The sequence below is a fragment of the Symphalangus syndactylus genome, chromosome 2, assembly GCF_028878055.3.
Source record: "Symphalangus syndactylus isolate Jambi chromosome 2, NHGRI_mSymSyn1-v2.1_pri, whole genome shotgun sequence".
In the NCBI taxonomy this organism is placed as follows: Eukaryota; Metazoa; Chordata; class Mammalia; order Primates; family Hylobatidae; genus Symphalangus; species Symphalangus syndactylus.
This window is the reverse complement of record NC_072424.2, coordinates 59,237,625-59,309,713: the sequence shown is the minus strand read 5'-3', so window position 1 is coordinate 59,309,713 and position 72,089 is coordinate 59,237,625. Positions and strand designations below refer to the sequence as shown.

The 72,089-nt window shown below is 39.5% G+C and overlaps 2 protein-coding genes and 1 pseudogene across 6 annotated transcripts; 2 read left to right on the top strand and 1 right to left on the bottom strand.

Annotated features, from left to right (window-relative positions):
• Nucleotides 1-35,900: 35,900 nt before the first annotated feature.
• On the bottom strand, nt 35,901-59,567 carry LOC129462085 (large ribosomal subunit protein eL8-like; annotated as a pseudogene).
• A 404-nt stretch (nt 59,568-59,971) lies between these two features.
• On the top strand, nt 59,972-64,015 carry LOC129470079 (uncharacterized). The gene is made up of 2 exons (XM_055257456.2): nt 59,972-60,209; nt 63,894-64,015. Exons 1-2 carry the CDS (start codon nt 60,171-60,173, stop codon nt 63,987-63,989), a joined length of 135 nt encoding a protein of 44 aa, XP_055113431.1. The 5' UTR covers nt 59,972-60,170; the 3' UTR covers nt 63,990-64,015.
• Nucleotides 63,894-69,287, top strand: PTP4A1 (protein tyrosine phosphatase 4A1). Of its 5 annotated transcripts, none has more exons than XM_055257421.2 (5): nt 63,894-64,443; nt 66,261-66,353; nt 66,722-66,852; nt 67,086-67,160; nt 67,885-69,287. In XM_055257421.2, the coding sequence occupies exons 1-5, from the start codon at nt 64,339-64,341 to the stop codon at nt 68,000-68,002; spliced, it is 522 nt and encodes a 173-aa protein (XP_055113396.1). In that variant the 5' UTR covers nt 63,894-64,338; the 3' UTR covers nt 68,003-69,287. The 5 variants fall into 5 exon arrangements, with proteins under 5 accessions (XP_055113396.1, XP_055113402.1, XP_055113391.2 ...); XM_055257427.2 differs by having other exon boundaries at nt 64,321-64,443; nt 66,761-66,852; XM_055257416.2 differs by having other exon boundaries at nt 64,321-64,443; nt 67,889-69,287.
• Nucleotides 69,288-72,089: the final 2,802 nt, after the last annotated feature.

Below are 72,089 nucleotides of genomic sequence, written 5' to 3'. Positions count from 1 at the left end.
CCCACCTCGGCCTCCCGAAGTGCTGGAATTACGGGCATGAGCCACCGCACCCGGCCCTCTTTGACCTTTTATTATATATTTTTTCATTTGGAAGTGACTTTTCTGTAAGTTGTCACAACAATGAAATATTTATTGACTTCTAAGCAAACCCTCAAATCATTAAACCTTGTCATTAACCACTCTATGTCCCCAGTGGTGTTGTGGTTTGTTAAGTAAAGAACTTCTGTTGAACAACTGCTTTTTGTTTATTTGTTTGTTTGTTTGTTTGGGTCTTGCTCAGTCACCTAGAGTACAGTGGTGCGATCACAGCTCACTGCAGCCTCAACCTCCTTGGCTCCAGTGATCCTCCCACTTCAGCCTTCCTAGTAGCTGGGACCCCAGGCACCAGCCACCACACCAAGCTAATTTTTTTTTATTTTATGTAGTGACAGGGTCTCACCATGTTGCCCAGGCTGGTCTCAAACTCCTGGATGAAGGGGTACCTCCTACCTTGACCTCCCAAAGTGCTAGGATTACAGGCATGAGCCACTGTGTCGAGCCTTGTTTGTTTGTTTTTTGAGACAAGGTATTACTCTGTCACCAAGGCTGGAGTACAGTGGCATGATCATAGCTTACTGCAACCTTGAATTTCTGGCCTCAAACCATCCTCCTGCCTCAGCCTCCTGAGTAGCTGGGGCTACAGGCAAGCATCACCATGCCTGGCTTGGGCAACTGATATATATCATTTATCTTAATACCTTTCTAAAAAGTTTTTGTTTGTTTGTTTGTTTGTTTGTTTTGAGACAGAGTTTGGCTCTGTCACCCAGGCTAGCGTGCAATGGCGAGATCTCAGCTCACTGCAACCTCTGCCTCCCAGGCTCAAGCAATTCTCCTGCCTCAGCTTCCCGTGTAGCTGGGATTATAGGCACCCGCCACCATGTCCAACTAATTTTGTATTTTTAGTAGAGATGGGATTTCACCATGTTGGCCAGATTGGTCTCAAACTCCTGACCTCAGGTGACCTGCCTGCCTCAGCTTCCCAAAGTGCTGAGATTACAGGCGTGAGCCACCCCACCTGGCCTCTAAAAAGTATTGATAAATTTACATAAGTTATTTAAAATGTTGAAAATTGTAAGCAACATAGCAATCTTGAGTTGACATGTATAAAGCATGGTATTTACTTTTTTATTGATTTATTAATTCATATTCTCATTTTCTCCCTTGGTGCTAGAAAGCAAAGAGCTAGTCAGGCATGAGAATGATTAAAAACCCTTGTGAGCTAGGAGGACAGAAGAATCTAAACAAAAACGAACCTAAGGAAAAGAATAACAAATTAGGCTTTGTGAAATGGAAGGAAGAAAGGAAAGGGAAAGGAAGGGAGGCCTAGTTCATAATGTGTTATATGATTTAGATTTTTACACAAGTAAGATATTAAACAATCACAAGTTAACCATCTAAATGTAATACTTTCCAAATAACTTGAACTAACATAGTCTGATTTATTCTAAGATGTGCTGTAATTTATCTTGAAAAATTTTTAGTAGAAAAATAATCATAATTTACTGTGATTTTTCCTACAGTAAATCATTCCTTTTTATTTATTCTTACTGGCTCTACTGAAAACTTTGTCCCTTTATTACCTTGTTGAAAATCTAAACCATCAATAAAACAGCAAAGCATATTTTAATGAAGTTAAAACCTGTTGCAACCCTAAGCAAGTAGAAGATTGAAAATAAGACTTTAATCTGTACACCAGGCAATTTTCTAAACTTGTCACTAAATTTTTTGAATCCACCTATCCAAAAGGTCAGCAAAAGTAAAGGCTTCATTGCACAAGTTGATACCAGTACTGTGCCCTTTGCCAAGAATGCTTGGTAAAATAAAGGATTCCATTGTTTCAATAGATTGACCTAGCAACTTAGTCCAGAAATGTTTTCTTTAGACTAATTTAGCAGAAGAGATGAATAAAGTCAAACAACTGTTTTACGGTAGACGCACTTCAAAGTAGTGCTTGAGAGCTCTGAAGTTTGAATGACCTAGCTTTGAATCTTGACTCCACCAGCTGTGAGCTCTTAGTAAGTCCATTTAACTTCTTACGACTCAATTTTTCCATTTGTAAGCTGGGCATGAGAGCACTCAAACATGGCATACTGCTGGCTGTCTCTTAATACTCATTCTTCTCAGCTTCCAAAGCAACAGAATCTTAGTTCTTAGCAGGACACACAGGTGAGTGGAAAAAAATCTCTTTTACAACTAGGCGTGGCCATCTGAGTTTTGGGATATATGTGGCAATGGCATGTGCTACTTCTGGGAAGTATTCTCAAAGAAAGGGGTAGGACTTCCCCTTCCTTCTTCCTACAGCTAGAACATGGACATGAAGGCAGAAGCTCCAACAGTCTCCTCTGTGGGTGAGGTAACCTTGGAATTGGAAGCTATATGTGCCAGAGGTATTAGAAAGAGACCGAGTCTCTGCCACCGTATCATATCAACCCCGAACTGACTCTTCTGGATTTCTTGAACAGGAAAGGGAAATAAACCATTGACTGAAGCCATTGTTTTGGGATATTTATTTCTCTGTCTGCCAAACCTAATTCTAATTAATAATACTACTACAAAGAAAGGATTTAAGAATTAAATGAGATTATGTGCTAGCTACATAGTAAGTGTGCAATACATCATGCTTATTATTACTATTATAATATTATTAAACAAGAATAATATTATGGTCTAAATAGTCACAAAAATAAAATATATCTGGAAAGTCTTACCTTTCAGACCAGTGGCATTAAAGAACTATAAAGGTGCCTATCAAAGAATAGAGTTTCTCCTGAGAAGCAATTTTTGATGTATTAGAATAAATTACCTGCAATAAAGAAAAGAGCTCAAACAGACCTGGAATAGCTCCTAATCCCCATGGTAACCACATATTTTCTTACACCAAGTGTTGCCTAATGTTCTTAGTCTGAAGGACTCTGAATTTTAAAAAGAAATTAAAAATGGAAAATAAAGGTATGCACACATGATGTCCTGTAAAGTGAAACCATTTAAATGGTGAAAGATCTCCTGATGATAACCTCAATTAATAACAATAGCACTATGAACGAAAGAAACAATTTTTGTAAAGGGAAATACACTCTAAAAACTCAAAACAAGGACCACCACTATCTATCAACACACACACACATGCACACACACAATCACATACACACACATATATATGACTTTTATATCAGAAATTGCCAATAATGATCTATAATTCCACAATATGTATCACAGACACTGATGGAGAATTAAAAATTAAGGAGCAGCCTTCTTCTATCTTCAAACACAGACTATGTCCAAAATCATGTCATAAAAGGTCTCTACTAGTGCAACTCAATAGTTTTTAAAATAATCCATTGACACTTATAAAATCTCAGTAGGGCCAAGGGCGGTGGCTCACTCCTGTAATCCCAACACTCTGGGAGGCCGGGCAAGTGGATCACCTGAGGTCAGGAGTTCGAGACCAGCCTGGCCAGCATGGTGAAACCCCATCTCTACTAAAAATACAAAATTAGCCGGGTGTGGTGGCAGGCACCTGTAATCCCAGCTACTCAGGAAGCTGAGGCAAGAGAATTGCTTGAACCTGGGAGGCAGAGGTTGCTGTGAGTCCAGATAGCACCATATCGCACTCCGGCCTGGGCAACAGATCGTGACTCCGTCTCAAAAAAAAAAAAAAAAAAATTTCAGTAAGTTTCTAGACTATCCCTTTACTATGGAAAATATTTGTGCCACCTCTTCCGTAACTTTATTGCTGCCAGAGCACATCTTAGATTGCTATTTTACTTTCCCTGATAAGCATAACATCAATTCTCTTGCTTGTATTTACTTTTCTTGTTACTTGTACCTAAACTAACAGCTTAGGTATCTTGAGGTCCTGGCAGAAAAGGCAAGAATAAATTTTACAATTGGTTAACTAAAAAATTAGCATTTTGGACATCCCCGGGGCAAAGAAAGGAGTAGCAGTGGAATCCAACAGAGGTAAAGGATAACAACCATAGTCCACCTAACCGGAATCCCTTCTCTGAGGTTGAGACTGAAAAAGAGGCTGGGGGCAATGTAGGTATCAGTCAGTATTTTACAGAAAAAGAAATGTAATGCTCAGAGATGTTAAATAGGTTGTCCAAGGTCACACAGCTTATGAGCAGCCCAGCCAGGATTTAACTCTAGGTCTCTTTACAGCTAAGGTTCTTTCTAGCAGGCCATTCAGCCTTCACAGTGTACTAACAACAGAGAGGACAAAAGCAGGATTTTGCCTTTAATACTTGCAATAATAATGCAATAATCATAAATGTACCTGGGAAGTTCCTGAAAAGATAGAAGATGACTCAGTATTGAAAAATGCACATTAGGAGATTTATATTCAAAGAAAAGATACTCTTGAAGACTGTTTTGGAAGTCAGTATCTTTCAGATTTTAGAAAAAAAAGCAGGATACATATGCCCTATATTATACTTTCAGCAGGATCTGGGCAGCACCCTCTTAACCGTATTAATATCTCTGTAGCAAAGCATGTGCGTATTCACACTCAGTGAGATAGATAAAGACTCCAGGCCGGGCGCGGTGGCTCAGGCCTGTAATCCCAAAACTCTGGGAGGCCAAGGCAGGCAGATCACCTGAAGTTCAAGACCAGCCTGACCAACATGGTGAAACCCCATCTCTACTAAAATACAAAAAGTAGCTAGGCATGATGGCAGCTGCCTGTAATCCCAGCTACTCAGAAGGCTGTGGTGAGAGAATCACTGAAACCTGGGAGATGGAGGTTGCAGTGAGCCGAGATCACAGCATTGCACTCCAGCCTGGGTGACAAAAGCAAAATTCTGTCTCAAAAAAAAAAAAAAAAAAAAAACTACAAAGGTGCATATCAGTTCAGTAAAGTTTCAGTGCTAAATGAGTTCAGGTCAAGTCAGGTCAGGTTTTGAATTTTGAAAACACTTCCTCTTTTCATAGCTTTTTGGATTTCATAATTGCAGGTATGGGATGTGAAACTGTACTATGTCCTGTCTTACCAGGTGAGGGAAATACTAATGATAAACTGACAGATTGATTTACCAGAACTGACTTTCCACTAAGAGTAAAGACACCACATATGCCAAGTTTGTCCCATATACTTGGCACAAGCTTATTTCCTGTTTTGTGACTCAGTTACAGCCCTTTATGTGACTCAATTGAATTAAAAAGTAGGACATGAAAATGAAATACAGGTCAGTCTACTAAAATCCAGCAAAGGTATTAAGCAATTCATGTGTGACAGTTCTAATTCATTGTTAAGCTATAGTTAACTTCCTACTATCACACTTGACTTGCAAATAAACCAATGAGAAAATTAGAAAGCAATATAGATTTTTAGCTCCTGAAATTCAATCATCAATTTATCAATAAAAACCATTCTGTTCAGATTAAAGACATTTGCTACCATACTTTATTTTGACAAATGGACTTGAAATAGACATTCAACACATTAAAATTCAGTAGATAATCATTTCTACCCTGTAACTGTATAAACCTGTAGACTGATTTAATGTATGATCTACCTATAATTTTTCAAGGAGCCTCAATGTCTGAATCCAACATATTTTAAAACTACACATAAATTTGCAAGAACATAATTATCAAACAAAAACTAACCACTGGATCTCTTGCATATTACACACTGCTATTGCATTGATACTTTTCTCTCCTCTGTATGCATTCTTTTTTTATCTTCAGTCTTCACTGATTCTACAATTGGGAATATTTTCCCATTAGACATTTATGTGATTCTTATCTTTAAGTGTTGTGATATATTGTCCTTGGCCTTCAGGAGATTTATCAATTAACATTGCTAATGAATAGGGAAATAGTAAAACACTAAAAATGAAAATAGGCTGGGCGTGGTGGCTCATGCCTGTAATCCCAGCACTTTGGGAGGCTAAGGCGGGCGGATCACTTGAGGCCTGGAGTTCAAGACCAGCCTGGCCAATGTGGCAAAACCCCATCTGTATCAAAAATACAAAAATTAGCCAGGCGTGATGGCACGTGCCTGTAATCCCAGCTACTTGGGAGGCTGAGGTAGGAGAATCACTTGAACCAGGGAGGCAGACAGAGGTTGCAGTGAGCCAAGATCATGCCACTTCACTCCAGCCTGGGTGACAGAGTGAGACTCCATCTCAAATAAATAAATTAATTAAATTAAATGAAAATAGATATCTGAAAAAAAGACCTTGGCACAATTGTTCATCTTATAAATCTGTGGTTTGTGTTTATTATTTCCTTGTCAATATGATTAGTGTCAGTTACTATTCTTTTTAATTTTTTGCCTTGTAAACAGGTGGTAAAGAGATCATTTAATTAGACCATGTGCTATAGGGAGTGCACTACATGAACAATCAGTTTATACATGCCATGGAATACTATGCAGCCATAAAAAAGAATGAGTTCATGTCCTTTGCAGGGACATGGATGAAGCTAGAAACCATCATCCTCAGCAAACTAACACAGGAACAGGAAACCAAACACCGCATGGTCTCACTCATAAGTGGGAGTTGAACATTGAGAACACATGGACACAGGGAGGTGAACATCATATACTGGGGCCTGTCACGGGGTTGGGGAAAAGGGGAGGGAGAGCATGCAGGGCTTAAAACCTAGATTAGGGGTTGATAGGTGCAACAAACCACCATGGCACACGTATACCTATGTGACAAACCTTAGCATTCAGCACATGTAGCCCAAAACTTAAAGTAAAATAAAAGAAAAAAAATAAAATAAAAATAAAACTGAGCAAGAAAAGAAAAAAACAGCAAATAATTTTTTTATGTTGCACAGAAAATAATATCTGGTTTGTCATATTCTATCATAAAGTGAGTCAACATCATTGTTTAAAAGTCAGACAGATTTCAGTTCAGCGTTTTTCTCCCCAGTCTAATTATTTCAGAAGCTCAGGTAGGATCAGACAGAGGCAGTATCCTTCCATATAGGAATACACCAAAGGAGCTAATTACATAAAAACAGAAAATACATAAACAACACATGTAAAGAGGGTAAATGACAGATGGCTAAATGCCATAACTAAGTTTTATTATATTACAATTAACCACCAAAATTATGCATTTCCTAAAGGAGCATAGTTGGGAAACAAATAGCATATATTTTAGACACTGTCCCCCTGAACTGTATAAATTGCAGAATAAACAGCTATATTATCCTTTCTCTGCCTCCCCTACAGTAACTCACTAACAGATAGACTTAAGCTCCTGCACTTTCTGACCCTCCCAGGACTTGAGTTGCCTTGTCTGGTATCCTTATGCAGAATTAACTGAAATAATCATCGATCTGAAAAGCTAGTCTTAAACAGGTAATTCTAACTTACCTACTTGGATATTTTATGGAACACCTAGGGACAGACTGTTAGAACAATGGGAATCTTATAAAAATGTATTAATCTAATTCTCTCATTTTACAAATGGAATAATTCATAGAGAGTTCTGATCTGTTCAAGGGCACACACTCATTTAGTGGCAGAGCCCAGACTAGAACCCAAGTAATCTGTCTCCCTCTCTAGTGCTTTTACCCACAGGTTTCGCCAGATACTGTTTCATGTCTTGGATTACATTGGTAGAACCTTTTGTTAATACGTAGGTGAATCCTTGTCTTCCAGATTGGGCTCTTGAATTTCCTTATCCCAACTCTATATTTATGTTTTCTGATTTTATGGAATGTCATATTCCTTTTTCTCCAAAGCATTTTAAGGGCTACAATATATGGCAAATTTTAACTGTTGTTTCTCTTACTTATTTGAATTTAGATGAATTATTTGTATAAAGATAAGATGTCCAGAAACCGTATTCATGATGTAAATGAGATCACTTTGTATCTGCTAAAAACATTCTACTTCAAAAGAAGATAAACAATAAATAAGTAGTCCCTGCAGGAGATAATTTCATGAGGGTACCCTAGTTACAATTCAGGTGAAACACACCAAATGCCAGTCTTTATCACTCTCACCAAGACTGTATCCATGACAAGCTTTAGTAAGCAAAGAGAGCAATAGGAAGCACTTTCTTTTTGAGGTAGAAAAGGGCTCTATAAGTTGAATATTCCCCAAATTACGTTATCTGTATTAGTTAAAAGAACACAACAGTGTAGCAGCCAGAAAACAAATATTTGCTCATAAGTTTTTATCATTTTTTTCCAACTGGACCTGGGGACTCCTATTGCTCATATGTTTACTCACAGCTGATATTCTTTCAACAATAGGGGAAATACCATATTACTGTTTTCTACCACGGAAGATTCAGTGCAATGGGTTCATTTTAATTACCATGTAAAGTGACTCAGACTTTGAGGTCATGAAATGATCCCCTTTATAAGACTGAATCACTTTTTTTTTTTTTTTTTTTTTTTTTTTTGAGACAGAGTCTCACTCTGTCAACCAGGCTGGAGTGCAGTGGCACGATCTCAGCTCACTGCAACCTCTGCCTCCCAGGTTCAAGCGATTCTCCTGCCACAGCCTCCGGAGTAGCTGGGACTACAGGCATGTACCACCACACTGATCTAATTTTTGTATTTTTAGCAGACATGGGGTTTCACCATTTTTGGCCAGGCTGGTCTCAAACTCCTGACCTCAAGTGACCTGCCCGCCTCGGCCTCCTAAAGTGTTGAAATTACAGGCATGAGCCATCGTACCCGGCCGAATCACTCTTTTATTTTTTTTTTTGCATCGCTCTTACGAGTCGTCAAAAACAACTATAAAGTAAGTGTCTAGGATGTTTATTTCACTATTACGTACTTTCTCAGGCACCATACACAATATGATGTCTATAAATGAAGGCGGGCAGATCACTTGAGGTCAAGAGTTCAAGACTAGCCTGGCCAACATGGCAAAACCCTGTCTCTACTAAAAAACACAAAAATTAGCCAGGCATGATGTGGCATGCCTATAGACCCAGCTACTCGGGAGGCTGAGGCACAAGAATCGCTTGAACCCGGGAGGCTTGAAGCCGGAAGGTTGCAGTGAGCCATGATCGTGCCACTGCACTCCAGCCTGGGCAACAGAGTGAGACTCCATCTCGAAAATAAATACATAAATAATAAATAAATAATTCTGCAAGGTGGTAAGTTATTGCAGAAAAATAAAACCAGTTCCATGTCAATCTGCTATAAGCCCACTCAGAACTAAGACATCTTATTTTCCTAGAGCAAGCTTATCCATGCATGCGGCCCAGGACACTTTGAATATGGCCCAACACAAATTCATAAACTGTCTTAAAATTATAAGACTTTTTTTGCAATTTTTTTTAAGCTCATCAGCTATCGTTAGTGTTAGTGTATTTCATGTGTGGCCCAGACAATTCTTCTTTCAGTGGGGCCCGGAGAAGCCGAAAGATTGGACACCCCTGGCCTATAGCATTCTGTGTCTGAATTTTTAACAGATTGCCTACTCCTAGCATAATAATGTTTTACTGTCATTCTCAAGTTTCTAAGGTATGACTATATAAACAGTAGAAATAAATTAAGTATTAAAAAGGTAGAATTGTATCAATAGGCATTTTTTTTTTCCTTTGGAGACAGTCTTGCTCTGTCACCCAGGCTGGAATGCAATGGTGCCATCTTGGCTCACTGCAACCTTTGCCTCCCAGGTTCAAGTGATTCTCCCCATGTCTCAGCCTTCTAAGTAGCTGGGACTACACGCCCGCACCACCACACCCGGTTAATTTTTGTGTTTTGAGTAGAGATGGAGTTTTGCCATCTTGTCCAGGCTGGTCTCAAACTCTTGGCCTCAAATAATCTGACTGCCTTGGCCTCCCAAATTGCTGGGATTACAGACGTGAGCCCCCATGCCCAGCACTCAATAGGCTTTTAATCTAGCTTATAAAGTGTAAAGAGTCATAGAGGATATATTAGTGACACATATTTGTATGAAAAAATTATTTCATATTGAAGACCAGTACCTTCTCAAAACTGCCACAGCAGATGAATTTCTTCTAAGAGGACATCAATTTGGGCCTTTATTATACCTTGAGTTTAATAAGTGAGAACTTCACGGTAGTATATGTAAAAGCGTTTTGAAAAATATGTATAATTTTAATTCCTATATGAATTTATTGTTCAATATGTTTCAAGAAAAATCACAGTTTTTAAAAATGTAAAAATAAAATTATCCAAACAGAAGCCTTGGATGAGATTCTACTGAATGACTCTGAGCTTCCTGGCAGCCAAAGCAAAAGAGAAATGCAAAGTGTTGTTTCTTTTCTTTTCTTCTGACGACAAAAAACATACAAGTTCATGTGAAAAACCTATCTTTTCACATGAAATTGTGTATATTATCTCATTCAAAGTTTCTATTTTAATCATTTTCTTTTTATATGTTTTAGAATTATAAACATTATATGTGAATGTGAGATGTTGCATACCGCAATGGACAAATCTTTAAATTGCAGTTTTTGAAGATACCTCAGAGGCATTCTTCATATAAGCATTTTTTATGAAAAAACTCAAGAAAGTAAAATTAATTATTGAGTTTAACTCCTAAATTAGTGAAGTTAAGCACGTCACCAACACTTGTTCTAACTTGATTCAGGGATTTAGCTTAGACAGACTAGAGCAGCATTTCGGAAAGGGTGTTTAGAAGATGTCCTGCATCAAATCATTCAAGGCTGTTTCAAAGGTGAAGATTTCTAAGCCCCACTCTAAAACTACTGAATCAGAACTCCGGTATAGATTTCAAAATTCTCAATTGTAAATAAGTTACCCTGGTGAATTGTGTGTCTGTAGTGCTAGTTATTAGTACTCTTTCAGGATCAAACCCGCTCTTCCATGTTTGGCCTTGTGATGCTGAAGCCGGTTGTGGGTAACCACCAGTGTCATTTTTGCCACCCGGCCTCCGGTTAGGTTCTGCCAATGGGGGAGCTAGAGAGAGAACAGATGGGAGGAAGGAGGTGGAACACACTCCTTCCCGTTTGCTTGCTATTCTTGTCAGTATCATCTAGCTGTGGTTCTTCACCCCAGCAGTTCTAGCTTTTTCTAGTAGCAGTTGGTTCCAGTTTCCACTATTTCCCCATCTCCCAGAACCCAGTTCATGGCACTCTCTCAGAGCATCTTCTGAAATCTGGGTTCCAGCTCCACTGGACTCTCCTCTGCGTTCTGAAGCACCAGTGCCATCCAGGCAGCTTCCTCACCTCAGAGGTCTGGATTCCAGCTTCCACCTTCTCCAAGCTTGTAGTTTCCAGCAACCCCAACCTTTCACCTTTCCCCCCAGGCCTAGTGGTAGCAGATGCTTTCTGCAATTACTTTCCCTGTGTATTTGTTCCTTTTTTCCCCTGTCAGTCCTCCAATATCTATATAACTAAATTTCCCTGTGTAAATTCTCTCTTAAAATAATTGGTGTGGTTTCTTTTTTCCTGACTAAACCCTGACTGATACAAATGTTAGTATTTGAGTTCTAGTGAGCTGGGACATTAGGGAGACAACATATCTCTAAGACAGTCTCTTCCAATTGTCAATTGTTTAAACCCCTCTTTTGGTACCAGTATACAAAAGAGTGGTGCCAGGAGTTTCAACCACTATATTTTATTGCCTTAAGAAATTTCCAGGCCAGGTGCAGTGGCTCATGCCTGTAATCCCAACATTTTAGGAGGCCAAGGCGGGCAGATCACCTGAGGTCAGGAGTTCAAGACCAGCCTGGCCAACATGGTGAAATCCCATCTCCACTAAAAATACAAAAATTAGCTGGGCATGGTGGTGGATGCCTGTAGTCCCAGCTACTCAGGAGGCTGAGTCAGGGGAATCACTCGACCAGGGGAGGCAGAGGTTGCAGTGAACCAAGATCTCACCACTGCACTCCAGCCTGGGAGACAGAGCAAGAATCCACCTCAAAATAAATAAATAAATAAAAGAAATTTCCAGAAGCTTTGGGTTCTAGAATAGCTGATAACAAAGTTGAAATTCTATTATCAAAACTGAAGAATTCTTACATAATCTTTCGCAGAATCAGAGCCAATCCCGTTCAACAGAGAGGAAGACCACGTATGATAAATCCGCAAGCAGAACAAAAATAGTTTTTTAAAAAGATTTTTAGGCCAGGCGCGGTGGCTCATGCCCGTAATCCCAGTACTTTGGGAGGCCGAGGCAGGCGGATCACAAGGTCAGGAGATCGAGACCATCCTGGCCACCATGGTGAAACCCTGTCTCTACTAAAAATGCAAAAATTAGCTGGATGTGGTGGCGTGCACCTGTAGTCCCAGCTACTCCGGAGGCTGAAGCAGGAGAATTTCTTGAATCTGGGAGGCAGAAGCTGCAATGAGTCGAGATCACACCACTGCACTCCAGCCTGGCGACAGAGCAAGACTCCGTCTCAAAAAAAAAAAAAAATATATATATATATATATATATATTTATTTATTCTTCTTAAGGGCTTCCATAGGATGCATTACTTGCACTATCTACAGGACAAAAGACCAAATGTTGGGTTTATATGTAAGGGAATCCATGATGTTATGCACTTCTTCAAAATGATTTCAAGTTTATCTTTCTTTATTAGAGCACTGCTTCCACATGAGCTCATTGTTGTTCCCTGCTGCACCTTATATATGTATTTCTACCTTCATGTCTTGACTCAGGCAGTTTCTTTTATCTGAGAGTCCTTATTGAATATACAAATACCTGAACAGTCCTCATAATGGATACTCAACACATGTTGGAACTGGCTGGGATTGCCTTTCTTCTACAGTGAGTCTTCCTCAGAATTAGTCTGCTTTGAAGCAGTTACTTTATGTGCACATTTTAAACAGAGCACATGTTCTCTTCTGAATTGCTTGTGTCTGTGTTCAATCTTTCCTCCTAGATTTATAAACTCTTTAAAGACACGCCATATATCTTACAGATTCTCGTATCACCACAGTAACCCACAGACCTTGCATAGAATATTGACCAATAAGTGCTGAGTGAATAATGACCTAACAAATAGTCATCTACTATTTGATGGGTCTTTCCTTTCTCCTCTACTTATATTGTAGATATCTCAAAAACTTTTCAAAATGTAGAGGGTATAAATAATATCTAATGTGCTTTATACTGTGTCCACAGTATTATAAAATAATATTTTCACTTTTCTAGATCTGCATGATACTTCCCATACATTAACTATTTAAGTTTCGGTGACAACTCTTCCATTTTAACCAAGAAAACTGAGGCTCTGAGAACTTAAGTAACCATGTCCAAGGTCACGTAATGAGACAGTGATGTTTCTGGAATTCGAAAAGGGCTCTTTCACATACATTGCATGGTCTCTTGGGAAGTTAGAGCTTAGACAGTGACGATAACAGTGATGAGCTCACCTGACAGATTGCTCTTTTTCCTCTGCAGAGACTTGCTTCAACACCAGGAAGAACATGAAAGGGTGACTCATAATTCCCAGCAGCAGCGCCAGTTCATGTGCTGGGATTCTGACCACAAGTCTAACAATCAGGTCAGGGAGTCAGATTTCTGCTGGATTTAGAAAAGCATCTATGTGTTTATGAAAGAAACGCAATGGATTTTTAATAGTTCTGCAGCTCTTGGAGGCTCTACATCTACCCTTTCTCCCTAGCCAAGAGCATGGCTATGGGAGAAGGAAGGCAGGCAGCAGGCAGGTAAGTGTGACTTCCTCACTTCCCCTACCTTCTCACCTTAAAGCCACACAGTGGTTGCTGGGTAACCCACTCCTACATATATTGGTTCATAAAGCCTAGTGAGCCACTGAAATTTTTACTGATCCACAAAATTTCAAACACACTAGTAACACAGAGGGCCATGGTGTAGATGACTTGAGCAAACAAGTATATTTTCTGCTCCCATTGGGCTGTTTGAAGAATAGCATTGGCTGGGCACAGTGGTGTGGACCTGTAGTCCCAGCTACTCTGGAGGCTGAGGTGGGAGAATCGCTTGAGCCCAGCAATATAGAGATCAGCCTGGGAGACACAGTGAATCTCTTTTTTTTTTTTTTTTTTAAGGCCGGGTACAGTGGTTCGTGCCTATAATCCTAATATTTTGGGAGGCCAAGGTGGACAGATTGCCTGAGCCCAGGTGTTCAAGGCCAGCCTGGGCAACATGGTGAAACCTCGTCTCTACAAAAAATATAACAAAAAAAAAAATTAGCCAGCCATGAAAAGCTAGCCAGGCATGGTGGCATGCATGGTGGCGTGTGCCTGTCGTCCCAGCTACTCAGGAGGCTGAAGTGGGAGGATTACCTGAGCATGGGGGAGGTCAAGGCTGCAGTGAGCCGAGATTGCACCACTGCACTCCAGCCTGGGCGACAGAGTGAGACTCTGTCTCAAAAAAAAGCAAGGTTTAATATCACCTTTGGTGGTACCCTCCACAGAGTATTTATACTATAGAATATGTTTTATAAAAATATTTATTTGGGAGGATGAGGCCGAGCCGAGGCCAGTGGATTACCTGAGATCAGGAGTGCGAGACCAGCCTGACTAACATGGTGAAACCCCACCTCTACTAAAAATACAAAAATTAGCTGGGCGTGGTGGCACATGCTTATAATCCCAGCTACTTGGGAGGCTGAGGCAAGAGAATCACTCCAACCTGGGAGGCAGAGGTTGCAGTGAGCCGAGATTGCACCACTGCACTCCAGCCTGGGCAACAAGAGTGAAACTCCATCTCAAAATATATATATATATATTTGCTAATAACTTTACAGAACTTTCATATAATTTAGACAGGTGTCTAGGTTCTCTGGAGTCTCAAAAAAATATCTACTCTTTCTCTACATAACATTTGATACATAAGATGGTCTTATTGCAAGAAAAATACTAGAACAAAGATCAAACTGCTTAATTTCCTACATCAATTCAAGCAGATATCTCTTAAACTTTTAGGCAAAATAATTGACCAGATTACTTTGCTTCTCTCACTCCTCCTCCTCCTCCTTCACCCCTCCCTTGCCTCTCTTGCCTCTTTTTCTAACAACCTAGCCTTCCCTTTCTACCTCTCTCCCTTTTAATTCTCACCCCTTTCTTTCTTTTTGTAGAGGAGGGGCTTAACCTTTTAAGAAATTGCTTTGTTTGCTGTACTCTCTCAAAAGCTTGGTTTGAGCAGCCAACCCTGTTTGCGTAAAATAAAAGTTAGAAAACTAAAAGTTTTGTGAACCAAGGGTGGAGGAAAAGGTTATGCATTTTATCACACAGTTCATCATCCTATCAGCCAAGAATGAGGTTCCGTTTTTCTGAGTAATCCCTCATCTACCTACATCCTATATTGGCAAAATATGTGCGTAAGAGGGATTGGCAGGAGCTATCAGAGAACTAAAAATTATCAATTAGGTGTAAAAATATGTCTGCAGTTACCAGTAAGTTAGTATTTTCACTATTAAAGAAATAGGATATTTTGCCATTACAAATGGTTATGTAATTTGCCTTTTCACCATTATTTAGGTACCTTTATAGAGTTATGAGTAATATTTCATTTTTTGACAAAAAGAAAATTAGAATCATGAAGATTAACTGTTTCTCGAGATAGGGCAAGGATAATAACAGTATAGATTTCTGAAAATGAGCAGATAGAAAATCAATCCAAACAAACTGACAGAAGGAATTCAAATTGGAACCATCCAAAATGATATAACAATGAAATGTGATCATTAAAACAGCCATGAGGTTAATTTACTTAACACTTTTTTTCATCCACTGGAGTCAGCAGATTATTCCAAGGTGAAGAAAAGGCATAGATGTAACCTTGCAAGAGGAGAGCTGTGAGACACAGCTACAGACAAAGCCAGCCTGAGAAAAAGGCACAAAGGCTGAATATTAAATTTATATGGTGGTACTGGAAGGCAGCCAGGAGAGGTTTGCCCTGCCTTTTATTCCCAACTCTGTAGTTGGGATGGTACCATAAGATGTTCTAGGTAAACATGAATGCTCAGAAGCCCAGATGTAAATGGCTGCCTCACACAGTCACACAGTCACACAGTCACACAGGTTATTTACTGCACAACTGCGGTGGATGGCCTTCACATAGGCTACAATGTGAAAAAAGCCCCCTGAATTTGTGAACATGCAGGCCTTTCTGTGCTAAACCACTAGGGTCATAGGGAATAATAGAAAAAAAGGAGAAGATAAAATTGTATTAAACTGTGGTAAAGATTTTTTCAAATAAAATATATACATAGAAAAATGATCAGAAGGAAGTACATCAAAATAAAATTTCTAGAGGTATACATGAATTCATTTTTTCTTATTCCTGGTCTTCTGTATTTTCACATTGAATAAATCAGCAGTTTTAAAATAAATTAACATTTAATAAAGTAGTACCTTAAAACATCCAAACTGATACTTTCTTATAGCTTCAATGCTATAAACTATCAGAGATGTAATGATTAGAATGGTTTCTATACCAATGGAAAATCCTTTAGAAAAATGAGCACTATTTTTCTACATTTGTTTGCATTTTAACCTAGTTTTACAATTTCAACTATTCAACTAAATATAAGAATGAGCTTTGCTTGTGAAAATTCTGATATTATAAATACTAGAGAACTTCTATATTGTGTGTCCAAAGATAGATCAGGTTTCAAGCACAGTTGCCTCAGTCTCCAAAGTCCTCTCAGTTCTGCCTGCCTCTTGAGTTGGTGTCCATCAAGATAACTGCAAGCTGGAGAACATCATTCTCAGTAAACTATCGCAAGAACAAAAAACCAAACACCGCATGTTCTCACTCATAGGTGGGAATTGAACAATGAGAACTCATGGACACAGGAAGGGGAACATCACACTCCGGGGACTGTTGTGGGGTTGGGGGAGGGGGGAAGGACAGCATTAGGAGATACACCTAATGCTAAATGACAAGTTAATGAGTGCAGGAAATCAACATGGCACATGGATACATATGTAACAAACCTGCACATTGTGCACATGTACCCTAAAACCTAAAGTATAATTAAAAAAAAAAAAAACTTAAATAGTATATATGTTCCATTTGAGCTATATAATTTGAAAGAATAATTCCATTTTAAAATTAAGACTATTCTAATACCACCTGATAAAAAGTCCGTCTTTCCTTTTTGACTTGTTTTTGAAATGAACTTTATAAATAGCTACAGCAGCTTCATAAAAATACTTAATGCCTCTCATTTTGGCACTGCACTCAATGTATAAATGTACCTAGGAGAACTTACATACCTAAGATGTTGAGAGTTGAAGCAGTCATATGTGTCTTCATTTCTTCAAGTCCAATCCAGTATATTTTATTAGTATTTTGTAGATTTTTCTATATATATTAGAGGTTTCCTGTCAGGCTTATGACTAAGCATATAATTTATTTGCTGTAAAATATTGGATTTTATCTTCTATTATATATTATTACATATGTATACGTATTTTTGTATTTGTATGCAGGATTTTTTTTTGCATGCGTTAAATCTATAATCTGTTCTTTTGCCAAATTTCTTGATAATTTTAATAATTTCATAGTTATTTCTTTGGAGTTTTCCTGATAGATATTTATGTACAATGAAAATAGAAAGCATTTTACTTATGTTATCCTTTTCATTGTTTAAATATTTTATTTTCTCTTTTGTAATTGCGTTATTTTAAATATCCAGTAAAGCTGTAAAGTGCATGAGAAATAGTAGGCATGTTTTGTTTTTGACTTTAGTGCAAAGGTTTTAAATGTTTGTGCATTACACAAAATGTTTGTTTGGGGGCTGAAGTAAGTATTGATATAGGTACACAATATATATTACAAAATACACAGAAGATTTTATTAAATATAGAGATTATATACCTATCCTAATTACATTTAAAGATTTAACCTGAATCTGCATCTTATTTTATGAAATTATTTTTCTCCATCTTTGAAGAGATTGATTTTTCTTTATACTTCAATTAAAATTATGGATGTTTTAGAGTTTCTTACTATTGAATAAACTGTATTCTTAGAAAAAAAAAAAAAGATAACTGCAGGCAATGAGGGCTACCTGCTTCCTGGTTCACAGCCAATGGGCAGAGACTGTCCACCTCTAAACTAATCACAGACTAAGAAGAGGATTGGTTTAATTAGTGGGAAATAGATGGAATCAAGGGCAAATACCGATTTGTGAGGCCTGGAACATATTCAGTCTGGGGGTTCTCTTTAACTAAAACAATAAAAAATTTATTCCAAAATGAACATTTATTTGGAAAGAAAAAAACATAACAAATTATAATTTTTAATGCAAAATGCCTACATAGACATCACAAAATCCAGAAGAGATAATGTAATATTTGTATTAAGTTCCTGACCCATATCTATTATGCTTTTTTTTTTTTTGTAATGTGGTGGAGCCATCTTAGCTCACTGCAGCCTCAACCTCCTGGACTCAAGCAATCTTCCTCTCTCATCCTCCTGAGTAGCTGGGACTATAGGCATGAGCCACCATGCCTGATCAATTTTCCTACTCTTTTGTAGGGATGGGGTTTTACCATGTTACCCAGGCTGGTCTTTTTTTTTTTTTTTTTTTTGAGACGGAGTCTTGCTCTGTCGCCCAGGCTGGAGTGCAGTGGCACAATCTCGGTCTTAACTACTGGACTCAAGTGACCCGCCTATCTTGGCCTCCCAAAGTGCTGTGATTACAGGCATGAACCACCATGTCCAGCCTCCCATAACACTTTTATCTGCATGTTTATGGCCACATACTCTTTTTTTTTTTTTTTTGAGACAGAGTCTCACTCTATCACCCAGGCTCACTGCAACCTTGCCTCCTGGGTTCAAGCAATTCTCTGCCTCAGCCTCTCGAGTAGCTGGGATTACAGGCACCCACCACCATGGCTGGCTAATTTTTGTATTTTTAGTAGAGATGGGGTTTCACCGTCTTGGTCAGGCTGGTCTTGAACTCTTGACCATGTGATCCACCCACCTTGGCCTCTCAAAGTGCTGGGATTACAGGCGTCAGCCACCATGCCCAGTCAACCACATACTCTTTGATTGCCTCTTCTTATGACAACTTTACAGTAGTTAATAAAGCAAAAAAAAGAAACACAATTCAATCTTTCCTCTCACATACATAATTGAAATTGTTATTGAAATTTTGAAAACTTTCTTCTAGTGCCACAATTTATTATGAGTGAAGTCATACAAATTTTCAGGAATGTTGTCAAATTTTGGTAAACCTCTATTAAGTTGTTTTTTGATCTTTTCCTATAAGATTTTCCACAGTTTAGCATCTGGATTCATACCTCTCAAATCTTGAATCTCCTCTATGCCCACATACTACCAGTACCAGGCACCACAGGACCTGTTCACGGCTGCATACAGCCTATGTATGGGTCAGCACAGCACAGTGGATGGTAGGACCATTTCTGGAAGCCTTTTCTATACCAAGGCAGCTAGCTGTACATGGAGGTAGGTGCAAACCAGGTAAATAAATGCCACTAAATCCACACACAAAAAATCTCCCCATTCACTATCCCCTTACTTAAATCTCAAAAATGTCCTATGCCACTGTACACCTTTCAACTGAAGAGCGAGTGTGATGGAGGGGAGGAAGTTGGAGAGTGAAACAAAAATCAATCATATTAGAATTGTGAGAGTTAAAATATTTTATTGTTACAAATTTTCCAAAAACATATGAGCACGTTCAATCAGTATCTAGGCCCCGAAAGATTGAATTCTATTTGGGAATAAGCTACCAAAAAATATTGTCGGGAAAAAAAATAGTGCACAGTATATTTTTTGTTACACTGATCAAATTATATTTGCTTTTTAGCTAATCCATTAATAATTAATGTATTGCACTAAGGTATTACATACCCTATGTGAGCCTTCATCCTATGGCATGGGAAGGAGGGGTTAGTCACAGAAATATTATCACCAGACACCGCCTTTGAAGAGCTACTGACCTGACAGAGGCATCAAAATCTATAAGCATTCATTTTCTCCTTTAAGAGACTTGATAGATTAAAAGAAAACAATAAGGCTTGGCGAGATGGCTCACACCTATGATCCCAGCGCTTTGGGAGGCTCAGGCAGGCAGATCACTTGAGGTCACGAGTTCAACACAAGCTTGGCCAACATGGTTAACCTGGTATCTACTAAAAATACAAAAATTAGCCAGAAGTGGTGGTGCACACCTGTTTTCTCAGCTACTTGGGAGGACGAGGCATGAGACTCACTTGAACCTGGGAGGCAGAGGTTACAGTGAGCCAAGATTATGACACTGCACTTCAGCCTGGGCCACAGAGCAAGACTCTTTCTCAAAAAAGAAAACAATAAGATGAATATATCTTGTCATTAAAAATACTTTAATTTTGTATTACACACAATGATTACGTAAAAAAATAAAGGCTACAGTACAGCTCTTTAAAAAAATAGTTTGGTTGGAGATTCACAGTGAGTTTGCTCAAGAAATAATGCTTACCAAACTATAGTATGCATTATTTAATCTTGAATACAAAGCTATTTAACTTTTGCATCAGTTTTATGGTTGAGGGACTAGAGCACATGATTAAATTTACAGATAATAGCAAATTAGAATAAATGATTATTACTTGGGAGGACAGGATTAGAATTCTAAATGACTTTGTAAAGCTGCAGAAGGAGGCATATAGACTAATGAGCAATAGCATTGAGAAATGTATGGGGAAGTATACTTAGGATTTTTTTTAAAGCTACACAAACAAAATATAGCAAATTCCTGAACAAACTTTTTTTAAATTAATTAATTAATTTTTGAGGTAGGGTCTCACTCTGTCATTCAAGCTGGAGTGCAGTGGTGTGATCTCAGCTCATTGCAACCTCTGCCTCCTGGGTTCAAGTGATTCTCGTGCCTCAGCCTCCCGAGTAGCTGGAATAACAGGTGCACACCACCACGACTGGCTAATCTCTGTATTTTTAGGAGACACACAGTTTCACCATTTTGGCAGGCTAGTCTAGAACTTCTGGCCTCAAGTGATCTGCACATCTTGACCTATCAAAGTACTGGGATTACAGGCATGAGCCACAGTGCCCAACTGCACAAACATTTTTTTGATGTGGAAACGCCATTCATCACAAATTGAACACACATCAGAATGTATGGCAATTACGTTTAAAAAAAAAAGTTTTACTTTGGACGTGGTTTAACAGTGTAGTTGGAAGGAAACGGAAAGCAATATGTTTTTCTGCTACATCTGGTGCCACGCAATCTCTCTGGGATCCAGGTTCACTCTAAGTTAGGAGCAATGGTTCTCTGAGGACATTTGAATACAGAACTAGTAAACCTGATACATTTCTCCACTGAGTGAAAGTAATGACACAGAAGCCATCACCACACACACAGACACACACACACACACACACACACACACACATCTCTAAAACTGGGGTCTAAGTCAAAACATTTATGCTGGGTGCAGTGGCTCAAGTCTATAATCGCAGCTACTCAGGAGGCTGAGGCTGGAGGATTGCTTGAGCCCAAGAGTTAGCCCAGGCAACATAGCAAGACACCATGTCTATAAAAAATAATAATAAAAATTGTCACCAGGCATGGTGGCTCATGCCTGTAACCCCAGCACTTTGGGAGGCCGAGGCAGGTGGATCATCTGAGGTCAGGAGTTCGAGACCAGCCTGGCCAACATGGTGAAACCCCGTCTTTACTAAAAATACAAAAACTAGCTGGGTGTGGTGGCACACATCTGTAATCCCAGCTACTCTGGAGGCTGAGGCAGGAGAATTGCTTGAACCCAGGAGGCGGAGGTTGCAGTGAGCCAAGATCACATCATTGCACTCCAGCCTGGGCAACAAGAGTGAAACTCCTTCACAAAATAATAATAATAATAATTGTAAGAATATTTACATATAAAGCATTGCACCAAGTACAGTATTTTAGGTAATGAAATACATAGAGTGTGGTCCCTGTGGATGAAGAAAGATTTAGAAGGATTAAAAACACAGTAATAGGACAGGCACAGTGGCTCATGCCTGTAATTCCAGCATTTTGGGAGGCCAAGGAGGGCAAATCACTTGAGGCCAGGAGTTTGAGACTAGCCTGGCCAACATGGTGAAACTCTGTTTCTACTAAAAATACAAAAAATTAGCCAGGCATAGTGGCATGCTTGTAATCCCAGCTACTCGACTTGGGTGCCTGAGGCATGAGAATCACCTGAACAGAGGCAGAGGTTGCAGTGACCCGAGACTGCACCACTGCACTCCAGCCTAGGCAACAGAGCGAGACTCTGTCTTAAAAGAAAAAAAAAAAAGCAATAATATGCATTTCTCTCATTAATTAAATGGTGAATAAACTTCATTTATTCTATAACTAAAATTAGTGGCATTTGCCAGTTGTACATATGTATCATATGATTCTTTCAGGGATAATATGAGGTATTGAATGTTAATAAATGTAGAAATATTTATAAAAATCAACGTAATACTTAGAGCAACATCATAAACACATTTATAGTAGTTTTGATGAGTTAGTCACAAGGATTGTGCCTTTGTGATATCAAAGGATCACAAAGCTGACAGCCTTCTGGAAGATTATGGCTAGTTAAAAATCAATAGCTATATTTAGGCCGGCCACGGTGGCTCATGACTTTAACTCCAGCACTTTTTTATTTTTTGAGACAGAGTCTTGCTCTTGTCAACCAGGCTGCGATTCTCCTGCCTCAGCCTCCGAGTAGCTGGGATTACAGGTGTGCGCCACCATGCACAGTTAATTTCTGTAATTTTTGTAGAGATGGTGTTTCACTATGTTGGCCAGGGTGGCCTCGAACTTGTGACATCAGGTGATCCACCCACCTGGGCCTCCCAAAGTACTGGGCTTACAGGCGTGAGCCACCACTCCTGGTCTGTAATCCCAGCACTTTGGGAGGCCGAGGCTGGTGCATCACTGGAGGCCAACAGTTCCAGACCAGCCTGGCCAACAAGATGAAACCACATCTCTACCAAAAATACAAAAATTAGCTGGGTGTGGTGGCGGGCGCCTGTAGTCCCAGCTACTCAGAGGCTGAGGCAGGAGAATCACTTGAATCCAGGAGGCGGAGGTTGCAGTGAGCTGAAATCCTGCCACTGCACTCTAGCCTGGGCAACAAGAGCTAGATTCTGTCTCAAAAAAAAGGAAAAGGAAAAAGAAAAATCAATAGCTATATTTAATTTTGGCACAGGTCATTTTATCACTCTGCTTTACTGGTATTTGAAAAGCAATCACAAAAGTTTAAGGATATCCCATTAATTTCCCTGAGAGAGTGAATTATATAACAAGATTAGATTAAAACAGTGGTATTCAAAAATATCTGAACTCAGGAATTTTCATGGGAAACAAATCACCATTTATATTTTATCCATATAATTTTATCCTGTTTTAAAATTGATGTATGACTTTACAATATTTTTCCACTGTAACATTTGTGTCAGTTGTGATAACTGTGTTTTATCTGCAAGGATAATAAATACTCGAAAGAATTTATTTATAGTATTTCCTACTTTATAGAAAATAAGTATCACTACAAAAAAAAGCAGTCTTAATTTTTATTTATTAGAAAAGGTTTTATTATATTATTTATGTAAATAATGATAAATACAACATTTAAAGTATAACATATTTGATAGTCTTAGCAGCATAGAGTCTTTTTGTAACATAAGGGTCCCCCTAAAGCATTCCAATTTAAAATTTTCCTCAAGGCCAAAAGCTCTATGACTTAATTCTGAGGATTGGCACTTCAACTGGGTAACATGTCAAATGAATTAGAGAAAGTGGGAAAAGACAGAATAAGAGTAGTGATTGGGAATTAAGGTTAAATATTTTTAAAATTAAAATTAAATATTTGTTAAATTAAAATTAAATTAAATATTTTTAAAAACTAAAATGAAAGCGGCTTCCATGGATTCATGATGATAAAGTGAATGAATTAAAGAGAATAATGTTCTTAACCATTCTTAAGTTTACAAGTATTTTTAAGAGGGTGGGGAGAGTAGAAGTATTTCCTGGTCGAGGCAAAACTCATCTAACCATGGCTTTCAAGTTTTCACTAGAGCAGTGATTCTCAAAATGTGGTTCCCGGACCAACAGCATCAACGTCCCCTGGGAATTGTTAGAATGCAAATCATCAGGCCCTATTCCAGACCTAGTGAACCAGAAACTGTGCAGTGGAGCCAGGAATCCTGATTTAACAAGCTCTACAGGTGATTCCAAAGCAGGATAAAGATGAAGAACCATATTAGTAACACCTGGGAGATTTCAACACTACCAATGCCCAGGCCCAGGCTCAGATCAATTAAATCAGAATTTCTGGAAACAAGGTTTTGGCATCAATATGGTTCTCAACGCTCCCAGTAGAGAACCATTGCCTTAAAGAGTACCTTTTCACCCCAGAGAAAAAAGCCAACTGGCTGAGTGCCAAAACTAACCCTCACTCAATGGATTAGCTGAATTCTGCATTTGTTTGTTTTGCTTCTTTTTACAATGAAAGTTTTTCCTAAAAGAAGCGTGAAACCACAAGCTGAGTACAATCAGTCAAGGTTGATTAATTCCACTTAAACCATTAACACCCTTGTCAGCAGATCAGAACCCTGGGGAAATAGGGACCCTACAGTTTAATATGTGTTTACATGGCAAGGGGGAAGGAGGGTGACTATTCTAACCCATATGGCACTATGAGGACACCTCGACCGCCAAGAATCTGGAGAAAGGGCCACAGCCCTCGTGAGAGAGAAGTTGGGGAGAATCCTACCAATGGAATACAGGCAGGCCCAGACAGGAGTTTAAAAGAACAAAAAAGTGGATGTGGTGTCACAGACAAATTTCACTTGCGTCAGTCAGAGTTTACCTGAGGCCAGTCTTGTATAGCCAAATGGAGATTAGTAAGAAAGAAAGATAAATTATCTCTGAAATTATTTTGCAAAATAGTGGGAAAATTTTTTAAATTTGCTGACATTAACTGTACATGCAAATTTTTAGAGGTTTATCTTAGCAAGGTTGTGCCTAATCACCACCATGGAAACTTCTTTGGAATATGAACCTTGGTGTTAAACAGTAGGGAAATGACAGGTTGTTCAAAAGGAAATGTTTCCCAAGTTCTGGCTGGAAGCTGGCATCAGAGAAAGAAGGAAATCTAGAACTGTTCTTAGTTTCTCTAGCAACAAGATTTCAAAAAATTGTACTGAAAGTTCAGTGAACATTGTTACAGAGATTTCCATTCTTCATAAAAAGAATAAACTTGGCAAAAACTGAGACTGAATGATTTAGCAATTGAATTACAAAAGATCAATGTTGGATATTCTGTGTTTTAAAACATAATAAAAATTAGATTAGTTTAATTTGAATTCAAGACACTTAGTGATAAAATTACACGTTCAGTATTTGAAGCTGTAGCTTTGCATAAGCAATAAATAATTAATAGGATTTTGAAACGTGGTCCAAGCATATAAAATAGTGCAAATACCAAGAAATAGCATGCAAAAAGAAAAAAAGAAGTTGAAATTGCAAAAGAGATTTTCTTATTTTTTAAGATAGCATGAAAATGTGCTTTAGTTTTTCCCTACAATAGTTCAAAACATTTAGCTGTCCCAGAATCACATGGAAGGCTTGTTAAAACACAGATTAATGGGCCCCACCTCCAGAGTTCTGATTCCAGAGGTCTGAAGTCCAAGCCAGTTTTGCATTTCTAACAAGTTCTCTGGTGATGCTGATGATACTAGGTGTGGGAACCGCATTTTGAGAAGTAATAATTTTTATTTATTTATTTATTTTTATTTTTATTTTTGAGATGGAGTCTCACTCTGTCACCGAGGCTGCAGTGCAGTGGTGCAATCTCAGCTCGCTGTAACCTCCTCCTCTTTGGTTGAAGCAATTCTCCTGCCTCAGGCTCCTACGTAGCTGGGATTACAGGTGTGTGCCACCGTACCCGGCTAATTTGTGTTTTTTTAGTAGAGTCGAGGTTTCGCCATGTTGGCCATGCTGATCTTGAACTCCTGACCTAAGGTGGTCCACCCACCTTGGCCTCCCAAAGTACTGGGATTACAGTCATGAGCCACTGTGCCTGGCCTGAAAAGTACTGATTTAGAATAATGAATAAATTCTAACCTGTAGAATTTGTTTAAAATTACATAACATGTAATATTAACAAAGAGATAAAGAGTAATTCAGTAAGTATACTTGACCTACCACCTAACCTGAAGCATTAAACATTACAATGCAGTTAAAATCCTCTGTATCTCCCTCCAGGATTCCATCCCACTTCCAACCTCAACCATAGGGGTAATCACTACCCTTCATGTTTAATCATTATTCTTTATGGTTTGCAAATCAACAAGGAACAGGAAATCTAAAAGAAAATAAGCAAAGGATGGCCAGGTGTGTTGGCTCACTCCTGTAATCCCAGCACTTTGGGAGGCTGAGGGCAGATCACGAGGTCAGGAGTTCGAGACCATCCTGGCCAACATGGTGAAACCCCCGTCTCTACTAAAATACAAAAAATATTAGCCAGGCTGTGCCTGTAGTCCCAGCTCCTCTGGAGGCTGAGGCAGGGGAATTGCTTGAACCCGGGAGAGGGAGGTTGCATTGAGCTGAGATCGTACCACTGCACTCCAGCCTGGCAACAGAGCGAGACTCTGTCTCAAAAAAAAAAAAAAAATTGGAAAAGGATATGAATAGACAATCTTCAGAAAAAAACTCAAAAGTTCAGCAAATGTGTGAAGATATGTTTAAACTTAATAATCAGAGGTATACACATTTTTAAAAAATAATACTATGACATAACCCTTTAGATCCATTGATGGACAAACATTGGAAAGTTGGATAATGCCAAGTGTTGGAGAGTTTGGGGGTGGGGGTAATAGGAATGTTCATGACTGTTGGTGGACATTGATACAGCCTTCCAGAAGACAATCTAGAGTTTCTTGGTCAAATCAATATAGCTATGCACTATGCCCCTGCACTTTAGCTCCTGGATATCCATCCCTAAGGCATTTTGAACATCCAAAGGGAGACATGTTTGAGGATGATGATGGAATCTGGTGTACATGACTGGGGAGTGAATAAACAATGTGGTAGATGCACTTACTCCTTGAACAACCTACCATCCAGCCATTAGAAAAAGCAGGAGCCCAGATGTGTACAGAATCATAGATTGATCTTAAAATCCAGTCCTTAAAATCCAGATGTGTATAGAATCATAGATAGATCTTAAAATCCAGGCACGATGGGTCACACCTGTAATCCCAGCACTTTGGGAGGCTGAGGCAGGCAGATTGCTTGAGGTCAAGAGTTTGAGACCAGCCTGACCAATGGTGAAACCCCATATCTGCTGAAAGTACAAAAATTAGCTGGGCGTGGTGGTGCATGCCTGTAATCCCAGCTACTCAAGAGGCTGAGGCAGGAGAATCGCTTGAACCCAGGAGGCGGAGGTTGCAGTAAGCCAAGATTGCAGCACTCACTGCACTTCAGCCTGAGTGACAGATAAAGAGCCTGTCTCTCACAAATGAAAAAAGAAAAAAAAAAAGAAAAAATTTAGATGCAAATGAGATTTCTATCACAATACCATTTATGTAAGTTAAAATGCATGCACACAAAACAGGATGCACATTAAACACATCAGAATGGTTATGAGGGTGGTGGGGAGACGCAGAAATAGCAAATAGGACCCCGTCTCTACTAGGACCAAAATGGTGAAACCCCATCTCTACTAAAAATACAAAAAAAAATAGCCGATATTGGTGGCGGTCACCTATAATCCCAACTACTCGGGAGGCTGAGGTAGGAGAATCGCTAGAACCCTGGGGGCGGAGGTTGCAGTGAGCCAAGATCGTGCCAGTGCACTCCAGCCTGGGTGACAGAGCAAGACTCTGTCAAAAAAAAGAAGGAAGGAAGGAAGGTAGGAAGGAAGGAAGGAAGGAAGGTAGGAAGGAAGGAAGGAAGGAAGGAAGGAAGGAAGGAAGGAAGGAAGGTAGGAAGGAAGGAAGGAAGGAAGGAAGGAAGGAAGGAAGGAAGGAAGGAAGGAAGGAAAGAAAGAAATCCTTACAGGATGAATAGTGTGCCATAAACTAAGGAGTATAATTAACTCAACCTTAGTTCTATATAGTTTAAAAGAAATCTGCATCTCATCCTAGAAGAGAGAAAACAATCAAAGCAGGTTTTCTTCTTCCATTACTAGTATCCGTATCTCCCATTGCCTCCCTCTTAGCCTCCCTCTTAGCCAGGTATCTTAGCTAGATTCCTATTCTCTTTGGATAATTTTGCTAAGGAAAGGTTTGGGAGGCGAAGGCGGATGGATCATGAGGTCAGGAGTTCAAGACCAGCCTGGCCAACATAGTGAAACCCCTCTCTACTAAAAATACAAAAAAATAGCCAGGCATAGTGGCAGGTGCCTGTAATCCCAGCTACTTGGGAGGCTGAGACAGGAAAATCGCTTGAACCCGGGAGGCAGAGATTGCAGTGAGCCAATATCTCGCCATTGCACTCCAGCCTGGGCGACCTTGTCTCAAGAAAAACAATTTAAGTCTGAAAGGAATCTAGCACTAATAAAGGAATATCAGATTTTAGGACTGATATTTCCAACCTCTTTGCATTCATATATCACCCCTTGATTGATGAACTTACCATATATTTCACCGAGAAATTAGAAGCAATCAGAAGGGCAAGCCCCTGCTGTCTCCATCCAACTCCATCAAAAAAGATGCATTTATTAATAGATTTATCATCTCTTCCTATTACTGTGAAATATCACTACTGCCTTCTGAAAGCCAACCTCCTTACACCCTTAATGGCTTCACCCCTGTTTCTCTTTCACATCATCAATATTTCCCTCTGTACTATGTCATTTCCATCAGCTTACAACCATTTCCTAGTGTCTCCCATCTTTTTTTGCCATTTTAAAATACACTGGTAAATACACATAAATTTTTTACATAGAATTTCTTCCATGTTTTAAAAACTCTCATTTGGTGGATAAAGAAACTGTGGTGTGTATGTGTGTGTGTGTGTGTGTATACACACACAATGGAATACTACTCCGCCATAAAAAGGAATGAATTAATGGCACTCACAGCAACCTGGATGACATTGGAGAATATTATTCTAAGTGAAGTAACTCAGGAACGGAAAACCAAACATCGTATGTTCTCACTCATAAGTGGGAGCTAAGCTATGAGGATGCAAAGGCATAGGAATGACACAATGGACTTTGGGGGACTCAGGGGGAAAGGTTGGGAAGAGGGTGATGGATGAAAGACTCAAATTGAGTGCAGTGTATACTACTCGGGTGATGGGTGCACCAAAATCTCACAAATCACCACTAAAGAACTTACTCATGTAACCAAACACCACCTGTTCCCCAATAACCTATGGAAATAAAAAAAAACCTCTCCTTTGAACTCAAAAACTACTAAATCTGACTTAATAATCTACCCCCTTTCCAAGTCACAGTAAAACTTTTCAAGAGTCCAACCTCTCTGTATTCCTTCTTCCCATGTTGCCTCTCTCCAATCTCTCCTCAGTTCAGTTTTTGCCCCAAGACTCAATGATCTAACCTTATTCCATTTCATTTCTCCTTGGCGCTTCACATGGTTGACCAGTTTTCTCCTTGACTCAGTTTTCACTGACTCGCTGGTTTGTCTTCCTTCACCGACTGCTTTTTTGAAATCTCCTTTGCCAACCTCTCCGCTGACCTCTACCTATTAAATCCACACTTCTTCACAAATCCTACATCCTTTCCATTGCTCTATATACAAAATACAGCCCATATTATCACAACCTTCACCCCTACCTGATTCATCCAAGCCATGATCACGTCTCCTAAACTACTGCTCTAGCCTCTTATCTCTTGTTCCTAACCCTTGCAAACCATTCTCCATAAAACAGCCAGAAGCATCCTTTTATTTTTATCTTCTTGAACTTTCAAACTACAAATTTAGAATAGTATAATGAGTTCCACTACCCATCACAACATTAATTAACATATGGCCAATCCTTTTTCAACTACATCCCCCACTGCACCTTCTCCTGGCTGGATTATTTTAAAACAAAGCTGTGACATCATTTCATTCACAAATTAGAGTGCTCCTTTGAAGCATAAGCCAGTCATGTGCTAGGGTGTCTCATGTCTCAGTTTGCCAGACTCGTCCCTGTTTTAAAACTGAAAGTTCCTTATCCCAGGAAACCCTTCAGTCCCAGGCATTTTGTGATCATTCAGACGTCAATTAAATGAACCCTCCTCAGGGAAGATCTGAAAACTTATTTTTCCTTCTTTCAATTATATCTACCTGCAGGTTTCCTTCTTGGCACCTTTCAAAACTTGCAATAGTCATATTGAAATATTTGGGTCTTGTTTACTGTCTAATCCTCCCACTAAAGTGTAAATATAAGCTCTTTATGAAAAGGGATCTTATCTAACTTATTCATCATTTTGTCTTGCACTGAGAACAGTATCTGACAGGAAGACTAATAATTGTTCATTGAATAAATGCATCTATGTATTCATAAGGCAGAGTGTTGATGATTGAATGTGAGGAAGGATATATCACATGAACACGGAAAGAAGATTGTGACCCACACACTGTGCCCATTCATCCAATTTGTTCCCCAGTCAAGAGCCCAATATTTGAGAAATAAACCCTAATCTTTACTGAAAGACCTGGGGCAAATCATGTAATGTCTTCTGAGTCAAGTGAAACTTATAATGACATTCTCCTACCTCTCTGCTTCTAGCTTAATTTCTAGCAACTTTCTACCCAGCTCACAGTGTAATAAGAGTTTCTTTTAGATACCCAAACAAAGTAGATTTCATTTTACTCTTCGTGTTTATTTGTACACAAAAGCATTGATAGTCCCTTGTTATTCTGTTTTTAAGAGTTGTTTATAAACTTTTTTACAAATATAAAGAAATAGAGTAGTCCAGAGTTTAATGAACTTTCAGATTTCAACCATTCATTTCCTTCCCCACGTTGTAATTCTCTGCCCCCAAGAAAAGGAGTTTCCTTTTCTTCCTATGAGCTGGTATGCCCTAATTCTACTTACAATGGTGGGGAGTAAAGACCACCAGACACTGTGTCTCAGTTGTCCAGAGGGCTTTACCACAAATCATCTTAGTTTTCTAAACATTCTTTGATGTAATTTGAGATATGAAGAAAAGATGCAAGAAAAATATAAAGAATTCCCGCATACTTTTCACTCAGATTCCCTGAATTTTAACATCTTGCCAACGTTTCATCACCCTCTCTCTATGTAGGTATACACATTATTTCTTTCTCTATACTGTTTGCAAGTAAGTTGCAGACATGATATCCTTAACACTTTAGTGTCCTAAAACCCCAGGGTCCAAAAACAGGAATATATATTCTCTTATATAACTGCAGCACAATTATCAAAATCTGGCAACTAGCATCCATACAATAGTCTTAGCTCATCCACACTAGCTAGAATTTATCTAGTTGTCAAAGTAATATCCTTTATAGTAAAATAAAAACCTGGGTCACAGACTGGCTAGAGTTGTCAGGTCATGTTTGCTTTGACCTTAATAGTGGGTCAGTTATTATTTATCTTCTATATGACCTTGACGTTTCTGATTAGTACAAGCCAATTATACCAAAAATGTTTCTCAGTTTGGGTTTTTCTGATGTTTCCTCATGATTAGATTCACATGTTTGGCAGGAATATCTCTGAAGTGATGTTGTTTTCTTCTCCACGTATCCTATCAGGAAATGCTTGATGTTAATTTCTCCCATTACTGAAGATATTAACTTTGGTCACTCGGTCACGGTGATGACTACCAGATTTCTAAAATAACTACTTTTCCCTTTACAATTAATGTCTCCGAAGAGATACTTTAAAATTATATAAATACTATATTACATATCAAACTTTATCCACTAGTTTTATCATCCACTGATGATTCGATCCCAAATTATTACCATGATCATTTCCAAATGGTGATTTCTAATTCTGCCATTTCTTCAACATGTACCAATTGGCATTCTACTGTAAAGAGGTTTCCCTTCTTGCTCAAATACTTATTTAAGTATGTACTCATTGATTCTCCTTTTATTCAGTGAGTTATAATCTGTTTCTATCTTTTCTTATTTTGATACTCAAATCGTCCCAGATTTGGGGCAACTGGAAGTCTCTTCAAGCAGATTGTGGTGTCCTTTTCATGTCTTTTTCTTCTTCTGCCTTCGAGTACTTCCTTAATCTCTGGCTCAAGAAATTTCCGGGCGTGGAAATTTCTTAGGCCGGGTGTGGTGGCTCATGCCTGTAATCCCAGCACTTTGGGAGGCCGAGGCAGGTGGATGACCTGAGGTCAGGAGTTCAAGACCAGGCTGGCCAACAGGGTGAAACCTTGTCTCTACTAGAAATACAAAAAATTAGCTGGGCATGGTGGCACACGCCTGTAATCCCAGCTACTTGGGAGGCTGAGGCAGGAGAATTGCTTGAACCTGGGAGGCAGAGGTTGCAGTGAGCCAAGATCGTGCCATTGCACTCCAGCCTGGGCAATAGAGCAAGACTCTGTCTCAAAAAGAAAGAAGAAAGAAAGAAAGAAAGAAAGAAAGAAAGAAAGAAAGAAAGAAAGAAAGAAAGAAAGAAAGGAAGAAATTTCCAGTCTTACCCTGTACTTTTCCTGCCCCAGCCCTGGAACCAGTCATTTCTCAATAAGGCCTGTTTCCTTTTAGAGGAAAACAGTATTTAGGAACCAAAATCTGAATATTATTAGACATGCTCAAAATTCAATCCAATACTCCAAGATTCATTCTAGCTTTCCCATGTTCCATATTTGCATCTACTTTTCTCTAGCAGTGAGAAACCTTGTTCTAAGAAGAAAGAAAAAAAAGAAAAGAAAGAAAAATAAAAATAAACCTGGTTCTGTTATTCAAAATATATTTACTCATTCACTTAAAACAAGAATATCTAGAAAGTAGTTTCAGAGTTTTAAAAATATTAAAAATAGAACTATTATATGATCCAGCAATCCCACTTCTGGGTATATATCCAAAGGATATGAAATCAGTAGGTTGAAGAGACATCTACACCCCCTTGATCCTTGCAGCATCATTCACAATAGCCAACAAATAAAGAAAATGTAGATTTTAAAATGTGGATAAAGAAAATCATATACATAACATGTATATACAGTATATACACACAAGGGAATACAATTTAGCCTTAAAAAAGGAGGAAATACTGTCCTTTGCTGTGACATGAATGAACCTGGAGGACATTTTGCTAAGTGAAGTAAAACAGGCACAGAAAGACACATACTCTATGATCTCACATGTGAAATCTAAAAAAGTCAAAGTCATGGAAGCAGAGAGTAGAATGGCGGTTGCCAGGGGCTGAGGGTTGGGGGAAAATCAGGAGATGTTGTTTAAAGAGCACAACATTTGGCTGGGCGCGGTGGCTCACGCATGTAATCCCAGCACCTTGGGTAGCCAAGCCAGGTGGATCACTTGAGGCAAGGAGTTGGAGACCAGCCTGACCAATATGGTGAAACCCCATCTCTACTAAATACATAAAAATTAGCAGAGCATGGTGGTGCATGCCTATAATCCCAGCTACTTGGGAGGCTGAGGCAGAAGAATCGCTCAAACCGGGGAGGCGAAGGTTGCGGTGAGCCGAGATCGTGCCATTGCACTCCAGCCTGGGCAATGACAGCAAAACTCCATCTCAAAAAAAAAAAAAAATAGAGTACAACCTTTCAGTTAGGATGAATAAGTTCTGGAGATCTATTACCCAGCACAGTGACTATAGTTAATAATAATGTGTTACACACATGAAAATTTTGACTAGATTAGATCTTAAATTTTCTCATCTCAAAAAAATATGTAAAGTGATGGATATGTTAAATAGCTTTATTTGTTTCGCAATGTGTATGTGTATATATATAAACATCACACAGTACACCATAAATATATTTAATTTTTGTCAATTACTCTTTAAACCTTAATAAAGTTGAGAAAACATTCTTTTTTAAAAAGTTTTGGATTAAAGTAGTGATAGATGGTTTTCACTTATTTCCCATCAAAAGTTTGTTTGAGCATTCTCCTTTCACAGGCACCATTTTGGCTCTGCCCTACTCGGATATAATAAGATTAATCACACTCAAGAGAATGCCTTTCAGGAGTTCAGAACTTTACAGGCTAGCAGGGTTTTGTGTTTTTTTTTTTTTTTTGAGATGGAGTCTTCTTGTGTCACCGAGACTGGAGTGCAATGGTATGATCTCAGCTAACTGCAACCCGCACCTCCCAGGTTCAAGTGATTCTCCTGTCTCAGCCTCCCGAGTAGCTGGGACTACAGGCATGTGCCACCATGCCTAGCTAATTTTTGTATTTTTAGTAGAGATAGGATTTCACCATGTTGGCCAGGCTGGTCTTGAACTCCTGACCTCAAGTGATCAATCTGCCTCTGCCTCCCAAAGTGCTGGGATTACAGGCGTCTGCCACCTTGCCCAGCCAGGGGGCAGTTTTTTTGTTTTTTTTTTGGTTTTTTTGTTTTTTTGAGATGGAGTCTCGCTCTGTCGCCCAGGCTGGAGTGCAGTGGTACAATCTCGGCTCACTGCAAACTCCGCCTCCCAGGTTCACAACATTCTCCTGCCTCAGCCTCCCGAGTAGCTGGGACTACAGGTGCCCGCCACCACGCCTGGCTAATTTTTTTTTTTTTTTTTTGAGACAGAGTCTCGCTCTGTCGCCCGGGCTGGAGTGCAGTGGCGCAATCTCGGCTCACTGCAAGCTCCGCCTCCCGGGTTCACGCCATTCTCCTGCCTCAGCCTCCGAGTAGCTGGGACTACAGGCGCCCGCCACCGCGCCCGGCTAATTTTTTGTATTTTTTAGTAGAGACGGGGTTTCACCGTGGTCTTTATCTCCTGACCTCGTGATCCGCCCGCCTTGGCCTCCCAAAGTGCTGGGATTAAAAGCGTGAGCCACCGCGCCCGGCCGCTTGGCTAATTTTTGTATTTTTTTTTTTTTTTTTAGTAGAGACGGGGTTTCACCGTGTTAGCCAGGATGGTCTTGATCTCCTGACCTCGTGATCCACCCACCTCGGCCTCCCAAAGTGCTGGGATTAAAGGCGTGAGCCACCACGCCTGGCCCGGGGGGGATTTGTTAATGCCACACAGACCCCAGATTTATTTCTCCACCTTTGTTCTTGCTCTCTCCAACATTTATTTAAAAACCACAAATTTGATTTAAGGCTTTCTTGCTTGAAACACTTAAAGTTCCCCATTATCTCACCATTTCATATTCCCTAGTATGGAATATAAATTCTTTCACAATCAGGAAGTTAATTCCCTCTAGGGATTCCCTGTTTCTTTTCTGCCCACATCCCCCATATTCCAAAACCCACTACTCTTCCACAGCTCAGCTCTGAGGTCATAAACTCTTCATGAAAGCCTTTTTGGAATCCTAGGTCTCAGTTAGATGACCCTCTCTGATTTCCCTTAGTACTTTTTATTTTCCCTACTATAGCACTTTCTGCATTACTGTTATTTATCTGTTATAATCTGAAGCCAGGCTTTGAATCCAGATTCAAATTATTTTCTGTGTGACATAACTTTTCTGTATCTCAGTTTCCTCACCTGCAGTGTAAAGAAAATCACAATATCTACATCATGGGTTTGTTGTGAGGATAAAATGAATTTATACGTAGAACAGGCTTCGAATGGCACCAGGCAAGCACTTTAAAGTGTTCGCTACTCACAGCAGTATTTATATGTCCTTATGCCACATTCCTACATAGGTGCTCTCGGTTTTCTTGTTTGTCTCCATTGTAGCAGCCTGTGAGCTATGTAGAGCCTGTGACCATGTCCTGTTTTTCCTTCTATTCCTCTCTCCAAGCACAGCCCAGGGTACCACGGTACATGGTAGAAGTTCAGAAAAGGTTTATTGAGTTAATGTAAACACAACTCTGATTTAATTTTTTAAGGAAAATTTGTATTATTTTAATTATTTTTACGTACAGAAAACTCAACAGTGTACATTTAACCCAGCTTAGTGGCAAGTTCTTGAGCGTTTGCCTTTTCGAGCTTGCCGGTGCAAGCCAGACTTGGGACCCAGGACATTGCCTCCCCAGTGACGGCGGATCTCATTGTATCTGTCGTTGTAATCAGTCCTGATAGCTCCCACTGGCTTAGCCAAAGCGCCTTTGTCTTCCCAGTTAACCTGTGTGAAGGCGACAGTGGTGCAGGTCTTCCTGTGGACTAGAAGTCCCAGTCTTCCCTCCCCCTTGATAATGCAGTAAGGGACCCGCATTTTACGACACAGGGCAGGCAAGAAGACAACCAGCTCGATGGGATCCATGTCCTGTGCAATCACACCGGCTGAGCTTTCTTGTTCTCTAGCAAGGTGGTGATGGTGGTAACTCCTGCTCGAAGGACAGGTGGTCTCTTAGTGGGGACATCCCCTTTGCCAGCAGCTTTCTTTTTGGCCAGGGCCAACAGCCTCTGTTGCTTCTCTTGCTTAGTTTCTGATCTGTACTTGTGGGCCAGCTGAAGTAGCAGAGCAGCTGTTTGGTGGTCCAGGGCCTGGGTGAACTGGTTACTCTCAGGAGGCACTTTCAGCCACTTACAGAGGATGGCTCTCTGCCACTGCAACCTGATATAGTGGGGCTATTTCACAAAGCTGGTTAGGTCTCTTTTGGGCTGAATGTCCTGTCCAATGGCAAAATTCTCAGGCCATTTCTCAAACAGGAGATTCACCACTTTCTTAACCTCCTGCTTCTTCATGACAGCGGGGCTGGAGCCACCTTCTTCCCCTTGGCCTTCTTTCCTTTCGGCAGGAGAAGACAGCCTGATTTAATTATTTTTAAAGGTGATAAATGTTGACAAGATTTGAAGTTTTGTTTTTTTTTTTAAAGAAAATCTTTATGTGATATATATATACACAATGGAATACTGTTTATCCATACAAAAATGGAATCCTGTCATTGGCAGTAACATGGATAGAACTGGAGGACATTATGTTAAGTGAAATAAGGCAGGAACCGAAAGTTAAACACAGATTGTTCTCACTCATATGTGGAAGCTAAAAAAAAAAAAGTTGATCTTATAGAAGTAAAAAGTAGAATAGGGTATACTAGAGGCTTGGAAGGGTAGAGGGAAGAGGAAAATAGGGAGAGATTTGTTAAAGAATACAAAATTGCAACTACATAGGAATAAATTATAGTGTTCTGTAGCATTGTAAGATGCCTATAGTTAACAATAATATTCAGTTTCAAATTGCTAGAAGGAGGATATTGAATGTTCACAACATAAAGAAGTGATAAATGTTTGAGATGATGAATACACTAATTACTCTGATCTAATTAATCACTGTATGTTATACCTGTCATATCACTATGTACTCCATAATATGTGCAATTATTTTTTTTTTTTTTCGAGACGGAGTCTCGCTCTGTCACCCAGGCTGGAGTGCAGTGGCGCAATCTCGGCTCACTGCAAGCTCCGCCTCCCGGGTTCACGCCATTCTCCTGCCTCGGCCTCTCCGAGTAGCTGGGACTACAGGCACCCGCCACCACGCCCGGCTAACTTTTTTTTGTATTTTTAGTAGAGACGGGGTTTCACCGTGGTCTTTATCTCCTGACCTCGTGATCCGCCCGCCTCGGCCTCCCAAAGTGCTGGGATTACAAGCGTGAGCCACCGCGCCCCGCCTTATGTGCAATTATTATGTGTCAACTTGAAAAGTTTAAACAAATAAAAAATTTTAAAAGAAAAACTTTAAAACTGAAAAATGTGAGCGGAACTAGATAACCCTCAGTGATTGGTTTTTTAATCTACATAATAGATCCAAAACAAAATGCTTCATGAGCCCCTCACTGGATTGCAATTGATGGCAGTGTGCAAAAAAGATTATGTGATTAATCAGAGATAATGTAATCAACCAGGGCAGTGTGCCCGCCCTCTCTTTCTGGAGTATAAAAGGAGTTGTGAGCAGCTTAGGTCACCATTTGGTGAGCCGAGGGTGAAGCTACCAAGGTTGAAGCGTTCGTTCTTCAGACAACTCTACCTGAGGAGGGTGAAGCTACAGAAGTTGAAGCATTCTTCAGATAACTCTACCTGAAGGAAGAACACTGCTACAGAGAGGGGTGAGTAGACCACACCAACTTTCATGGTAAAGGGCCTGTAAGAGCTCCTCGAGCCTTGGTTCGGGTGCATATGTGAATAGGAGGTTTGTTTTTAAACATTTCTAGAGTGTTATTTGTGTTGGGTTGGTTACTTTGTTTGTTTTTGAATCGAGATAGGGTCTCCCTCTGTTGCCCAGGCTGGAGTGCAGTGGCGTGATCTCAGCTCACTGCAGGCTTCACCTCCTGGGTTCAAGCAATTCTCCCAGACCCAGCCTCTGAGTAGCTGGGATTACAGGCATCTGCCACCATGCCCGTCTCATTTTTGTGCTTTTAGTAAAGACAGGGATTTCACCATGTTGGCCAGGCTGGTCTCAAACTACTGACCTCAGGGGTGATCCGCCTGCCTCGGCCTCCCCAAGTGTTTGGATTACATGCGTGAGCCACCGTGCCCAGCCCCATAATTTTTTTTTAAATAACCTTTATTTTTGCTTTGAGAATTTAATTGTACATACTTGACCACAATTACCTGGACCTCTTGGAAAATGTTGATAGGTTTTGTTTTATTTATGAAAGTATTGCAAGCCACTGTGGGTAATTTGTTGTTGTTTTGAGATGGAGTCTCCCTCTGTTGCCCAGGCTGGAGCACAGTTGCTCAATCTCTGCTCACTGCAACCTCTGCTTTCCAGGTTCAAGTGATTCTCCTGCCTCAGCCTCCGAAATAGCTGGGACTACAGGTGTGCGCCACCACACCTGGCTAGTTTTTGTATTTTTAGTAGAGACAGAGTTTCACCATGTAGGCCAGGCTGGTCTCAAATTCCTGACCTCAGGTGATCCGCCTGTCTCAGCCTCCTAAAGTGCTGGGATTACAGGCATGAGCCACTGCACCCAGCCGCTGTGGGTAATTTGGACAACAACAACAAAAAATAGAAAATAGAAAATAAAACGTCCACAATTCATACTGATTCACAAATAGTCACAATATGCATTTTCACTTACTTCTTTCCAGGCTTTTTTCCCATGTACAAATATTTTGTCTCAAAACTAGGACTCTGTCATATTAAGTTCATTTTTTTTATTTTTTTATTATACTTTAAGTCTAGAGTACATGTGCACAATGTGCAGGTTTGTTACATATGTATCCATGTGCCATGTTGGTGTGCTGCACCCATTAACTTGTTATTTACATTAGGTATATCTCCTAATGCTGTCCCTCCCCCCTCCCCCACCCCACAACAGGTCCCGGTGTGTGATGTTCTCCTTCCTGTGTCCAAGTGTTCTCATTGTTCAATTCCCAATTCCCACCTATGAATGAGAACATGTGGTGTTTGGTTTTTGTCCTTGTGATAGTTTGCTGAGAATGATGGTTTCCAGCTTCATCCATGTCCCTACAAAGGACATGAACTCATCATTTTTCATGGCTGCATAGTATTCTATGGTGTATGTGTGCCACATTTTCTTAATCCAGTCTATCATTGTTGGACATTTGGGTTGGTTCCAAGTCTTTGCTATTGTGAATAGTGCCGCAATAAACATACGTGTGCATGTGTCTTTATAGCAGACTGATTTATAATCCTTTGGGTATATACCCCGTAATGGGATTGCTGGGTCAAATGGTATTTCCAGTTCTAGATCCCTGAGGAATCGCCACACTGACTTCCACAATGGTTGAACTAGTTTACAGTCCCACCAACAGTGTAAAAAGTGTTCCTATTTCTCCACATCCTCTCCAGCACCTGTTATTTCCTGACTTTTTAATGATTGGCATTCTAACTGGTGTGAGATGGTATCTCATTGTGGTTTTGATTTGCACTTCTCTGATGGCCAGTGACGATGAGCATTTTTTCATGTGTCTGTTGTCTGCATAAATGTCTTCTTTAGAGAAGTGTCTGTTCATATCCTTTGCTCACTTTTTGATGGGGTTGTTTGTTTATTTCTTGTAAATTTGTTTGAGTTCTTTGTAGATTCTGGATATTAGCCCTTTGTCAGATGAGTAGGTTGCAAAATTTTTCTCCCATTCTATAGGTTGCCTGTTCACTCTGATGGTAGTTTCTTTTGCTGTGCAGAAGCTCTTTAGTTTAATTAGATCCCATTTGTCAATTTTGGCTTTCGTTGCCATTGCTTTTGGTGTTTTAGACATGAAGTCCTTGCCCATGCCTATGTCCTGAATGGTATTGCCTAGGTTTTCTTCTAGGATTTTTATGGTTTTAGGTCTCACATGTAAGTCTTTAATCCATCTTGAATTAATTTTTGTATAAGGTGTAAGGAAGGGATCCAGTTTCAGCTTTCTACATATGGCTAGCCAGTTTTCCCAGCACCATTAAATAGGGAATCCTTTCCTCATTGCTTGTTTTTGTCAAGTTTGTCAAAGACCAGATGGTTGTAGATGTGTGGTATTATTTCTGAGGGCTCTGTTCTGTTCCATTCGTCTGTATCTCTGTTTTGGTACCAGTACCATGCTGTTTTGGTTACTGTAGCCTTGTAGTATAGTTTGAAGTCAGTTCATTATTTTTAACATTGTTTTATGATCATAACCTTTTTTTAATGAATATTCTTGGGAACTATGATGTAGGTATTTGCACAAGAGTCTTCATACACATGTACCAGAACTGTATTTAACTTGTCACCAGTTGCAAATTAGTACAGAGAATGTATATCTGTGTATATTGATTATATTCAAACCATTGTTTCCTCCAAAGTATACAATTCAAATTTGAACTACAAATTTTGCCTCATCAAATAAGTCCCCAGTAATTGTGTGATACAGCTTAGTTTAACGTAATCTGTTGATGATGTCAAAGCTCTGCTTTTAACACAAGGCTGAAATTTTGTACCCCAAACCATGCTTCAGGACCATGAAGTAACAGGATGCTGTTAGCGACTCGGGTTCACATAGAATCTCCTGTGGTCACTGAATGATTTTCACACATAATTTTGGTCTCCATGACTGTCGTGTTCAGTAGTGAAAGCCAAAGGTCAATATGCTTCCTCCTTATAAATAACCAGTTACATGGGTGGCCTAAAAATAAAGAAGTTCTTGGCCAAGACAGGTTAATGAAGGCCAGTTTGGTATCCTGTCATGCAGTATAGCTATTTTAGTGTCTCAGTGTAGCTAATTTGTCAGCCTTCCCTGGACATTAGCACATATTTAGATCTTGATGTTCTAACTAATGAATGACAGCTAAGGAATGCGTAGCTTCCTGGTAAAGAATTGATTGCATTATCACTGATTAGGTTGGGGGAATTGGAATTTAGTATCTTTGTGTATAGGAGCAGGAAAGGTACACTATGATTTAAAATTCACTGAAGGATTGTAGGAGAAGAGAAAGGAAGAGGAAATTGTGGCAGGAACATAACCAAACTAAACAAAACCATTGCCCAGCCTGGGATTATAATTGTAATGGAGTACAATTAACGTATTTGAGTCAGGTTATTCAAAAGGTTATGGCTACAGTAGTTTAATACAGAAAATACGAAAGAAAAATAGCAGGGCATCAAAGTTAGTGATATCAGTCAGCCTTATTTTAAGAGGCTTATAACCACACCTGAAAATTTCCAATTACCAGTCTAGAAATTTCCATAGCCATTGACTATATCTGAGGAGGGGAGGAGTAATTCAGTGCTTTAATTTAAATTTAAAAACATTCAGAAGACTGAAAGCACAAATATTCAAAGTAACAGATGGTAGCCTCCTCTCAGAGGCAATAAAAAGACTTTACAATCCTCACCAGAAGTGTATTTAGTTATAATTTAGTTTTGCAGTTTCTTTTTAAGTATATTCCATTACAGTAGGAATTTTCTCTATTCTTATCAAGCTTCTGGTCTCTCTTAAACCTCAAAGCATATGAAAAGCATTCTATTCATGTTCTTTTATCATAATACTGGGAGCATCTTGTCCAGAACTTGACCAGAAATTCTTATACACTTTCTTCTAGACTGTAGTCCCAAATCCTTAGAAGACTGTTTCAAGGGCTTTACCTCCACTCCCACATTACAGCCTTCCAGGCTGAATTAGGTATCTCTTCTCAGCCTTCCCACAGCACACAATAAGGAACATCTATTATATAATTTAGGCCGGGTGCGGTGGCTCACGCCTGTAATCCCAGCACTTTGGGAGGCCAAGGTGGGTAGATCACTTGAGGTCAGGAGTTCAAGACCAGCCTGGCCAACATGGTGAAACCCGTCTCTACTAAAAATACAAAATTTAGACACGGTGGCCTGTAGTCCCAGCTACTGGAGAGGCTGAGGCACAAGAGTTCCTTGAACCAGGGAGGCAGAGGTTGCAGTGAGCTGAAATCGCACCACCACACTCTAGCCCGGGTGACAGAGTGAAAGTCTGTCTCAAAAAGAAGGAACAATTTATCAAGCTGTATTGTCACTGTTTACATATGGGTCCCTTTTGGGGACAATCTTACTCTTATTTATGTTTGTATATCCACCTCTTAGGCAATGCTGGTGTATAGCAGATTTTCACAGAAATTATGTCAGAATCGTACAAAGAGACAATTGTGTTTTTAGTAGCAATGTCGGAAGTTCTGAAGCACATGGTATGGTTTCTGTTAACATGTGGTTGATATCAGAACACAGCCAAGCAAAGCAGCAATTATTCCATGTATTCCTGGAAGACTCACACCTCGATTTCTTTTCATCTTTCCACTCCCAAAACAATTATTGTTCATTTCTGGTAATATAAGAACAGTGCTAACTGATCCTTCCTTCTTCAAAGAAGATCTAGTTGGCTCAGCAAAGAAAATGAGTTCTGTAGATCTTTAGCGGCTACCCTGAGTAGAGGTACATGACTCTCCAGGGCAAATATTTCCACCATTAGAGGATTAAGTCAGATTTTTAGAATGAAACAAGGACCTTTGGAGAGTTCCCTGGAAATTAGAATATTTAATAATTCAATATTGTTGTCACAGTCATTAGATTAGATCTAGATTAATAGGAAGGAAAATCCTTGAAATTGCTGATGGCCAAAAAGTATCTCCCTTTCTCCAGCGTCTTCGGTTATCCATTTGTATAAATGGCAGGAGGCCTGGGTTACCAGAAGTATTGCTACTGCCAGTGTAGCTGCTGCTGCAATCATAGTTCTTGGCACCACAAAAAATCTCTGTGCCTATTGTAGTAGTTATGGAGGATTTTGTCTCCCTGAGTGACATATCAACTTTCTATTACCAAAGGCATACATCCACTCTGTCTAGCAATGGTGAGTCAACAGAAAGTATGCAATTCACTTCTCAATTAAACTTTTTTTTTTTTGAGACGGAGTCTCGCTCTGTCACCCAGGCTGGAGTGCACTGGCGTGATCCCGGCTCACTGCAACTTCTGCCTCCCCAGTTCAAGCGATTCTCCTGCCTCAGCCTCCCAAGTAGCTGGAATTACAGGTGTGTACCAGAATATCCAGCTAATTTTTGCATTTTTAGTAGAGACAGGGTTTCGCTATGTTGGCCAGGCTGACGAACTCCTGGCCTCAAGTGATCTGCCTGCCTCAGCTTCCCAAAGTGCTGGGATTACAGGAGTGAGCCACCGTACCTGGCCTCAATTAAACTTTAATATTATTCAGCCTTTCTTTGGTATAACACAATAAAGACAATAGAAATATTTTCCCTGAATTTCCAAAAAAATTACTCCAGTTTTCAAGTTCACATTTTGCAAATCTAAAAATCTAATCACCCTAATACGAGAAAACAGTTTATTTTCTTAATTTAAAAAATTTTTTTACTGTGATCTATTTATTTTGAGACAGGCTCTTGCTTTGTTGCCCAGACTGAAGTGCAGTGCCGCAATCACAGCTAACTGCAGCTCTTCGTCTGAGCCTCAAGGGTTCCTCCTGCCTCAGCCTCCAGAGTAGCTAGGAATACAGGTGTATAACACCAAACTTGGTTTTTTTTTTTTCTTGCCTTTTTTTTTTTTCTTTTTTTGTAGAGACGAGGTCTCACTATGTTGCTCAGGCTGGTCTCAAGCTCCTGGGCTCAAACGATCCTGCCATCTTGGCCTCCCAAAGTGCTGGGATTACAGGCATGAGCCACTATGCCCTGCCTAGTAAAACAACTTAAGATATTATGGCAAACTTGCCCTAGGTGTGCCTTGTTAGGTATTTTCTCAGGGCGTGGTTTCTGTATGCCTCATAATGCATAATGGGAGGATGATACCACAGGGGAAGTTAAGTCTAAAATTCTCTGAGCAAAGGCTTTGCCAAAAAGATCAGCATGTCACTATCACTTTGGGTGAATCTGTACTACATCAATAATTTATTCCTGAGTCACTGATACTGCTTGTCAGTTCTTGTTAATCATTTCAAAGAATAAAAAGTATGATTATTCTAAACAGTAACATAAAAGTGAGTTGTTCATCGACTTTTACAAGAAATGCCCAAATATAACAAGCAGAAATTAGTAAACAATCTGTAGCACTTAGGTGATACTATCCAAGATAAACCCATCTAATACCATCATCACTTCTTGATTTCATCCTCTAATCTCATTGTCTGCTACCAGATCCTATTTCTCGGGGCTTCTGTTTTCTACCAAACACTGGCGCAGTCATCCAAACATCCTGAAATCAAGCATGAAACAATAATAGCATGAAATATGCTAGTTTCTTATTAAATACTTATTATGTGCCAAGTACTGTGTTAAGCACAGGGAAATTAATAGAACACAGCCTTTGCCTTGGAATTCTTCAAAGGGTATGAGGGAGATAGATGACATTTAAAAAATGATTATCATCATGGGATGAATGCTGCAATAGAGGTATTTGCAAGGTACAATGGAAGTACAGGGAATGGAATACCTGTGTTGATGAGGAAGTCAGGAAAATTTAATTTAAAAATTAATATTAGGTGTGGGCATGGCGGCTCATGCCTGTAATCCCAGAACTTTGGGAATCCAATGCGGGTGGATCACCTGAGGTCAGGAGTTTGAGACCAGCCTGGCCAACATGGTGAAACCCTGTCTCTACTAAAAATACAAAAATTATCTGGTGTAGTGTGCGTGCCTGCAATCCCAGCTACTCAGGAGGCTGAGGCATGAGAACCACCCCATGTGTATATATATATATATATATATGGAGGTTGCAGTGAGTCGAGATCGCACCACTACACTCCAGCCTGGGCTACAGAGTGAAACTCCGTTTCATAAAAATAAAAATATAAATTAATATTAGGTTTTAGGGGAAGTAGTAAGAGAACATTCCAGGTAAAAGGAATTGCAGATACAAAGCCATGGAGGTCTGAGAAAGTGTGGCATCTATGTTAGAAATCACAGTTGGTTTCAAACATCTGGAAAGCGTAATGGAGTGGAGCAGGAGGCAGGGCTATAAGGCAGTCATGATCTTCTTGAAGGCTCTTAAATATCTTGCGAAAGAGTTTGGACTTTATCTAAAAGTCAGTGTAGGATCATTGGAGGATTTTGAGAAAGAGGATAGCAAGATCAGATATGCATTTTTTAAAATGATACTGAACATACGCTTTTTTTTTTTTTTGAGATGGAGTCTTGCTCTGTCACCCAGGCTGGAGTGCAGGGGTGCGATCTCGGCTCACTGCAACCTCTGCCTCCTGGGTTCAAGCAATTCTCTTGCTGGGACTACAGGCACCCGCCACCATGCCTGGCTAATTTTTGTATTTTTAGTAGAGATGGGGTTTCACCATATTGGCCAGGCTGGTCTCGAACTCCTGACCTTGTGATCCACCTGCCTCGGCCTCCCAAAGTGCTGGGATTACAGGCGTGAGCCACCGTGCCTGGCCACATATGCATTTTTTAAATGCAGGGTGGATTAGATGGGACAAGACAAGTCATTGAATTAAGTTATTGCAATACAACTCAGAAAATATTGTGGAAGGAAGTAAAAGGGGGGGAGGGAGGGATGGAGGAGAGAAGGAAGCAGGGAAGGAAAGAAGGAACAAATGAACAAATAAGGCTTTTGACAGTAAAAAATTAGATGGAGGGGGACAATCTCTGAGCCACTGCTCTCCAGACTCAATAGAATGTGGTAGCCAGTCAGACAGAAAAGAAGAAAAGGGAGGAGTCTAGTAAGACTGCCACATCTGTGGCTTGAGCACCTGAGGGACAAAGGTTCCAGTCACTGTCTCATGATAACAGTAAAATGAATAGGTCTCATGGGGGAAGAGAGATCATTGGCTCAGCCTAAGCCATGTTGAATATGAGGTGCCTCAGTTCATCCCATGGAAATATAAATACATCCAGAGCTCAGAAGAGAAGACTTTACTGGAAGCACATCTTAGAGTCATCTTTGAATGTTTGGAAGTTGAGACCAAAGAAGTCCTCTAAGCAAGTCTGAAATTGTAAAGTGTATAAGAATGGCAGAGAAAGAATAGGAAATATTCTTTAAAATACCAACACCTATAGGGCAGGGAGGCAGAGGAAGGCAAGCCATCCCAGGGGCCCCCATAAGAGAGTTTCAAGAAAGAAATAAAGATATGGAATGAGTTTCCTCATCTGTCAAGTAGGATTGTTGTAAGAGTTAGATAATGCTCCTGAAGTGTCTATTACAATGCCTGCACATAGTAAGCACTGAATAAATGTTGAAGGGTGATTAGCTTTAAACAGGACATATCGAAGGCCATAAGGATGGCTTGACTGTATGGAGGCATGAAGGATAGATCATTTTGCTCACTCTGCTCCCCTTATCAGTCAACAGAACACTGGAGAGATGAATCACTGATGTTCACTATGTCCATAGCGGGAAATTAACAAGTCTGACTTCACCAAAATCAGTTCATATTTACAAATAACATGCTAATGAGGAAAAATATCGTATAAATACTCCCTTGTAACAAAGATTATTAAAGCTGTTCTACATTAATTAAAAGGATCACAATATAATGATACTTGTAAACAGCAGGGACTTAAGTGGAGTTATTTGGGGGAAGTGATAGTGTATGAAGCTATTTGACAGTTTCATTTCCATCCTTACTTGTAAAAACAGCAAATTTACTTTTCACAATGAACACCAAATAAAAGAAAAACGGCTTAAACGCAGCAAAAAAAAATCATTTGGTTTAAAAAATGAATTTCACGGCCAGGTGCGGTGGCTCACACCTGTAATCCCAGCACTTTAGGAGGCCGAGGTGGGCAGATCATGAGGTCAGGAGATGGAGACCATCCTGGCCAACATGGTGAAACCCTGTCTCTACTAAAAATACAAAAATTAGCCAGGCATGGTGGTGTATGCCTGTAATCCCAGCTACTCAGGAGGCTGAGGCAGGAGAATCACTGGAACCCAGGAGGCAGAGGTTGCAGTGAGCCAAGATTGCGCCACTGCACTCCAGCCAGGGTGACAGAATGAGACTCTGTCTCAAAAGAGAAAAAAAAAAAATGAATTTCACAGCCAGGCATGGTTGCTCATGCATATAATACTAGGACTTTGGGAGTCTGAGGCAGGTTTGCCCAGGCTGGTTTCGAAATCCTGGGCTCGAGCAATCCTCCTGCCTTGGCCTCCCAAAGTGCTGGAATTACAGGGGTGATTCACCGTGCCTGGCCAGAATAGTGTTTTTTCTTGACAACAGCAACCCAGGATGGACATACCAGGAATATATAATATTGTGGAAGATCACGAAATGGCCTCATTTATGAAAGACTAAGGAAGGTACCCTATGGTAACGCATTTCATAACATATCTAACCAATTTCCATAGTTTTCATCATTTACAATAGTGCCTCTCAATAAAAATGAATTACTTGAAAAGTGAAAAGTACCAGCCTGGCAAATATGGGGAACCCCGTCTCTACTAAAATACAAAAATTAGCGGGGTGTGGTGGCAAGCGCCTATAATCCCAGCTACTTGGGAGGCTGAGGCAGGAGAATCACTTGAACCCAGGCAGCAGAGGTTAAAGTGAGCTGAGATCACGCCATTGCACTCCAGCCTGGGTGACAAGAGCAAGACTCCGTCTCAAAAAAAAAAAAAGAAAGAAAGAAAAGAAAAGTGAAAAGTAAAAAACAAAATGCAAAGCCTTTTTTTTTTCTTGAGACAGAGTCTCATTCTGTTGCCCAGGCTGGAAGGCAGTGCACATGATCTAGACTCACTGCAACCTCTGCCTCCCGAGTTCAAATGATTCTCCTGCCTCAGCCACCCTAGCTGGCATTACAGGCATGTGCCACCATGGGCCACTAATTTGTGTATTTTTTTTAAGTAAAGATGGGTTTTTGCCATGTTGGCCAGGCTGGTCTCGAACTCCTGACCTCAGGTGATCTGCCCACCTCAGCCTCCCAAAATGCTGGGATTACAGGTGTGAGCCACCGCACCCAGCCACAAAGCCTAATTTTTGAAATTAAGTTCAATAGAAATAAAGTTACCCTGTCAAATCGCTGTAAAGGTTTTTAAATGCTTGCTCTCAGTTTCTATGCTTATCTCCTCTCAGACCAGTAACAGTTCGTAGATTGGCACCAGTTCACAGACTACACTTAGAGTAGCATTAGTCTAGGGAAAAACTGCTCTTGAAGTAGCCATCAGAATGAAAAGGAAGGGCAGATTTTCAGTAAAGTATTGCATAATCATATTTTATGATTCACTTTTACTAAACTCATGGAAGGATGAAATATAAGCCCAAATGCCAGTGCATTTGTAATGGAATAATTCCTTTACAGGATCAGAACATGTAGGAAGCCAAATTAATAATTGAAAGCTTGTTTGTTTAGCAAAGAACCAGAGCATAAGAAAGTAAATAACCTTAAGGGATATTTCAAGGCCATGAGTACAGCCTAACAGAGTGATAGAAGCAGGGACTCTTGCAGTTAAGCCACTGGGATTTGAATTCCAGCTGCATCACATAATACTTGTATGACCCTAAGCTTTCTGAGGCTGCATGTCCTGAGTTTTATAATGGGGGTAATATCAATCTGGAGAGATTTATGAAAGGATTAATATAGTGCTTAATACAATACCCAACACACAGTAAGCACTCAATAAATGTCAGTCAATGTTATTAATACTATCCCATAATAAGGTATGTTTCTACAACAACCAGCATGTTCAGTACAGATTCAATGCCTCTTCCCTAGACAGTGCCTGATAAACACTGACAACCTTCGTAACTTTAGACCTTTCTATTCTGTGTACCCAGCCGTCATCTTCCTTCTGTTCTCACAATCTTCCTCTGGGCAGATAAAATAAAATTGATTTTGTTTCCGCTTACACATTCCAGGGCAGCTTCCCTTAGGTTATACCCAAGTCACCTTGGGTTTTAGATGTTTCCAAACGTTTAGAGGCGATTTCTTGGTTTATAGCCACAAACATGATATATAAACAACTTTAATTTCCCAGGGAGCTTCTCACTGGTTGGGCATTATATTCTCACATTTGATGGCAAATAAATACACATTGAAAGTAAATTATAATCAGATTAACTATCCAAGAACATGGAATCAGAATGAAAGTGATTATAAAGTTTTTGACAGCTGCTGTCAGGTTAGGATAACCTGGTGCTTCTATCTCTGCTGCAGAGAGTACAATAAGGCTACAGACCTATCGGTGCAACCTCTTTGAGCATTTATCTGAAATGATTTTTCCCCAACTGTAAGAGTATCATTTTTGGAAAAAAAAATACAAAATATAGGAAGTTATAAATAAAAAACTGTTTATCATCACATCACCCAGTGACACCCATAAAGTATTTAAATGTCAGTTATTACCTGTTAACATTTTAGTTTATTTCTTTCTATTTTTTATAGCATTTCTTTTTATTTAACATTACAATTATTTAATTATGTTAAAGACATTAAGGTATTTTCTTTCTCTTTTTTTTTTTTTTTTGAGACAGAGTTTCACTCTTGTTTTCCAGGCTGGAGTGCAATGGCGCGGTCTCGGCTCACCACAACCTCCGCCTCCCGGGTTCAAGTGATTATTCTGCCTCAGCCTCCCGAGTAGCTGGGATTACAGGCACCTGCCACCACACCCAGCTAATTTTTTATTTTTAGTAGAGACAGCGTTTCTCCATGTTGGTCAGGCTGGTCTCGAACTCCCGACCTCAAGCGATCCAACTGTCTTGGCCTCCCAAAGTGCTGGGATTACAGGCGTGAGCCACTGTGCCCGGCAAGATACTTTTAATATCCGAAAAGTATTTCATTATATAGATACTTCAAGTGACATCACCCACTAGGAGTTGATTTTTTAACTAATTTCTATCTCAGAGTCTGAGTATTCTAACAAATTCAACAAAACAGTGCAAATATGTGTTTAGCACATAGCTTGGAAAACAATAAGAGCACAATAAATTTTAGCTGTTCTTGCTGTTATTGTAATCTATCAAGAGTTTAATTGTTCTCTTAATACCTAAATATATAATTTTTAGGAATCCTGCTGCTATATTCTCAAAACCCTCAGAAATAGTGTCTTTCTCTAAGCATACTTTGAGTGCCTTTATTTATTTTAAGTTTCTGGTTTATTCCTTACAAACGTATTGCTAATGAAAATGTGAAATTATGGAACTTTTCATCAGTGTGCCTATACATTCAGCACCATAGCATAAAATAGGCTCAAAACCATGGCCTTAGATCTCTGTCTGGCCTTTGACAGTTTTTGGAGGCAGTGTGGCATTTTGCGATGGGAATCTTCTCCATTTATTTCCATATTTCTAGTCCCTCCACTTTCCTCTGCCTCCACTGCCCTGATCACAGTCAACACCAACATTGTCTTCCACTTGACAAGGCAGGAATCTCAAGTGTTTCACCCTGTTAAAATAATTCTACTCTAGGGCCTTCTCCAGTCCATTCTCCACAAAACAGAAAAACAATTTTCTTAAAACACATTTCCTGATATGTGGTGTGATTCACTGTCAGCAAAATAAATCCAAATTCTTTCCATGGCCTACAAGGTCCTGCGTGATCCAGTCCCTGCTAGATGTCCAGGCTTATTTCCTTCCCTTGTATTGCTGCAGTCCCTCAGGTCTTCCAACTTAAGTACCAACCAGACTCCCACCTGAAATCCTGTGTTGTCATTTCCTCCACCAAAAATATCTCTCTTCCTCCCCCTCTTTTTGTGATTCATTCTCATCATTTAGATCTGGATCTCCTGGGAGACACCACCCCTGACTTCACTGTCTAAAGTAAGTCACCCCAGCCATTCTGTTGACCTCCTTCACAGCACAGATTATAAATATATTCTATGCTTATTTACTTGTTATTTTCTCTCTTTTCTCACCTGTATATAAATTTCATTGGGGCAGAAAACATGTTTATGTTGTTCATAAGATAGCAGAGTGCCTGGCATATGCTAGGCATTTAACACATGTGTTGGGGGAGGAGGGAAGGTTGACAGCCACAGCTACGGATATAGGTGAAAACCCCAAGGAAAGTGGAAAGTGAGTCCAGGAGGCCCTAGGACAAAACTCCACTGAACACCATTGTTAACGGGATTGAGAGACTAAGAACCCTGCAAAGAAAACTTAGAAAAACTGGGAATAGGATGCCCTAATAGAATTTTATGTGGGAAAGTAATATGATAGTATCCAAATAAATAGTGGTTGAGTATTTACTATGTGCATTAATATGTCTAAGGGTTAAAGAAATACATTATAGGACAACTATATTTAATGGTGGCTCACACCTGTAATCCCAGCACTTTGGGAGGCCAAGGCAGGCGGATCATTTGAGATCAGGAGTTCAAGACCAGCCTGGCCAACATGGAGAAACCCCATCTCTACTAAAAATACAAAACTTAGCCGGGTGTGGTGGCAGGTGCCTGGTAATCCTAGCTGCTTGGGAGGCTGAGGCAGGAGAATCACTTGAACCCGGGAGACGGAGGTTGCAGTTAGCCAAGATTGCGCCACTGCACTCCAGCCTGGGTGACAGAGAGAGACTCTGTCTCAAAAAAAAAAAAAAAAAGAGAGAAATTTCAAAAGGCTTCTATACTCATTTTCTCTTATGTTCAGTATCTTCCAACCATGAATGGAACTATAGAAATACACAAAGATAGCAATGTTTGTTGAACATCCCCAGTTAAAAAGCAACTGTGTTAGGATAAGAAAAAAGCATGACTATTGTAGCTTTTGTTAAATAAATGTTGTTATGCTTGCAGGAAATTGTTCAACAACTTTTCTCCTTATGTAAGGCCTGCCCCAGTAATGCTGCTTAGGTCAGTGTCTGTCTGGATTATCTGCAGCCTAAATGCCAACTCTGTAAATTAAACCTGTCAAGTGACAGCTTTGCCATAGCATGCATATCCAACCTTTAAAATTTATTTATACTCCATTCCCTTTCTCTAGCCAGATTAAATTCTCCTTTCCTAAGCTATTTTTGCCTCAGTTCAGACTGTGGCATAATTCAACATGTTCTAAACAACCACATGGAGACTGTGGCATTCCTGATTTTCAATTCCCAAATGATTTTTATTCAGGCTATAGAATAGCAACAGAAATTTCCCCAAATTTACTAAAATAAGAAGAGTCTTCTCAAACTAGATTCCTCCAGGTACCAGTAGGCAAAGCAGTCATGAGTTATTGATAGATTCATAATAAGTCCTTTATTAGTCCCCCAAGGAAATGGTGCCTTTCAGCATGCAAATGAAAAGTATTCTCTTACTAATCAATCTGTCCATCATTACTTTTTTGTTTTTCCTTGAGAGAGAGGGTCTTTGGTCTGTTGCCCTAGATGGAGTGCCGTGGCATGATCACAGCTCACTGCAGCTCTAAACTCCTGGGCTCAAGCAATCCTCCCGCCTCAACCTCCCAGGGAGCTACAACTACAGGAATGCACCATCATGCCCAGATAATTTTTTTTTTTTTTTTTGTAGAGACAGGGTCTGACTGTGTTGCCCAGGCTGTGTCTGTCACATCTTAATATGCACACTACGCTCCTACAGAAGTAAATACTATATTAAGCGGCAGAATTACTAATGTGAATACACATTCTCATTTGATTTGGAGACTACCTAGGCAACTTTCAGGTTTATATTTAAATTGATTACACTTAGACATGAAAAATAAAGAGACAGAGAATGGGCATAATAGAGATTGATTCAAGAGAATTGTTTCTTAAAAAAGACTTTAAAAAAAAGTTGTTCAAAACTGCCTTAATCAGTTTTACAGAGAAAATATTACCTCAAATGGTTTGATTTGATGACTTGATGTTACTTCTGATCTAGCAGGATTCATTTATTAATATAAATATTTACATCTGTAGTACCCTCCTAGGTAGGTGACTGTTTCTATATGTCTGACTCAACAAAACACAGTAGCCCACAGGCAGCTACTTGCCTTTGGACTTTGTCCTTAGGCCAGATTCCTTAAAAGGCTTGTCGTGACAAGCTTATTTGCTCATTGGAAATTTCTGTGTCTAAATTTCCCACAGAAATTAGGATGTAGCACTGCTACAGCATTTTGATTATTCATCAAAACTTATTCAAAAGACTTTTGGTTAAAACTTTAAATCAATGTCTTAAGGAAGAAAATTAAGTCACTTTTTAATATAGAGCATGTTTTAGTTTTGAACAATATTTAAGCACTGCAAATTATATATTCATAGAGATTTAAGCATAGGCATACCTTGGAGATATTGCAAGTTCAGCTCCAGACCACCACAATAAAACAAATATTACAATAAAGGAAGCCACATGCATTTTTTGGTTCCTATTTACACTATATTATTGTCTGTTAAGTGTGCATAGCACTATGTCTACAAAATGTACATACCTGTTTTGTCCCACTGAACCCATAACTGGAGTTGCCTTAAAAGCAGCAGCAGGAGAATTCCTACAAGAGAGTACCCCAAACCATTTGGAGACAGGGCTGGTTTGAGATTTCAAAGAAAGAAGCTCTAAATGCCAGAGTGATCAGTCCAAAACATTTATTAAAGGAACTTGCAGGGTGTTGCAATGTATCATTGTGATGGACAGCAAGAGAAAAGGGATGTTTTACCCACATAAGTCTGTAGCCAGGGGGTGAGGGGATGGAGTTTACATGAAAATTTAAGGAATTCGGCTCAGGGTCGGGGTCAGTTTCTTTCCAGTAAACCAAGACACTATTATCAGTCCCTGGGAATGTTCAAGCTGGTTTGGGTTCAAGCCAGCTGAGGAGAACCTATGGCTACGGCTGGCTGGGTCACTGTGATTTTGGTCAGGACACAGAAAGTAAGTGGGGAAAACGGGTACCCTAGAATACCTTAATTTAGAAATACTTTTGCTAAAAAATGCCAACAATCATCTGAGCCTTCAGCAAGTCATAATCTTTGCTGCTGGAGAATCCTGCCTCAATGATGATGGCAGCTGACTGATCAGGGAGGTAGTTGCTGAAGGTTAAGGTGGCTGTGGCAATTTCTTAAAATAAGACAATGGAGTTTGCTGCATTGATGACTCCACAAAAATTTCCTCTGTAGCAGGCAGTGCTGTTTGATAGTATTTTATACACAAGAGAACTCCTTTCAAAGTTGTAGCCCACTGCTTTATCAGCTAAGTTTATGTGATATTCTAAATCCTTTATCATTTCAACAATGCTCACAGCATCTTCACCAGCAGTAGATTCTATCTCAAGAAACCATTCTCCTTTCTCCTTCATAAGAAGCAACTCCTCATTCATTCAAGTTTGATCATAAGATTGCAGCGATTTAGTCAACTCTTCAGACTCTGTTTCTAACTCAAATTATCTTGCTATTTTCACCATATCTGTAGTGATTTCCTCCACTGAAGTCTTGAATGCCCTCAAGGTCATCCATGAGAGTTGGAGTTAACTTCTTTCAAACTCCTGTTCATGCTGATACTTTTACCTCCTCTCATGAATGTTCTTAATGGCATCTGGAATCCTTTCCAGAAGGTTTTTGGTTTACTTTGCTTAGATCCATCAGAGGAATCACCATCTACGGCAACTTGTAACCTTATGAAATGTACTTCTTAAATATTAAAACCTGAAAGTCAAAATTATTCCTTGATCCATGGGTTGCAGAATGGATGCTGTGTTAGAAGGCATGAAAACAATATTAATCTCCTTGTACATCTCCATCAGAGCCTTTCAGTGACCATGTGCATTGTCAAAATCTGTTATTTAGTGTAGCCACCTTCATCAATGTTCTTGGCTAAATCTTCTCAATAACTTGCTGCAGCTTCTCCATCAGCACTTACTGCTTCACCTTTCATTTTTATGTTAGGGAGAGGGCTTCTACTCTTAAACCTCATGAATCCACCTCTGCTGTCTTCAAACTTTTCTTCTACAACTTCCTCACCTCTCTCGGCCTTCATAAAAATGAAGAGAGTTAAGGCCTTGCTCTGAATTAGGCTTTGACTTAAGAGAATGCTGTGGCTGATTTTCTATCCAGAACTCTAAAACTTTCTCCCTATCAACAATGAGGCTGTTTCACTTTCTTATCATTCCTGTGTTCACTGGAGTGGCACTTTTAATTTCCTTCAAGAGCTTTTCCTTGGCATTCACAACTTGACTGTTTTGGGTATGAGGCCTAGTTTTCAGCCTGTCTCTGCTTTCAACTTGCCTTACTCAGCTTAATCATTTTTAGCTTTGATTTAAAGTGAGAGATTAATGACTCTTCCTTTCTCTTGAACACTTAGAGGTCGTTGTAGGGTTATTAATTGGCCTAATTTCAGTATTGCGGCGTCTCACTGAGGGATTGGCCGATGAGCGGAGCAGTCAGAATATATACAACATTTATCGAATAAGTTTGCCATCTTAAATGGGTACAGTTTGTGGTGGCCCAAAACAATTCCAATAGCAACATCAAAGATCACTGTTCACAAATTGCCATAACGAATGCAATAATAATTTAAAAGTTTGAAATATTGGGAGAATTACCAAGATGTAACACAGAGACATGAAATGAGCACATGCTACTGGAAAAATGGCTCTGATAGACTTGCTTGACAAAAAGCTGTCACAAACCATCATTTTGTTAAAAAAAAGAAAAACAGTATTTGCAAAGCACAATAAATGAAGGTATGCCTGTATACTACATATTTATTTTTAATAATCATACAAGAAAATTAATTGGATATAAAATAGGCTGTTCTAAAACAGCAAGAGGGAAATAAACTTTAACAATGCTGACAGGAGCCATGGCATACTTGAATTTTTAGGATTCTTTTTTTTTTTTTTTTTTTTTTGAGACGGAGTCTCACTCTGTCCCCCAGGCTGGAGTGCAGTGGCGCAATCTCGGCTCACTGCAAGCTCCGCCTCCCGGGTTCACGCCATTCTCCTGCCTCAGCCTCTCCGAGTAGCTGGGACTACAGGCACCCACCACCACGCCCGGCTAATTTTTTGTGTATTTTTAGTAGAGACGGGGTTTCACTATGGTCTCAATCTCCTGACCTCGTGATCTGCCCACCTCGGCCTCCCAAAGTGCTGGGATTACAAGCGTGAGCCACCGCGCCCGGCCAAATTTTTAGGACTCTTGTTAAATATGGGTATGGGAACTTACCCTCTGCACCAGTATCCAGACACTTACTAGATTATGGCCCATTGGGATATTTGCCTCTATTAAATATATTTGCTAGACTGTCATTATACCTTGCAATCCAGTGTCTTCTTCTAGGTTGATATTGTCACATTTAATCTATTATTGCAATGATATTACTCTTGCTATGTTAAATGTTTTTATCAGACTTCCTTGTAAGCCCCAACCAATCTGAGAAGATTGAAAATCAAGGAATCCTTCACTCCTTTTGTAAACTTGGTATAAATGGAATCAATGTTTACTAGATCTGCTGTTCTTGTGAAGATTTCTCTGTTCTTCTTCATCAAGATTTGCCAATCTTCCTCTGCACTCTTGCCTTCTGCAGTCTTTCATCTTCCATAAAAATATCGCTTATAATATTCTTTTTTTGAAATGAAGTCTCACTCTGTCTCCCAGGCTGGAGTGCGGTGCCGCGATCTCGGCTCACTGCAGCCTCTGCCTCCCGGCTTTCCAGTGATTCTCCTTCCTTAGCCTCCCAAGTAACTGGGATTCGAGGTGCTTGCCACCATGCCCAGCTAATTTTTTGTATTTTTAGTAGAGATGGGTTTCACCATGTTGACCAGGCTGGTCTTGAACTCCTAACTCCCAACCTCGAGTGATCCACCCACCTTGGTCTCCAAAAGTGAAGGGATTACAGGCATGAGCCTGTATGCCACCACGCTCAACCTCCTTATAATATTCTTCTAGTCTTATTTCCCAACTGCTGGCTTTTATATTTTGAATTGTCAATAGAAAGCCCTGCCTATCGTGATGAGGTCAAGGACACATGTTTTGCTGAGAGAAGTAACTTCCAGCTGAGAATCTTGTTTAGCAGGAGGGAAAATCCTCTATTTTAGAGCTTCTCCTGGAGCTTAGAGTAAGCATTGGCTTTTAGAGGTGTTTTCTCACTTTTTGATGTCCGGAAGCACTATTTTCAAGTCTGTTAGAGACCCGCTTTAAATAAGTACAGGTGCTAATGCTCTGAGTGCAAGTCTGTAAGGGTTAGTGAGTCCTCAAATCACAGGAGTCTCCTGACCAATGCTGGGATGTTCTACTGTTCTCCAAGAATCTGCAGCTTAAAAGTATTAAACTAAATACAGCAGACACCCTCAGCATAGCAGTGAACCACAATGGCAGCAGACAAAGAAGCAGGAACATTTAATGGATTGGTCAGCATGACCACACTTACATCTTGTTTAAAATGTGTCCTTTCCTTTGGGAGGCTGAGGCAGGCAGATCTCTTGAGGTCAGGAGTTCAAAACCAGCCTAGTCAACATGGGGTTTTCTAAACGTACAAACAAATTAGCCAGGTGTGGTGGCAGGTGGCTGTAATTCCAGCTACTTGGGAGGCTGAGGCAGGAGAATTGCTGGAACCCAGGAGGCTGAGGTTGCAGTGAGCCAAGATTGCAGCACTGTACTCCAACCTGGGCAACAGAGCAAGACTCCATCTCAAATAAATACATAAAATAAAATGCATCATTTCTCTCAACAGCAAAAGCCTTATTTTTTCATCCTTTAAATATGTTACTTTCATAGTAGAATAAGATGGTACCTTGTCTGAGAGGCTAAGACCCCCAGGCCACTTGAGAATTTGAGAGCTTTTAGAACTTGATGAGCATAGCTGACGGGATACTTCGTGTCAGCACTGCTTGTGGTAATTACAGGATCTGTGGATCACAAGGCTCACAACTTGTATCACAAGTTCTACAAGAAAATTGGCTAACACATATTTAGCTCTGTTAATCATTTGCTGAGTTTATATCTTGTCCCACCAAATGGATTTTTTGAAATGCCATTACATGAAAAAGTTTCACTATTCCAATTATCTGTGTTTACCAACTTTTGGAGTAAGAGTGGCTGATTGAATATGTGCTTTTTAACTACACTATTATATACATTGGACAAGCTTTTTATATTAACCCTACCCATGAAGTTTCACCAATATTTCCCACAGTGTGAAACTGACATTTGTCAAAAGCCTTTTGCCACATAAAAGTTTTTAGTTCTTATATATGAAATCTGTCCCTTTTTTTGGCTTGAGTTCCCCAGCCTGCTTAGCTTTGCCCCTACCACCCAAGATTTTTAAGCTTTCTATATTTTCTTAGAATTTAAGATTTTAAAGTCTTTACTTTTTTAAATCATTTATTTGTAAAGGGACATATTTCTCAAGTGTGCTAGTTTTCCTTGATTTTAATGGATTAAAATGTGTCGTAGGTGAGCCATTTTCTTCAAAATGACGATGAATTTTTGTTCCTTTGAAAGTCTGGCCCAGGATTTTGTTTGTTTTCGTTTTTTGAAAGTTCTTATTTTACTTACAGAGTTAAGAAAGTTGAATAACTATACAACCAGTCTCTAAATAGAAGTTCTAATAAATCCTAAGATGCCGCAGGGCACTGAAAGAGGACAAAATTTGATCCCTAAAGCCCTCTCCAATCTCATACTCGGTGAAAATAACAAACAAAAGGCTTCAGTGTTAGTGGAAAACTGAGTTCTTAAAAAGCAGGTAAAGGTCCTGTTTACTCCTTCCCCAGAGCTGAGGAGAAAGGGTTTTCAGATTATAAATAACAGAGTTGCCCTTGTATGGCACAGAATTGCGATAAGACTTTACTTCTTAGGGGCTTAAATAATGAAGTCAGTAAAAGAGGACTGAAAACGAACATAAAGAAGAGCTTTAGCTTTGACGCAAAGAATTACATCAGTGCTTGATAAAACCGAAGATTCTTAATTTCTAAAAACGCTTTCTTTAAGCACTTCCTAACCTTTCATTATCTGAGACAACATATCAAGTGAGCAGCAGTACAAAGGATGCATGTGATTTCGAAATGCCACAACTGAGCCAACTGCAGTTGCACGCGTACGTAGTATAGAGAAGCGTGATCAAAAAAAGAATATAGGGAGCATAGGGCTTCGTCTGCATCAAAAGATACTCTCCCCATCTTCTATAGCCTTAAGTTTTGCGAAGGTAAGTTTCTCCCCGCTTGAAAGCGCCCCCAGGGACAAGAATTCATCTTGACCAAGCCTAAGGCCATGGCATGCAAGGTGTTGAGTCACCGGGTACAGCGGTCTTGCGACATAAATATTGTTTGATGACGAAGGTACTCGGGGCCCAGGTGCCAAGGTAAACCACTGGCAAAGATGACCGTGGTTAAGGCAGTAGAAAGCAGGGTCGACACTGAGACGCGGTTCCAGCCCTGGAAGGATTGCATTTTACGATTCAGGCAAACTTCGAGTCTCCTCATGAGACATGTGTGCACTCCTGGATGGTTTTAATTATGAGAAACGTGGTTTGCAGCATGATTCCTTCCAGTCGATAGATCGGAATCTCTCTCGCTCCCACCCCTTCTTAACCTCAGGCTTCCTGCATCCCGGAGCCCCCACCCCCGCCCCGGCAGCTCCTTCCCTCCCCCGCCGCGGGGATGCTCCGGCTCGGCGCTTAGCCATTCATCAACCGGTTCACACCGGCGGCGGCCGCCGCGGAGTGACGTCCGCAGGGGGCGGGCCTCCGCCCCCGCCTGTCGTCTCCTGGCCCGCCGTTCCAGGCCGCGATTGGTGGCTGGAGGGGTGCACGTCGCGCCGGCTATAAAGGGGAGGGCTTGTGACGCAAGGGCGCCTCGGCGCGTGTATTGGCTCCTTCGGCTGCGGGCCGGCTCGGCTACGCGCTCTGCTCGGAGCCGCTCACTGCATGGTAGAGTCTGGTGCCCCCGCCGCCGCCTGCATCGCCGCTACCGCCGCTCCGCCACGACCACCGCCGCCTCCTGCCCTGCAGCCACCGCCACCGCCTGTGTCGCCGCCGCCTCGGGACCGGCTGTATGATTAGGCCACAATCTTCAATGAGTAAACATATTCCTGTGAGTAGCCGTTGCATCGTCGCCTCTCGAGCTGGGAATTCACGACCTGCCCCCCTATCCCCGCTGTCGCCTTTGTTCGGAGCCCGGCGTCTCCTTCAGGTTGCCCCGGGTTGCGGTTCCGGTGGGTCCCGCGTGGGAGCGGGCGGGTTATGGCCCTGTGGCCGGCCGATTGCGGCCGACTGTGCGGAGGCAGATGCCGGGCCCCTCGGGGCTGCAGGGTGGCGGTTGGCCGCCGGAGGCACCGGCTTTTGAGTCCCTCCCGAGCCCGGAGCGACGGCGGCGGCGCGGTCCGGCTTGTGCGGCGGCCGGGGGCAGTTTCGGCTTCCGCAGCGGGCCGGGTGGGTGGCACAAAAGCCGCTTTGTGACCACCGCCTCCGCCCTTGGCCCTTTGGTCTGGCGCGACCTGTCCGGGCATGGCAGGCTCCGCGGCGTCCCGGGGCCTCTTTGTTCGGCCGGAGGAGAGTGGCTGCACTGGGAGCGGGAGACGTGGCCCGGGGTGGGGCGAGGGCTGCGCGTGTCACTGCGGAGCCGGATACGGGGAGGGCGCGGCGGTGGCGGGTTCGCCTCCAGATCCGGGCGGGCGTGGGATAGGCGGGACAGCCAGGCACGGGTGGTAACGATCTGGTTCCAGAGCTTCTCGGAGCTCTGGGGTGGGCGCGGGACAGCCACTGGGTGCAGCTACACTCTTGTGCTCGACGGCCGGGACCCGAGCCTCAGACAAAATGGCCTCGGCGCCCGCGCCTGACTGAAGGCGCGGCGCGAACCCGTGATTGCGGCGCGGAGAGGGGGCGCAGCGGGCGTGCTCCAGCGCACACAGCCGTGTGCGCGGGGCGGCGGCCCTCGGGGTCATTCCGCGAGCTGCACCCCTGCCCGGGCCAGAGTGGGGTTCTGCTAGGTGAGAACTTCGGCCCTCCGCCCCGCCCTCCTGCCAGGCTCCACCTGGTAATTCGAGCTCTTCCGGATTTATCGCCCCACCTCGGGCTCGTGATAATGGGAACAAGTCTAGTCTTGTCCTTTCTCTGGGCCAGTCGTCGAGAAATGGCCTGGGTCGGAGCGTGTTGGAAACTGACAGGGCTACTGTTAGTTACACTGACGCGAAGGACTTCCCCTCCGGGCACCAGCATACATTTCCCCTGCCAATTTTGGAAGGGCCCTGGATGGCGCCTTTTAATCGGGGACTGTTTAGAACTATTTCTGAACTCTGTGGTGTAATATGTTGTTGCCTCCTGTTGGTTTGTGGCAGCAGTAGCCAACCAGAGCCAGAATTCTGAGGGTTTTTTATCTTGTCCGCGGAGCCCCCTACCAGTCCACGAGTATTAAGTTATTTACACTACGATTGGAACTGTTGACCTGCTCGACATCCAGATCCTGAGGCAGTGCTTCCTGTTAGTTGAAACCTAGAAAACTAGATCATTCCCAAGAGTGAGCAGCATTTTACATATGCTTTCTTAGGTGCCCTAAGACCATAGATGTGGAACAGACGAATTATTTGACAAAGGAGTTACACACATTAATTGGCTTGACTCTGCAGTATAATAATGATTTAAGCTTCTGCACAGAGATTACTCTTTCCTCCTCTCCCCTCTTGTATATGATTGTGATTCTAATGCAACTGATATGTGGGAGGGAAAAAAAATCTCCATTATGGATAGTTTTTCCTGTGGGTAGGAGATTGGGAATGGAGGAGTGTCTTGGGTGGAACAGAAAGCTATCGGTGGTCACCACTGCTTTAACAGACGAGTCCCCCCAGCCACTAGGTGGCTCCACTCAGTAAAAATAACCAGTTCAGGAAAGGAATTCTTAATATAGTGCTTTCTCTGCTTCCTGATGAAAGTGCTTACTTACATGAAGGGATACGGCCAGACTAGGTTGTAGCCGACAGGAGTTTTAGCTATTAAATATGGAAATAGTGGTGTGAAATACTGTCTCAAATTAGCTTTTAATTGAAAAAAAAAAGTAATACCTAGAAATTAGAATACTGTGATGAGTCATTATAAAGCTTTTAGAGATCATTCTATATCATTGGGAAAGTGTCACAATACACTTTTTATTCTACGGAGGTAGTTTTTAGAATTTGGGGTGAAAGTATAATGAAATTATTTTTAGATTACTACAATCTCTATTCACTGTAACTGTGATGTCTTTGTAATTTAGACACTTTTAATTTCTTCACCCAGCTGACCAACTAGGTGAAGTAACCTCTGAGGGCTTGTTTGAACAAACTTGTGATAATGAAAGTTACCTTTCTTATGGGACCTTTTGATAAATAACTGTTAATGCTAGTTCTGTGTTTTACCAGAAAAGTAGACTGGGTTTTTGACTTGATGTTTTCTGCAGTAAATCATCATAAGAATTATTCTCCAAAATTTAGCAAAGTTCTAGAAACTATAACTAGCATGGGACTATTTAAAGGTGTAAAATGGAAATGGGAGCAGATCGTTTGAATTTTAAGACTTGAAATGCTTAAATTTAAGCATGGAAACTAATGACACCTTTTGTTAAAACATTTTTGGTAATGAGTGTACACATGAAATGCTTGAGGCAGTGGCTATGAATTACTGCTCTTGTTAACCTGTTAATACTTTCCTTAGTGCCCTCTTTACTCCCAAGTACACAGGTACCTTATAAACTATTTGGAAGAAGACTAATTATTAACATCAGTGTCTTCCATGTACATATTTTAAAAGTATGCTGTGACTATTGGTTTAATGTTTGATATTGGCATAAAAATGGTTTAGTTCTTAAGGGGGATCTTAGAGAAAATATAAATACATTCATATTTGTTTATATTTATTGGTTACAGTAGTTACCTTGCTTTTGAGACCTACCACTGCCACCTTCAACATCCCTTTGTCTGCCTTCTCTGAGCTGGATTTCAGTTTTGAGTTGTATATGTGAAATTTTGGTTTTAAAATACAAAAGAACATTATTAAAATTATGAATATTTTCTTTACAGTTATAAATGAGAGTTCTTTCCTTTTTAGATTCATAATCATACATTCTTATGATATTTCATGTAACAAGTTGATTTTCAGAGACTCATTTTCCTCGTCTTCAGTTTAATGGGAATGTTAACAGATTGTTAAGGATAAAATGAGATTCTAAATATAGAAGGACTTAAATCAGTCTAAGAAAAGGATATAAAAGAAAGGAACTTAGATGTTTCAGTTTATGAGTTAGTAAGTTATGCAAGACTAATAACTTCAGAGTTATCTGGAGTTTGTATTAATGTGTAAAAATGTTTTTGTTATTTGGAAAAATCAACATAAAGTGTATGTAATTACAATGTAAACTATCGAAAGGAATAATTAACAGAATCATATAATTATATATTATATATAGATAGTATATATAGAGAGAATATAACTATATAGATAGGATATATATGAATATGTATATGAATTTCACAAAAATGTAACAATGGGTTTGGTTTTTTTTTCTGAGGAATCTTGGTAATAGATCATGGATTTCAGTTTAATCTGTCTGACTGCTTGTTTTATGCTGATTGATTTAATCTGCGCTCACCCCTTGAGTTTTGCAATTCAATTAAAAGTTGATGAAGTGGCTCAGGCCCTGCTTTAGAAAGATAGTTGTGTACTTAAATAGTGTAAAACCCTAATATATTTCGTTTGAATTGGAAAATAACTTATTCTGTCTTTCTTTCTGTCTTTTTCTTTTAAACAGCAATTCTGTGGTGTTCTTGGTCACACATTTATGGAGTTTCTGAAGGGCAGTGGAGATTACTGCCAGGCACAGCACGACCTCTATGCAGACAAGTGAACTGTAGAAACTGATTACTGCTCCACCAAGAAGCCCCCATAAGAGTGGTTATCCTGGACACAGAAGTGTTGAATTGAAATCCACAGAGCATTTTACAAGAGTTCTGACCTGGATGGGGTAAACCTCAGTGCACTTCTTTTCTGTTGGCCTCAGTATTACTGGATTGAAGAATTGCTGCTTCTTGTTAGGAGGTTCATTTCATTTATCATTACTTACAACTTCATACTCAAAGCACTGAGAATTTCAAGTGGAGTGTATTGAAGTAGACTTCAGTTTCTTTGCATTGTTTCTGTATTCAATTTTTTTAATTATTTCATAACCCTATTGAGTGTTTTTTAACTAAATTACCATGGCTCGAATGAACCGCCCAGCTCCTGTGGAAGTCACATACAAGAACATGAGATTTCTTATTACACACAATCCAACCAATGCGACCTTAAACAAATTTATAGAGGTAAGATTTGATATGTTTTAGTAGCTTAAATTGATTGCAATATAATAGTGGGACTTACAGCTAACAAAATAAATACTACTTTGGAAAAAATGAGATGGTATACCTACAATTCCAGTTCCCAGAAATAAATATCAATGTCTTCTATAGGTTAGAGGTATATTTATACATTTTGAGAAGGGCATGTGCTTGAGTTAATAGTTCTTGCACCTGAGTTTGCTTAAGTTGATATGTGGACAGTAAAACAGTATAGCTCTTACTTATCTTGTAAGAAATTTACATGGGAAAGGTTGCCATTTATGGATTTTTTATATATCTGCTTAACCTAATGACTAATGCCATAAACCAAAGTTGGTTTGTCTTGGACCTCATTTGATGCTTAGGATCCAATTTTCAAATACAAATTAATTCTGTTCCTTCCTGATGGTAGCTATGTAGCCAAAACTGTACCTGCCTCTTCTTACTAGGAGAAGGGAATTGAATGCTGAATAATATAGGGGGATGTGCACATGTTTTATTTTATAAATACCTGCAGTTGTTAAGGAATAGCAAATAGGCCTCTCAAAACATATGGAAATACTTTTTTTTTCTTTTTTTTGAGACGGAGTCTCGTTCTGTCACTCAGGGTGGAGTGCAGTGGCATGATCTCGGCCCACTGCAACCTCTGCCTCCCCGGTTCAAGCAATTCTCCTGCCTCAGCCTCATGAGTAGCTGAGACTACAGGTGTACGCCACCTTGCCCGGCTAATTTTTGTATTTTTAGATGGAGTTTCACCATATTGGCCAGGCTGGTCTCGAACTCCTGACCTCGGGTGATCCACCCACCTCATCCTCTCAAAAGTGCTGGGATTACAGGCATGAGCCACCACGCCTGGCTGGGAAATACTTTAATGGTACTTTAATTTTTATTACTATATATTATATTACTATATATATTATATATATTACTGTATATATTGTATACAGTAATATTAGTATATATATTATATATTACTATATATAATATATACAGTAATAGTATATATGTTATATGTAGTATATAATATATTAGTATATACTATTAGTATATAATATTAGTGTGTATATATAATATATATTTATATACTAATATATATTCTATGTAATATATATAAATATATATTATAGATACTATGATATATACTATATACTAATATATAGTATATATACCATTATATATACTAATATATAGTATATATAAATTATATAAAATATATAATTTTTATTACCATATATAAAAATATATATAAAAAATGTCAGGAGAGTTATAATTAGTAATAAATGCATTTTGAAGCCTGTAGTTTTAAATGGTATGTGGGCTTTTTTTTACTGTATTTAAGACTTCATTCGATGTACTTTAAATGAGTAAAGTTTAAATAAAGAGTGAGTATAATTGAGTGAAGTCAGATTACCCGATTAGTTATAAATAATGCCTTTAGTTATATTTACCTTTGTCTGCATTGCTGCTAGCCCCTTTTGGTTAATGTTTCATCCCAATCCGGTATTACCATGACTGTAAACAACTTCAGTGTTTGAAGGGGGCACACGATTTAAAAAAAAAGAAAGAAAACTGTTCCGGTTTATTAAAAATATGTATGATATTTAATATTCACTTTTTATATTCTAGCATTGTCATTTAAAACAAAATTTGCTTTTGTGTTAAACATAAATAGATTCTAGCATTCTTTAAATGATTTTCTGTTAACCAGCATACTTACTGATCAGAGATGATCAGAATATAAAATGTTGAGTTATAGTGATGTGGTTAAACATTAAGATTTTTTAAATGTGCGTTTTCTCCAGGAACTTAAGAAGTATGGAGTTACCACAATAGTGAGAGTATGTGAAGCAACTTACGACACTGCTCTCGTGGAGAAAGAAGGTATCCATGTTCTCGTAAGTATTTAACAGTTCTTACGTGTTTATGGTGCTACGCTACAAAAGTTTATTCAAATAGTAAATTCAAATAAATATCTATTTAAGTTATAAATAGACCTCAAAAAGCTAAAAACAAATTTTATATTATTGTGCAGAATCTTAGTTTCTAAATAAAGGTGAAAAGCTAAGCAAGGATTTGAAGTTGTGAAACATTTTTGTAAAGATTGAGCATTTAGTCACATTCCGTAGACAACAGGGTTTAATAAGATGTGATTAAACATTAAAATGGGAATGCTTTTGAAAACATTTGCATGTTAGAAATTTAGAATTATTACTACAGTGTTTATATTAATGATCTAAAATGTTTAAATATTCTTTTGACTTAGGATTGGCCTTTTGATGATGGTGCACCACCATCCAACCAGATTGTTGATGACTGGTTAAGTCTTGTGAAAATTAAGTTTCGTGAAGAACCTGGTTGTTGTATTGCTGTTCATTGCGTTGCAGGCCTTGGGAGGTAAATGAATTTATCAGTTTGATTCTAGGTAAAAATCTGTGTTGATAATGAAAATACAGAAACTTGAAAAATTCTTATAATTTTTTAATATAAAGTCAACTTTTGTCATAGGTATTACTTAAATAGGAAGGGTGGTAGATAATGATACTTCGGAGTTGGGGAATGTTTGGGGAAATAAAGTTACGAAGATCTAATTTTGAAAAAACTATTTATCAAAATTCTTACCTTACCAGAGCTCCAGTACTTGTTGCCCTAGCATTAATTGAAGGTGGAATGAAATACGAAGATGCAGTACAATTCATAAGACAGTAAGTAATGGATTCTCTTTTCATTTGTACTCTTTCATTTCCTTGTTGAATGTCAGTGAGTTTAATAGCCTAATAGCCCATCTAATCATTACAATTATTTTTTGAGATAGTATTAAAACCAGGAAATCAAGATCTTACATTCTTTTTTGCATTTCATGCAGATGCTCATATTACTAAGATTCTAATCCAACAAGAGTTTTTGAATTATTGTTTTGCTTTAAATACATGATTGAATATGTTGGTTATTTTGTATTTTTATTGAGGTATAATTAAGATACGTTTAAAGATACAATAAAATGCACAGGTCTCCAAAGGAGACCAGTTGACAATAACAGCCAAATTAACCATCCAGTACAACACATAGAATATTTTGAGTGCTGTAGAATATGCCTTTGTGGCTTTTGTAGTCATCTTCCCTGCTACCAGAGGCAACTTCTGACTTTACTATAAATTAGTTTTGTCTTTTCTTGGACTTACATGTAAATGGATTTGTGAGTCGACTGTTGAAACCAATATTCAAACGAAGATATATAGAAAATTAACTTTTTATGATTTTTCCCATTTGCACTGATGTGCCTGTTCATATTCCTTTCTGCATCAGTCACAGCCTAATTAATCAAAAGATAAATTGCCACAAGAGAGGTGATGGTTGTCTATAAGACACTAAATATTACTGTAGGGGGCTTTTGCCTTGTTTCATTTTTTTTTTTTTTTTTCCTCCCAGAAAGCGGCGTGGAGCTTTTAACAGCAAGCAACTTTTGTATTTGGAGAAGTACCGTCCTAAAATGCGGCTGCGTTTCAAAGATTCCAACGGTCATAGAAACAACTGTTGCATTCAATAAAATTGGGGTGCCTAATGTTATTGGAAGTGGAACTTGAGATAGGGCCTAATTTGTTATACATATTAGCCAACATGTTGGCTTAGTAAGTCTAATGAAGCTTCCATAGGAGTATTGAAAGGCAGTTTTACCAGGCCACAAGCTAGACAGATATGGCAACCTCTATATTTGGGTTACAGTAAACCTATTTGGATACTTGGCAAAAGATTCTTGCTGTCAGCATATAAAATGTGCTTGTCATTTGTATCAATTGACCTTTCCCCAAATCATGCAGTATTGAGTTATGACTTGTTTAAATCTATTCCCATGCCAGAATCTTATCAGTACATAAGGAATTTAGGAAGATTAGGTGCCAAAATAGCCAGCACAATACTTGTATATTTTTAGTACCATACAGAGCTAAAATCACAGGAACTATGAACACTAGACCTTACGTGGTTTATTCCTTCAGTCATTTCAAACATTGAAAGTAGGGCCTACATGGTTATTTGCCTGCTCACTTTATGTTTACATCTCCCACATTCATACCAGTATATGTCAGGTTTGCTTAACCATTGATTTTTTTTTTTTTTTACCAAGTCTTACAGTGATTATTTAATGTGTTTCCATAAATCTCACTTTGTGCTGTTATTAAAAAAACCTCCATTTTGAAAATCTACATTGTACAGAAGCACATGTCTTTAATGTCTTCAGACAAAAAAGCCTTACATTAATTTAATGTTTGCACTCTGAGGTGCAACTTAACAGGGAGGGCCTGAGAAAAGAATGGGAGGGGGCTATTAATTATTTTTAGCAAAATGTTGCCTTTGTCTTGTGCAGAACATGTAGAATATGCTCTTTAATTTAGTAAAATATTTTTTTAAAAGGTAGAGATGCTTTGTTATTGTAATCATAAACTTCCTGAAATTCTTGTAATTATTTTCCCATACTTATCAGAAGTGTGTTTACCAACTTATTTTTGTTTGAAAGTGTGATTTTTTTTTTCCTCCCCAACCTCTCTTGCAAAAAAAGAAGTGGGTTTCTGCTAATGAATTGAGCAGACATCTAATATTTTATATGCCTTTTGAGCTGTGTAACTTAATATTTGGATACTTGACAATTTGTTTTATTATGTAATTGATAAAATGGTGATGTGTATTAATGTTAGTTCAACCATATATTTATACTGTCTGGGGATGTGTGGTTATAGTTCTGTGGGAGAAATAATTTTGTCAGTGTTCACCAGCTTGTAAAAACTTAGTGCGAGAGCTGAAACATCTAAATAAATAATGACATGCATTTATCATCACTGAGATTGTTTTGCTTAAAATTAACTTACTTTGTAGAAAACACAATGAATTGCACTTCACTTAATGTGTGTCCTCATCTTTTTACAAATAAATGAAGGATTATAAATGATGTCAGCATTTTAATAAACTTTTAGACAAAATTTGTTAGGGTCATTCATGAAAACTTTAATACTAAAAGCACTTTCCATTATATACTTTTTAAAGGTTTAGATAATTTTGAACCAATTTGTTGTGTACTGAGGAGAAATAATATATAGTAGAGGACAGCCTTTGTTTGTAAAGCTCAGTTCCACTAGTTCATGGTTTTGTGCAACTTCTGAGCCTCAGTTTTCTCCTTTGCAAATTAATAATTACATACCTTTATAGATGTTGAAATTTAAGTATTAGTATTTGGTACATGAAGGCTTAATGTTGTTTAAAGATCCACAATAATCCCTTTGATAATTCATGTTAATCTAAATCTAGATGTCTTTGTCTAATTTTTTTTGAATAGCAGTTATAAATGTAAAGGACTCAAAGTTTAAGTAAAAAGTGATACTCCACCTTGTGTTTCAAAGAATTTAGTTCCACCTCTTCATACCAGTTTAACGCTTAATATATTCCATTGGATTTTAGACAGGGCAAAAGGAAGAACAGGGGCCTCTGGAGGCCCTTAGTTATTTAAATCTTGGATTATTTTTGTGGTAATAATCACAAATATTTTGGCTGATAGTTCAACCTGAGCTTTTTTTTTTTTTTTTTTTTTAAGGAAATACAGCCTAGTCCTGAGAACATAATTTTATATAATCAATTACTAAATGTTAAACTATTACCACACAGCCCATAAAACAGCATTTGCGTTTATTGAGAGGATGTGCCATCATGATTAATGAAAAATATCTTTTGAGTTTGAAAAGAAACTAATTTGCAGTGTTTGGATTGTATATATGGTGCTAAAAATTAATTTACTTTATAAACCTTATCTGTACATTATACAATGTGATGAAATTTGCTTTTTATCCAAATATTTTGTATCTTGTAAATGTGGCTAATTATAGGAATGCCTATAATACATCTTCGATTCCTTATATCTAATAAGAGTTCAAAGAGTTATGAGTTGAAGTCTTGAATGCAAGAAACTATCTGATGGTGTTCTAAAATGTGGTTACTTGGGTTTGGATACCCTTAACGGGATGATGTAAATAGAGACTAGTTACCTAGGCTTGTCTATAGAAACCATAATGTTGATGTAAGTAATGCAGTTACTGAATCATAAGAAAATGCCATCTCTTTTTAGTCGAAGGAAACTCTGGAAGTAGGTGCCATTAGTCATTCTGCAGTGCACTGCAACCATTGTTTCCCCTAGTGCCCTCTTTTCCCTAGGGCATTGCTCTCCTATTCCCATGCCTTAACACAGCTCTATACCTAGAAGCAGCCAGCCCAGGCATGCAGTCACATTTAATCACATCCCCCTTCTAGAGTGCTTCAAAATGATGTAGTCCCTCAACTTGGCTAAAGAATCTCAATCTCTTGAGATTTATTTTTTTAATGTCATATTCATCTGGTAAGTATCTACTGTTTGCCAGGCATTTAAGAGTATGGCAAAGAACACAAAAGACGGTGTCACCAGATTTTGGTCACCAATGAGTACCCGACCCGTTGCCATGATTAAGAGAGAATGCTTTCTATTAGAGTTTCAGGAAATATAATTTCAGAATAAAGGGAAGTGGAAGTACAAGTGAATGATATTTTTCTTTTACATGTAAACAATGAAGTTATTTCAAAGTAAGTTTTAAACAAAACACATGAAGTAGTGTCTGCCGTACATGTTAATATTCTACATTCTTGCTTCCTTAAATTAATAATGTTTGTGTGTATGTATGTGCCTCACACCTGAATTGAAAATTAAAGACTGGTTTAAAAGTGACATTTAATGTTTCTCCATTACGTTTGGGGTAACCAGCCTAAGTGGAATCTTGGAAGGAAAGTAAGGGAAAACTTGTATTTGCCTTCAATGAATTAAACCAGTGATATATGTTAACGTATGAATGAAAGGATTGATGGTGATTTTATAATTATATGTATTGCCACAGTAACCAGTTAATATACTTAAATTGATAGCTACCATTTATTAATGATTTTATTTTCAGGTAATTTTTATAATTTGATTTCTTTCCAACAGTCTTGTCCCAATTTTATAGTAAGGATTTGAGCCTCCAGATAGGGGACTTCGCTAATAAGTGGTAGAAGTCAGGGATTCAAACCTGTGTTTGAGCCGGTCCACCACACCACACAGTTATGTAAATAAATATGCATGACTTTTTTTGTTTTTTGTTTTGAGATGGAGTTTTGCTCTTGTTTCCCAGGCTGGAGTGCAATGGCCTGATCTTGGCTCACCACAACCTCCACCTCCTGGGTTCAAGTGATTCTCCTGCCTCAGCCTCCCAAGTAGCTGGGATTACAGGCATGTGCTACCACATGGCCAATTTTTTATTGTTAATACAAGAATTTTGTATTTTTAGGAGAAACCTATCTGTGACAGAAGGCAAAAAGGGATTAGAGTGTCTCGTGGTTAAACGCTTGACTAAGAAATCCTACATGTCACTTAACTCAGCAATGCAATTCTATCACGTGCTGAAAGGCCAGAACTACGAAGATTTAATCACCTCCACCTCAGGGTTTAAAAGAGTACATCCACAGCAACATTTTACATAACTGAAATGCCCAGCATAAGGGGTTAAAGTTTCCAGGCAGCCAAAATTGATGTCATGAAATTCAGGCACTAAAGTTGAGAAGCACATGGGTAGCAGTTAAGATACACT

Coding starts and splice junctions, on each gene's coding strand:
- PTP4A1 (XM_055257416.2), top strand. CDS start 64,339: ATGGCTCGAATGAACCGCCCAGCTCCTGTGGAAGTCACATACAAGAAC. Junction 64,444..66,260: donor CCTTAAACAAATTTATAGAG/GTAAGATTTGAT, acceptor CGTTTTCTCCAG/GAACTTAAGAAGTATGGAGT. Junction 66,354..66,721: donor AAGAAGGTATCCATGTTCTC/GTAAGTATTTAA, acceptor CTTTTGACTTAG/GATTGGCCTTTTGATGATGG.
- LOC129470079 (XM_055257456.2), top strand. CDS start 60,171: ATGATTAGGCCACAATCTTCAATGAGTAAACATATTCCT. Junction 60,210..63,893: donor CAATGAGTAAACATATTCCT/GTGAGTAGCCGT, acceptor TCTTTTAAACAG/CAATTCTGTGGTGTTCTTGG.